General features: G+C 47.5%; 1 protein-coding gene and 1 long non-coding RNA gene across 3 annotated transcripts in view; one reads left to right on the top strand and one right to left on the bottom strand.

Moving 5' to 3' along the window:
• Positions 1–3,448: 3,448 nt before the first annotated feature.
• Positions 3,449–10,410, bottom strand: LOC144098543 (uncharacterized). 2 transcript variants are annotated; one of them, XM_077631272.1, is made up of 3 exons: positions 10,339–10,410; positions 4,671–7,643; positions 3,449–4,066 (listed from the first exon to the last, which is right to left on the bottom strand). In XM_077631272.1, exons 1-2 carry the CDS (start codon positions 10,387–10,389, stop codon positions 4,701–4,703), a joined length of 2,994 nt encoding a protein of 997 aa, XP_077487398.1. In that variant the 5' UTR covers positions 10,390–10,410; the 3' UTR covers positions 3,449–4,066; positions 4,671–4,700. The 2 variants fall into 2 exon arrangements, with proteins under 2 accessions (XP_077487398.1, XP_077487397.1); XM_077631271.1 differs by having other exon boundaries at positions 3,449–4,069.
• Positions 10,411–66,819: 56,409 nt separating this feature from the next.
• The window catches only part of LOC144098545 (uncharacterized), a 312,011-nt gene continuing 306,982 nt past the window's right edge, over positions 66,820–71,848 (top strand). The window contains exon 1 of the long non-coding RNA XR_013307200.1: positions 66,820–66,955. This is a non-coding gene — a long non-coding RNA (uncharacterized LOC144098545). The remainder of the gene's footprint in view (positions 66,956–71,848) is intronic.

The raw sequence follows: 71,848 nt of genomic DNA on the forward strand, positions 1-71,848 counted from the left end.
CGCCGAAAACGGAGTTCTTCGCGGTGGCTCAGTGGTTAGGGCACTCGGCTACTGATCCTTAGTTCCCGGGTTCGAGCCCGACCGCGGCGGCTGCGTTCTTATGGAGGCACAACGTTAAGGCGCCCGTGTGCTGTGCGATGTCAGTGCACGTTAAAGACCCCCCGGTGGTCGAAATTATTCCGGAGTCCTCCACTACGGCACCTCTTCCTTCCTTTCTTCCTTCACTCTCTCCTTTATCCCTTCCCTTACGGCGCGGTTCAGGTGTCCAACGATATATGAGACAGATACTGCGGCATTTCCTTTCCCCAAAAAACCAGTTAGTATTCTAATGCGTAAGCATTACTTGCCTCATGCGTGGCATGGACAGAATGCGTTTACTTCCGGTAGACACTTACCCGAGTTTGCCCGAGTTAATCGGTAAATCGGTTACCCGGTAGTAACTCGGGTAAGCATGGGTAAGTTCGGAGGAACGTCGTGCCAGCTGTGTGAGAGGTTGCTCAGGAAGATCAACATGGGTCGCACAATCCCCCCTACGGGTGGCTGTGATGGGAACAGCCACCTTGCCAGTGCAGCGGCGCATCTCTTAACCGCTGCACCACTGTGCTAGTGGTGGTATGAGGCTCGCCACCATCTATGAATGTTAAGTATAGGGAATGACCAATTGAGCATATATGGGCATTAACCCACGGAGCTCCGAATGGTGTGTGGTTTCGTGGCCAATGCGAACTAAGTTACACAAACTCGCAGAATACCACAGACATTATCAGCTACAAACACACCAACAGAAACAACAGCAGGGCTCAGTGCTTTCGAATTCATAGCACGTAAGGAGACTTAAGTGTCCCCGGTGGCTTCTTAAGGCCGAAAAGATAAAAAAGAACGTACAGGTGGCGCCGTCATCGGCAGATTTCGAAAGTAAAATGCATACTTCGAAACAGATTTTTAAGCGCGGGCCAAAGACACTAAACTGCACCACCATTTACTTGAAAATGGTGGCAATCGTTACTTTTTCTAAAGATGTCGCCAGTTAGAATCGACTTGCATGAAGATTATAAACCGGATTTTCTCCGCGATAGATTCTTTTTGCTGGAAGGGACACGTCAGCACGTCCAGGAAGACGCAGAGAGTCCATTTTTGTTTAGAATAAAACGTGGAAGGATCAATCCTCAGTGTCCTTTTGAGGTGGGAAAAATCTGGCACTAAGCAAGCATTTCCTCAACAGCTTCTCACTAATAGATCACGAGTATCTCATTATGAGGATAATAACGAGTTCGTGTAATGCGAAATCTGCTCAGGCTGCTTAGTTAGAATACTTTGCGACATTTTTCTTATTTGCGTGCGAATGAATGATATGCTTTATCGGTGCGGTGTTACGCTTCGTTCCCCTTATCTCTAATCCGAATGGAGTCTGATTTATTGTCATTACTTCAAAGCTTGCTTTCGAAAAAATGATTTAGTTATGTCTGCAAAGAAGATGCTATCAGGCAAGAATGACGGCTGTTCAGCTTGAAACCGCTTCGGCCCCATATGCGGTGCGATATACGGTCCAGCAGATATTACCATTCGCGTGCGACAGTGCTTTGTTAGTTTCTGGGACAGCAAAGAGGGAGCGCACGGCAGGCACAAGATGCCTCGGCGCATTGGCTACAGTTAACGAACTGAAACTCATGTTCGGCGCTCACACACGGCCGATAGGAATCTCCATAACAACGGGCAGTCTATGCTGTTCCTGCTCACTAAGGTAGAAGGCGGACGACCATTCGAGCGTCGGCAAATGAAGGTGATTCGTTAACGGCCGCGGGAAAGCAGGCGTGTTCTCACGAAGACGTTGCACCTGCTGCTGCGTTGTCAAAAATGAGGACACTGTCCAAGTGCAGAGGGAGGCGAGGTAGACTAGGTGAGCAAGTAGCTGAAGGGTTTATGGGAACAGCGTATAGCGATAATCTTCAGGGTGCATGGATTAGAAGACTATTGTGTACAGGTATGCAAAATGCCTTCCTGCGATCGGTCAACAGCAGTCAAGTGTGGCTCGAATTCGAGCTGGTTGGTTGCTCATCGCGTGATTGCATCCGGGTAAAGAATCAAGGAAGAAGCCAATAGAAAGCGATGACTATTATCTCTCAATGGTCGGCGTCAGCAAAACGAAAAAGAACGTGTGATTTTTTATTGGTCGTTTTGTGACATTTGGTAGGGAGTAATTACTGATTTGCATTCGCCCAAGCCCCAGGTTTACGGCTACAAAAGAAAGCTATGCGGCTTCCACCGAAAGCTTCACAGTTAAAGGAACATTCATCCTGGTCCGGGGTTTGAACCTGGGGCCACCGCGTCACCGAGGCTGTCGCTCTACCAACTGAGTTAACCGAGTCGGCCAACATATGATAGGGCGAGAGCGAATTGACCAACCACTCGAAGTGGGAGCAGTGTTGGTGCAATGTTTGGGTAATCCTCCAAGGTGGAGTAGATTTGTAATAGGGGATTGATTACTCATTATTACCATCCACCAAAGTGCAGCCCTACGGCTACAAAGGAAACTTCGCAGTTGAAGAACACCTGTGTGGTCGCGGATTATAAATAGTCTCCTAGAGCCCACCCAAGACGCTATATTCGTCGCAACGTGTGTATTATCACATTTTACACTCATTCCGGCGCTAGAAGACCTAGCGGCAATCCAGTGTCTGCGTGTAGCTTCGATGTAGTTGTAGGGCAATGTTGCGGTTATGTGTAATATGAAATCTGTTCACACTTCTAATGCGAACTTAAACTGAAAGGGACAGGGTAGATAACTCCATATTATCCTTGTTCTTATTAAAGATTGGTTATATGGCCTTTTGGCATGCTGATGCTTGCACGGCCTCTAAAGACGCAATTATTTCCGATAAAATGGCATTTAAAAATTTTCCCTCCACTCGAACCAAACTCGTGAGCTATACAGCGAAAAAAGACTCCGAGATCACCGTTTTGAAAGTAAAATGGCGGTGTAGCTTAGCCTTCGAGACCCGCACCGAAAAGCTGGGTTAAAGCACAGCAATTTACTTGCGAAATCTGTCGATGACGGCGCCACTTGTATCTAATTTTTTTAGCTCATAAATGCTCCTATTTCAGTGAAAGCAATCCTTTTTTAGCTAGAAATTGGTAATGTATCAACACCGACCACCTTTACTTTATCTTCAATGCCCTTGAACGCCTTTAACGGGTTTCTGATTTACGTTTTTATGTATAGTTCATGTCGCGATTAGCAAAGACTGCGAGTGGTATAGCAATTTATTGTTGACGTATGACATTAAGAGAGATGTGTGGTCGACTGCCCTTGATTATGAACAATGCCTTCAGGCGCCTACGTGCAACAACAGGAAAGTTAAAAAAACAAAAAAAAGGCATTACTGACACTTTTATAGGTGTTAATACAACCTCGCTGCCGTAGAATTAACGAAGCGCACTCATGTCGTAAAACACCAGAAATGGACAGGTAATCGTTTTATGTGCAGTTTTATTTCATCGGCGGCAAACAAGTGCAGGCGCCGGGAATACAACTTGCACGCGCCTGCAAGTTTTAACAAGGCTGGTACAATAAACATTTCAACATCAACAAATGCGCCCGCTGTCTCAGAAGCGCTAACAGAGCGATACAAGCAGCGCATCACAGACCAGAAAAACGTGGCGCAGTTTCGCTATCCTGTCAACAGGCAAATAGTCAAGCAGTCTTGGCACACATACAACCAACAGAGGTAAAACTCGTATAGTACAGCACAGTTCGAGTACGTAAAAACAAAATACCATTCAGCTTAACAACAATACAGACAACATTCAACATAACGACTTTCGTATTGAAGTGTGTAGGATGTCTACAACGAGGTTGATTTATATGAAGGCGGAAGAATGCCTATCGGCACAGCATACTTAGCGTTTGTACAGATGAATCGTTGCTTGAATTTTATACAGGCGAGCGTGGCTCTGGGAAAGGAGAAGTCGCGAAAAAACTGCGCAAAATATTGCCTTTGCCAACGATGAACCGTCGCCAGCTCGTTGACGTCTCCCGTTCTTCATGAAAACCCGGGGTTCGTGGCATCTGCTGACAAAGTGAAGAAAAATGTGGTTGCAGGCATGACATCAAAAAGCGGGATTTAACACTAAAATGCGTGTATAATGGATGATACTGCATTTTTCACCTGAAACAGTTGATGGGCTTGATTCGCTGTTCAGAGGATCAGCGTAATTTGCCAAAAGTGTAATACCAATACCTTTGATTCATGCAGGCTACTGCGCCAACAGTCTGAATAAAGTGTCAATTGGATGACTTAAATTTGGGACAATATCGAAACCCGTTCTAATGCCTGTAGTCCTACGACGGACAATTATTTGTCAATGCTCGCAAAACAAACTCCTCTTCCAAGCTTTTTTAATAATCAAGTAAGCAATTTCCTGTCACCAATTTTGCCTAACGTCAGGCATTTTTGACCGGATTTCAAATCGTATCGTTTGCCTTTGAAAATTAAAATCCAATAAATATTTTAATCGTTTCGCTTGTCTGATTCAATCCCCACTCTGCACACGAAATGACGAAACATTCCTGAAGAGATGTAGAGCCACTAATGCAGGCCGTGGAATTGTGTCAATTCCGGTCAGTAATGAAGCACACAGTCGTAATAGTAAAGTTTAAAATTGGTACTAACCAAAGCTCACACAAGCTGCAGCGTGAAAGGTCACCACTTTCCGCCACCACCTCCGCCGCCTCCACTCCAGGACCCCTGGCTGCCTTGACCGAGTTGCTGCTGCCAGCCGCCTCCACCGCCGCCTGCTCCGTACTTTGCGCTGTACCTGTCGGCCGTCATCCAGTCTGCCACGCCACCGAACATCATCTGGCCGACTCCCGTCGAAGTGTATTGCTGTGCTGCTCCGTCTGTTGTCCAGGAACCAGACCAGGTCTGAGGCTGTGCCCAGGGGTCATTCCTGCTGAAGCTCCACTTAACTTTTCCAACGCCTCCCCTGGACCCGCCACCGAAACCGCGGCCTTTCTGTGCACCGGCATCCCAACCGCCGGCACCACCGCCGCCTCCAAACTGACCCGAACCCTGGTTATCCCAGCTAGCCCCACCCTGGGAAGGCAAGTAGTTGTTCTTCCGTCTTCCGGCCCATGGTCCTCCCTGCTGACCGAAACCTCCTCTGCCCTTTTGGCTCACGTCTCCGATGAAAACACCAACGCTGCCCTGGTCAGCCTGCCAGCCACCGCCGTCTCCTCCTCCGCCAGCGCCTTGCCAGGGTCCGGCACCGCCGCCACCGCCATTACCGCCATACTTCCCGTTTCCGGACCCTCCCTTTGCAGCCCACGAATCCTGACCTCCGTAACCTCCCTGTTGCCATGGACCACCTCCTGTGCCTCCGAACATTGTTTGCGTCCATGATACGCCCCCGTTTCCTCTGCCACCAGCAAATTTACCACCTTGAGACCAGGAGCTCCCGCCATTATATCCTTTTCCCCCTCCGAAACCGTTTCCGTTGCCACTCCATGGGGCCCCGCCACTACCACCAACACCACCATTACCAAACTTTGAACCGCTGTCCCAAGGTCCTACTGCGCCACCCCCGTTAGCGCCCTTTTTGCCTCCAAAGCCTCCTTGATCCCAAGGTCCCAGACCAGATCCACTTGGCCCCGCACCTCCCTGCGCCCACGGGCCACCACCAAGTCCTCCAGGTGCTTTTCCAGCTCCAGCTCCTCCAGCTCCAGCCCAAGGGCCTCCAGAAGCGCCCTTACCTCCTCCAAAGCTGCCGCTATCCCACGGGCCAGCACCACCACCCGGCTTTCCACCACCTCCTCCTCCTCCGTAGGAACCACCTTGATCCCAAGGGCGAGTAGAGCCAGGGAACCTTCCAAGGTCAGGCTGCGAAAATCCGTTAGACTTCCCTTTCCCAGCCCAAGGGCCCGGTCCCGCTCCGTTTCCACCGCCATAACCTCCTTGGTCCCACGAAGCCCCACCGTTAGCTCCTTTTCCGCTGTCCCAAGGTCCTGCAGCTGCTCCACCATACCCACCCTGTCCAGCCCAGGAGCTGCTACCAGCGCTTCCACCGCCGTTTCCACCACCAACTCCAGCCCATGGTTTCGGTCCACCTCCTCTCACGCCTCCGCCAAATCCGCCCTGGTCCCAGGGACCACCTCCAGAACTGAATTTGGAACCCCCTCCGTTTCCGGCACCAGCCCAAGGAGCTGGTCCTCCAAAACTTTTCGCGCCTCCATTTCTATATCCACCTCCTCCTTGAGCCCAAGGGCCTGCTCCTCCCTTAGCACCGTTACCGAAGCTTCCGGAATCCCAGGGACCGGAAGAAGAAAGCTTCTTTCCTCCATTGCCGTTTCCACCTGTGGACCAAGAGGCAGTGCCTCCGCCAGCTCCGTTTTTGCCTCCTGCGAAGCTTCCAAACCAAGGTCCAGCGCCGTAACTAGACTTGCCATTACCAGCGCCCCCTTGCGCCCAAGGCCCAGCACCGGATCCTGCCTTGCCATTTCCAGAGCCTCCCTGCGCCCACGGACCTGCTCCGGCCGGGCTGTCCTGCAACCAAGCGTCAGCTCCACCGAAACTTTTTCCGGCGCCACCACCTTGGGCCCATGGACCAACCCCAACAGTGTTCTTTCCATATCCGCCGGATCCACTAGGCGCCCACGAGTCTTGAGGTACAGCTGTTTTGCCTCTCCAAGGTCCACTTTGAGCGTTCTGGGAGAACGATTTTCCGCCCTGGTCCCACGACGCGCCGCCGCCGAATCCTCCTTTGCCACCTCCAAATTGACCTTGGGCCCACGATGCACCACCACCTCCGCCGCCGAGCTTGCCTCCGCCGAAACCACCCTGATCCCAAGAATCAGCGCCGCCTCCATATTTGGAGCCTTGTGAAAAGTCCCAGCTTGCTCCTTTTCCGCCGGATCCTCCAAAGCCACCGCCGAACTTGGATCCCTGAGAGAAGTCCCATCCGGCTCCCTTTCCATTTCCTCCAATGCCACCGCCCTGGCTCCAAGATGCACCGCCACCGCCGTCACCGCCGCCGTATTTAGAACCTCCGAAGCCTCCAGCTTGGTCCCACGGTCCAAGTCCTCCGGATCCTCCAAAAGATTTCCCAGCACCGCCGAATCCTCCAGCCTTTCCAGCTCCAGCCCACGGGTCAGCGCCAGCGCCGCCTCCGTAGCCACCTCCCGATGCTTTTCCAGCGCCAGCCCAGGGACCAGCACCCGCGCCGAAGCCAGCGCCGTTTGAGCCTTTACCCGAGCTTGCCCACGGCCCGGCACCACCGCCAAATCCACCACTTCCAGCGTCGGCCCATGAGCCACCGCCGCCACCGTTACCTTTGCCAGCATCTGCCCAAGGTCCCACTCCGCCGGAACCTCCGTAACCACCACCGATGCCAGAAGAACCTTTGCCGGTGTCAGCCCACGGGCCGAGTCCTGCGCCGCCGCCACCACCACCGTAGCTTTGTCCTCCGGAAGCCCACGGTGCGGAGCCACCGCCACCGCCTCCGCCGACGCCTTCATACCAGCCGGTCTGTGCGGTCGCTGAAGCCTTCAGGGGCTCAAGAACCGTTTTAACTGCTTTCTTTGCTTCTACCTTCTTTTCTTCGCATTGAGCGGTGTTTGCGTAGAGTATTAGGAATATCAACGTCACCACCTGGAACAAAGACACTATGTGAGAGTCCATCGGCGCAGACCACGCATTAAGTCTGAGCGAGAGCAATGCTATGTGAAGCTAAATTAAGCGAGCGGTTAACTAAGCGGGGCGCGGTAGTAATAAACGAACAGGCAGCTAACAGCGACTGAAGGAGGTTCAACAACGTCGGTTTGCCGTGCAGAAAGAAAGCCCTTCTTCTAAATTGAGTACCATAGCCGGCATATAAGAAAATATGGCTTTAGCTAATGATGCCTTCGAATAGTATCGAGCGTCAATGAACTGCTCTCTTCATCTAACATGCTCAGACAACGCGAACGGTACGAAATAATGATCAGCTTCTCGAGACGATCTGCACGAACGCAACCCTCTTTTGTCGCTCTCATAGCCTGCACAGCGCAAACACAATGCGAGCTGTTCGCGACGCGACATTGATTAAAATAGCTGCGGACGGCGCTGGAAAACAAGAGTCGAGCGGTCAGTGCAGGGGGGCACAAAAGAGCCCTTAGAGAGAATGGCCGGAGTAGGAAGGACGCTCGGTTCGCGGTGGCGCGGCTTTGCTTCTGAGCGCTGCTCCGTCCACGGCAGCCAACAAGAATGGCCATAGGAGCGGCTGTGCGCCGGCAGCACTCATGCATGCAGAATCACTTCCGATGTCGCCGATCCTCCGCAGTCGCGCTCGAGTGCACATCACTGTTGATAGAAACGGGGCCGCAGCCACCGCCGCTCGCTCTCTCCCGGTGGTGGCAAAAAACGGACCTCGCAATTTCGTAGCCGAAAGAAAGCGAAAGCCTTCCACGAGGAAAGACAAGTATAACTGAGAGGCGTCTGCCTGGAATCCTCATGTTTTCATAAAGGCTTTGTTTCATCGCGGCCAATGACGAAGAAGGAAAATGAGCTGGAGATGATCTGTCACGTAAGCGTTGCGCAACGCGTCGTCTCGTTATAAAGAACGACCTGCAGAAAACGTGGAAGCATATTTTGGTTGCGAGGAGGGTGATGAGAGAGGGTGAGAAATATGGCGAGGGACGAATAGTGTGTCGAGGGCAAGTCGCTAACAAGGGTTGCCCAATGACCAAATGAATTCTTGCGACATCCCCGCTCGACGCGCGGGGAGCTTGGCGTGCTTGTTTGTTTGTTTTGGAGCTAACCTGCGATTCAGCGGCGACAATTGGGAGGGTTACGAAAGAAAAAAAGGGAACTCGAAATCCTTTTAAGGGAAGCGAAGCCAAGGGGAATGGGAGCTGACAGCTGCTTCGGAAGTGGTTACCTCGAATTACGTCCGTCGAGAGAAATGCAAGCAGGGGCAATTCCTGTACGCCGCGGAACAATTGAACCGTCGTGGGCGGTCACGTGATAAGCTTCTGCCTAAACGAGCAATCGCTTTTTCTTTAGCAGGGCTTTCAGTTCATCTATCGAGAGCACTGATTTTATAATTTTTTCTAACACGCTGGTGAAGACGTTCCTTTTTTTTCTGTTTATGACGCGTTGGCTGCACGAACATTTGCAATTGGAACTGTTACAATGAGAAGTTTCTATCTGCTGAAAATACTGCTTACTGGTTATTAACGTTTCTGTCTCGAATAGCGGTATTTAGAATATGAGTCCAGCCTGTTAGTTTACTCTAAACGCTTGTTTGCGCTGAACACTTGCTTCTGTTGCAATAATTCAGTTCTTAACGAAGAAGGTCGGAGAAATTAATTGCCTAACGTGTGACCTTCTCTGCATATCTTTGCGCACGTTTAGGAGAATGCCTGCCATAAAATGTACAGTTTACATTATGAGCTGCCCAAAAGAATTCAGTATCAGGCAGCCGACATGCATAACTGACTGATTATCATGCTGCCGACATTCAAGTGAATGAGATAGGGACGTGCCGTGATATAACAGCGCGATTACAAACGACGATGCCGAAATCACTCGAGAGACCTTTATATTTGAGCAGCTGGCGATTCGCTACAGAAGAGTGTTACGTAAACGTCGACTATGCCTACCACCTGACAAATGTACCACTCCTCGACTGCCGATCTGTCTCCTCCTGTTACCTGTGCAATCGAGAATATTGGTTTAAACGAACTAAAAGTAACGCATTAAAACACGACCAATCATGAACAGCCGTTCTAGCAAATCAAGCGTTTCAGATCAATTCACTGTGTCCGCAACCGACAGCAGTTTTTTCTAGGGCATCGCAAAATTTTGATAAATACGCTAATTACTACGCACGGTATGAGCGCTGATGCGTGCCCGTAGGCTCTGACCACGCCGTTCCCTTCCGTACATGGCGGTGTTGTATCCGGAGCCAGCGCAACAACTTATCCAAATCACCCGCTTGGTTCCGAAATACTCTAGTAGAGCTAATCACCGTTCTCACGCAGTACGCTCCACCTTTCTAGTGCACCACACAGTCCGCGCTTCCGCTCTAAGCAGTAAAGTTGAAACACTGCCAATAGCTACCAGGACCCCCATGTGGCTGCGCCTGGTGGTGTTCACTGCGTGCTGTCCACTGCCCACGCTACCAACTCCTACAGGAAGCAATGAAGAGCTCCGTCCTTCTGACCCCACGCAACGTGCTTTTCCACCACAGGGTGCAGTCCATCGGAAACCTTCCAGAAGCACTTCCACGTGACCCTGCTCGTCGACGCGCTCGCCAGCACGCGATTCCGTCGAGGGACGGCGCCAAAGAACGTGCGGTGCCTACCTTGCCCGTGCTAATCCCCGGAGAAGCCATGGCGGTGCGGTTTGTGGCCATGGCTGAATGGCCGTCCGTATATATACCCCGGCCCCGCGCTAGGCGGTGATGAGAGGCGACCCCCACCCCCCTCTGACGTTGTTGCGGGTCATCTCGTTGTAAGGAGGCTCGAAGAAGGGGAAAGTGACGGCGCCCGGACAGCGTCGCCGTTGGCGGCCGAGAGGTTTCGCCGCCTCCTCCTCGCACCCTCTTTGGCGAAGAATGGTTCCTGCGGGGCCCAGGCGAGAGAGCGGTCCCGCGCTCATCCGTCGTCTCCCGCTCGCCCGCTCCGCAGCATCTTCTTCGACGGGCCACGACTCTTTGCCCAGCGCGCAAAGGTGTGTCTCGGCTGCGCTGCTTGGAAGAGGCAGAAAGAAGCCTTTTCTTGTGTGGGGGGTTGCGAACTGCGAAGGCTTGAACTTAATCCTGGTAATCCCTGCGTCCGTCAAGAAAACAGCCTGGAACAGGCCTGCGCAGCGCCGAGTTCGGGGCGTTGAAGGACGAAAGTTTGTATAAGAACGCGCTCGTGGTGTGCCAACAGCGCAAAAAAGGCGGGGCAGAGGGAAGACAGCGCTTGTATTGTCTTTGTCCCGCCTTTGTTGCGTTTTTCACCCATTATGAATGCTTACCGACTCACCCAAATCCCAGCTTTACTCAATTTAAAAACGCGCGCCAACACAGTGTTCGTGCTTACGCATCAAAGACACAACCAGCAGAGAACTCTGGGATTGCGTATGGCGTCACTGGGGAGCAGGTTCCTCATTTGTATTTTTAATTTTGTTCTTTGGAGAGCAAACTGATTAATCGTGAGTTATGGAAAACCATAAGGAAGCCCTGTGTTATGAGGAGTAAAGACCAGTCAGTTTATGAATAGGTTTCGTTGCACAGAGTCCGCAATAGCCAATAGAAGCCCAAGTCTCCGTTTTGGTACGATTATTTGGTGGTTGATCCTTTGCTCGTTTAGTAACAGCAGCTGGAGCCTGTGGCATCAGGGCTAACAGATATCAACCAAGGTCTGTAACCTGCCACGGTATAAAAGTATATATCAAATAGGTTGACGAATGAACTGTGAATATTGTTGTCAAAAAGTTAGCCCCCCTATTCACACACAATCATTGAACAGAAAAACTGTAACGTTTAAAATTTTTTCTTTACATTCCTGTCGAGATGTTGGCAGAAGATATAGTCTGCGCAGCAAATTGATTTTAGTGCCTTATCCCGATAGTCAAATTCGAATGAGGATTATGTAAAGTGCTTCGTAATGCGGTCACGAACCCAAGATGCGCCCAAACAATAACGGCTTCATGTAGTCGTTCGGGCAGCGCTCGTCATACTACACATTTCATTTCACTTTAAACCTGCAAGGACAATCGACAGAGCTGCTGAATTCTGGAGTATAAATGAATGACAGAATGTATTGGAAAGTATCTGCAATTTTGACAGCGGTGGTCACTGGCGTTTCGACCACACTGAATATATGAATTAACGATGAAAAGCAACCAGATTAAAAATTAAGGCCTTAGAGCATCGCTATCTCTCCACTAAGAAATACTAAAAAATCTGAACTATAAATAAAAAAATTGGAGAAGACACTTAAGCTCCGCATTCAGAGTATGACGGTTAATTCCCATATTTGCAGAAAGTCATTCTCTACTTAGCATTCACAGCCCCCTGAGAGTCCTCATACCCTTCCTGGCGCAGTGGTGCAGCGGTTAAGTGAGGCGTCACTGCCCTGCGATGGCAGGTGCTCCCAGCGGTGGGCCTTGTGCGGCCCAGATTGCTCTTCCCGAGCGACCGATAATTAACTTAACTGCCAACAACCACGGTGGGCAGTCTCACTATCCGATGGGCAGGTTGTGATAACGCCGCAAGGTCCCGTGACATAGGTGGCCCACCTTCCCCCTTGGTGGCTCTCTGGGGACCCCCTGACAGAGCCAAACACGTGACCTTTCACTCACAACGCCGACGCCGACAACGCCGACTCCGGATTTTCCGGCGAACGGAGCCTTTAACGCTCTCGCGTTAAAAGAGCCATACCATGCAACACGGCATATACTACCATGTAGATTTCAGCGGACATGGCTTCTACCTCCACTGTCGAAACTTCTGCTTAACTGCTCATATTGATGAATTTTTATTTTTATTTTTTATTTACAAGTACTGCTGTCTCGGAGGACAGGCATAGCAGGAGTGTTACATACATAAGTAAAAACAAATAACATGTGTAGCATAGAAATAGATAACATAAAAGTATTAAAAACAGATCAACAGGTCAAATTGTTACGCAACTGAACAACTATTTTCAATTTGCAATGAGCGAAGTGAGCTTTCAAATCGATTCCAAAGTTCAAAAGTTAGCGAGAAAAAAGAAAATTTAAAGCAATCTATATGTGGTTTGAAAAGGACGTTGTTTAATGGGTGTTTCCGTTGGGTTGCACGTGCGCTTAAGGACACGAATGAGAAGGGTGCCTGAATGCCAGATGACGTGTGAACTATCTTGTGCAGCATGATGATGCGCTCACGTGTGCGCCTATATTCTAACGTTTGCAAAGATAAAGTGTGCATATGTGAAGAAGGTGAGAAGTTGCGATCGTGCCGACCGAAGATGAATCGCATTGCTTTTTTTTTAAACTGATTCTAAGCAGTAAATGTCGCGCCCGTGATAAGGGGACCAAACATGATTCGCAGTAGTTATTCCTGGTACAGTTGCTATGGCTGGTTGACCCTTAACCGGAGACGAAGGAAAACACTGCAAATGTATAAAAAGCAAAATGAGCAAGATCACGCATCAGCTGATAATATTGCGCATAATATGAGATTCCTATGCCTGTGACGTCTTTTAAACACTTGTAAAGTGGAGTGTACATGCCTGTTAGTTTAGTTTTGTTCCTTTGGAGGCAGCCATATAAGTGCACCATAAGATTCTTTACAAAGATGATCCGCGGTCAGCAACTAGCGCAGGGGATTTTCGGCATCAGATTCGACCTCATCACATTAGGAAACAAATCGTGACCTACATGGCGGTTTCACGCCCACCGGACTCCCTGCTGCGCCTCTCACATACTCACGCAGGCAGTTCTCTTACGAGCGCACCTTCTTTACAGTGTTCCCTTAAAGAACAAATCAGAAACTTATATACACTGGATAACGAGTTGTAAGGCTGAAAAAGTGCTCATATTAAGCTGCTTGTATTTACTTTTTGCCCACAAATGCAAGGCCAAGATGATAAGCTACCACCACGCAGAGAATTTAAATAAGCCCGGTCAAGCATTTTGCTTGTGCTCACGTGAAAGATCACGTGAATTAAGGCGTCTTTTCGTGAAAAAATGTGATAGGTGGGTGGTTTTTTTATTTAATAGCTATGCTCAGACTGTCGGTCGAGGTCACCTAAGGAGAATGAACCGCGATAACGCTGAAATCGATCAAACGCTTTAGTGCGGCGTTAAACGCGCTCAATTCCTCAAATCTTAGAAATCCTGGCTCCTTCAAGCGCTAACTATATGACGTAACAAATATTGGCGACACCCCTCGGGAAGCAATTGCACGATGGGCTGGCAGCAGCCGAACCGCTGTCGCTCATCGCGTCACTCAGGTTGCGTGTTTGCAAAAAATTTCGCTGATCGGCCGGAAGCAGCTCGAGAGGCTAGACAAAAGCAGAAGGTTTTTCGGGTACGCAACTTCCAATAATGCTATTTTGCGAGCGTAGGTTGTTTTTATAGCTGGTTTCAGCGAAGAAGCCGCCGAAGGGCACTTCGCCGTGAGCCATGAATCACAACAGTTAAGTGAAAAACTGGTAAAACAAGTGCGGGCAACCTTAAACGGAGCTTTGTATTGCCTTCTAACGTTTCTCATGTCTTGCCAAAATGAAATTGTCAGCTGCGTTATGCGCATGCTGGTAGTGGACGCTAGTGCGCGTTCTTATGCCTGAACAATGTTTCTTCGTTTCCTATAGTAAGTACGTGATTGTGCTTAATAGCGTGCTCCGTTTAGTTTTGTCCGCATTTGTATGCCTCGTTTCTCGCAAGTCTCAGCACCACACAATACAGCTGGGCGCCACTACTCTAGCTGTGTCTCTTAGAAATGCAATTTGTTACCAAATAGGGTTTTGCAACATCGCTTTTATCATTTGTTACGCTGTTCACTCTTTCAAAAGGGGTACTAGTGCACTTATACTCACCCGTTTTATACTAACCCGATAACGCGAGATGACTTTACCTTGAACCGACGTCAACAAAAGAACACAGAAAATGCTCCGCTCTATCGCGAAGTCTCGTAGCTTCGAGTGGGTGTACCAGCGGTTGCAGTAGGCGACGGCTATTGCCATAGCACTGCGCGTCCAGCGCACACATCGCCTCATGTGGTTGGCGCTTCGGGCTACTAAGAGCGTCGAGCACTTCGTGCTGTCCCTGTCATCAGTTGATTCCAGGCTGTATAAAGGCATCCTTTTCTGGTGATCATGATTTTAGAAACATGAAGAGGACTCTGATGCGGAAGCAATTTGTATCGATTTACTCTGAGCCAAACACGATCGATTCACTGTAGGGCAAAACGTTTCGCAACATCAGGGTGTTATTATTAATTACGTTTTTCTCTCTATCCCCTTCCCACCGCCAGGACAACGTGTCGTCCCAACACCAAAGGTTCATTCACTCATTATTAAGATTTCACCGTAGGATCCCTTCAGCAAGAAAACAATACACCGCGCGGCATGGCTTAACCGGTTCGCGCAACGCCAACACGCATACATGCTCGCAGATGAGGCGAGCGATTAGGGCAGACCCGTTGTCGCCGGCAAGAAACAGCAGCAGCAACAAGAGTGCGCCCAGCAAAGCAAAGCAGAGTTCGCACGGATGCAAGAAAAGAGCGCGCCGGCAATCACGGGGGGCCCCCGACGGGAGCACGCCGGGTTTCGCGCATGAAAGCAACGCGCTGCCTGCATGCGCTCTCCTCGCGTCGCTTCGCTCCGCATAATCGCGAACACAGGGACCACGTCGAGTGCGCGTGTGTGCGAGTCAGGAGGAGAACGCTGAAGGAGGCTGCCGCGGGCAAACGGATTCGTTCGTGGCGTCAATCGGCCGAGCCGATCAGATAGTGCGAGAGTAAAGTTCAACGGGCGAGTAGACGTAATTTTCCACAGGGACGCGATTGGCGCTAGTCGGGGTGCAAGAAACACTTCCGGCAACATGACCCACGTATTCTGTAATGGTCAGTTGGTATCGCTAGTGCGGAATGGGTCGAAGAGGAATTTCGTTTACAAACGCAAGAGACACGCACCGATGAGGGCGAGATAAAGGAAAATTTTGCAGCTGCGTATTGGTAACTAAAAGGGGTGATTCACTATCCGTGCAGTGTTAAACCGAAGGCATCTTTCTGAGAGCCATGAGATCAAGCAAGAATGTGTTTTTTAATGAATGTATTTTGTGAGTTTTTTTCACTTTCCTCTCTTTTGCCCTTTATTAATCGCAGCGCCGTCCTGTGAAGTCACTAATAACAGGCAAGCACAGCCGCTCGACGGCTACGTTATCAGAGCAGGGCCTGAACTATGGCAAGCAGGTAGGTAAAAGTAAGAAAATGAAAAAAATTCGGCAGAGACATTTACGGCTGCTTATTTGCGGGAATGCGAAAGCATTAATACTGTCCCTGAGTGCACTGACACGCACCCACGAACACGCCGCTCCCCCCCTCCCCCCCCCCCCCCCCGTACACACACACGCATATACATGCGAATGCTACCACCTACAACGCTGTACGGCCGATGGTTGCATCACAATTTTGATTCTAATGTCGGGAAAACTGGCGCAACATGGAGGTGGGCAAGCGGCAAGTATTTAGAGACGAACGACATGTATATGATTGTCTGAAGCGGCTGTGGCCGGCTTGCTGTGTGGGTCATACGGCCGCTTGATTACGAACCTTTTTTCTTGTCATTTGTTGGATTCTCTGTGCCATCTGCGAGTACACACACACAACCGCGTGCGCGCCACCGGCTGTTCTCGTAAAGGGTCTAGTAATGCTTTTGCTTTAAAACGTTACAAAGTAAGTTCCCTTGCTCAGTACTGTACTGTATCTTAGTTATTCTAAAAAAATGCGTTCAAAAACGCGAGGCCACTTTATCCAAGTAAGACAACAGCATAAGAGTCTCCAAATTTTATGAAGCGATTAGTCACTCCGCCTGTCCAAATACGGGGAAGCAGTTGAAAACTTCGATTTTCCCTTTTCTGCCATAATGCACCTTTCTTTTTTGGTTTTGCATATCGAGTTTTTCACGTCAATGCGTACTTGAAATTGAAAGCCACTGCACATTCGAACTCTATTTTCTTCTATCTATCTTTTGACAACATTGGGCAACATATACAGATGGCTAAAAGAGGGCGCTATTTTCAACAGACGAGTCTATAAAGATCTGCAGCCTGCGAGAACTTTCGTCCGGGTCAATAGAATACTAATTCTTCTTAGAGCGGACTCTCGCCACTCTATACACTGTCGTCAGCGTATAAATTTTGAGTAGCCAGTCTCGTCCATTTGCGTGACATGACACTCAGCACGGTACTGTTTCAGCTGTGTGCTTGTGAACCAAACCGCACATTCTCCCGCATGCGTTTCGCAGTCAGCATCCTTCTGAAAGCAGGCCATGCAGGTCACCTCGAAACTTTGAATTCTATAGAGAAACAAATATATGTTTGCATTATCTAATGCTTAGCTCCGAAGCTATGATATTTAAACCACCCACGTTGCCTCCAGGCGCGAAAACTAGTTCCTGCGGAAGAATGAAAAAAAAAAAGGTACTTGTTTAGCATACATACGTCGACAGCTTTTCGGAAGTATAGCGCCTAAATGATTTTATTGTGGGCCATGCTGCTTGGCTCGTCATGATACCGTCGACGCTCCAAATCTCTTTAGATAACCCTCGTTCTCCCTCCAGTGAAAGTTAGAACTTCCATGGATTCTGGAGGAGGCCAACTACACGACTTAGAAGCAAACCTCTTGGGTTCTTTACTTCTTATAAAAGCTGTACACACTCCTCATTCATACCTTTGGAGAACAATGAGAAACAAAACAGAAGTCACGTCATCCGTATTTTCATCACCCTGTTTCAATACAACCTCAACAATTGCGGTGACGTCCAGGATCTTCAAAACAAACATATTGGAGAAATTCGATAGCCGGACTGGAGGCTGTCACTGGCAGGGGTTCCGCCCCGTACCACACACTCTTCGCAACTCCCGATTGGGCACGCACCGCTGACTCTTCGGGAGGATCGAGGTGAGACGTCGGCGCTACCGCGCCATCCGCGACACCCGAAGGACCAGTCGCTTTGTGACCGCCTCTAAGAAACAGGAACAGGCGTGTACGAGCGGTGTGCCAGAGGGTGAGACCAAACACGCCGGAAGCACACCAAAGACCGCCGCTGGAAGTGTCGGTGCGGAATCGATTTTATTTATTTGACGGCCGTGCAGAGGACTCCGCGATCCCATTAAACGCCTTCGCGCTCGTACACATGCCCGCAAAGACATCTGACGGTCACGGCAAGTGTTCATCCTATCGCGAGTCTCGGGTACGTGCCTCTAAGGACGCGTAGAAACACACACACACACATCGAAGTGCACTCACGCGCGCAACATATTCACGGACGCACACAGAGAACCTCACATACATTCATACAGACGCCAATACCGAAAACGCAGGTACAGACAACCTGCGTACAAGTGAGTGTGCACGCGCGCGAAAGGGACACTGGGCTAGCGAGAGACACGCGATTCACCCTCTCGGAAGTGGCTGGCCCGGCGGGACAACCGCTTTCTCAGCGGCCATTTCTTTCCCACTGCACTCATTAGCCACAGCTCGTCGACGTCGTTGTGAAGAGGCGGGGGGCTACGCGACGCGCCAACCGGGACAAAAGCATAATCGCGCCATAATAAACCACGCGGATCTTTGTGTTGTCCGGCCCGTCGGCTCTTGCCCTCCTCACCGAATAGAAGGAGGCTCGAAGTGCGGTCGTGGGTCGGGTAGCGTGCGCCTTGATTAAGGACCGACGTGGGGAGCCCTGCGAAGAACGCCGCGACTGAAGGAGTAGCCGGGAGAGCAGTCTGGTGCACGTGCAGAAGGGGGGGGGGGGGGGCAGTGCCAACTCATCGTGGGAGGCTCGTCTTCGGAGCATTAATAAATGGATTGTCGTCACCGTCATCATTTCGGAGGCTGCTCGCGCGCGCCATGCTCTGCATACATCTGGACAGCCTGGCGGACTGCTGCGCTGTCCGGGATGCCGCGCACGTGCGGCCGACATCTGGGTCGTGTGTCTAGCCGCTAAGGTACTACTTAGTTGTGCACTACGATTGGTTGCCTCCGCGAGATGGCGTCACCAACCCTACGGCAGCGGTATTGACTTTAGACAAGATGAGCAGCGTTAGGAATAGGCCAGCGTGCTTATTACTTTTCAAAGTTTCTGTCATCGCCCTGTCAAGGTTTACGCTCGGTACATCAGTAGTTTTACCACTGCGAATCTTGTCCCACGTCTGTTTGCTACAGAGCTGTGTGGCTGTCTCTTTCTTGCGATTTGCGTGTGGAGTTATTTCAGTCTACTCAAAATTAAACGCTTGTTCTCCAAAAACATTCCTTTTGGGCAGTCTTCGATCCATGGGTACGCTGCTGTGCGATATATACGAGGATATTTGCGCGGCGTTTCAGAGAAACCCGCCACCAATTGCTAAAAAAATGGGTATTTTCGGTAGAGAGAATCTTTTTGCGGCATATTCTGGTTGTGGCACGTCAAGAAACAGGCGGATCATGTTAACTTGTAGACTGATTAACTATATCTATAGATTATAATAGCTGACTTTATACCTTTTACTTATATGCGCTGAATTGCAATTAGATATTTGTAGCTGGCTGTTAGTAATTGCCGTATCAGTTTTTAAAGCTTCGAAAACGCGATTACCGTCGCCGCTGTGACCCGACTAATTTGGGCAATTTCTCGTGCCATTTGAAAACCGAGCGATTTTGGAGAGCGCAAAGCGACGTCTATCAAACCACGGCATAAGTCTGTGACGCACATACCAGGCGAGAATATCTGCCACGCCCACGCTCGAGCAGTGACGCGGCGAGGAGCGGTGAGCACAACAGCACAAGGGGGAGGGTGGGGGGGGGGGGTGGCGGGGGTTGTCGCACGGCACGTGCTTCTCACAGATTTGATTGACGTCGCATTGCGCTTCCCGCAGGCGCGGGGTTTTCGAATGGCGCGAGAAGTCGCCCAAATTAGTTGACTCACTGCGAGGAGGGTAATCGTGTTCGGGAAATTCTAAAACCACATATGGGTGTTACTAATGGTCAGATGCAATTCTCTAATTGCAATCACGCGCCTATCGGTAATAGTTAAATGTTGCTCTTTAGATGATAACTCTACTAGTTAGCATGATTCGCCTGTTTTTTGACGTCCGCTAAAATTGGCTTTGCTTTTCCGCAAAGAACTTATTGTTGCCTAAAAAACGGTACTTTTGAAAATTAGAGGTGGGCGTCCCCGAAACACCTAGTAGCCGGTTCCCTGCTATTATCGCACAAAACAAGTCGTAGTGGTATCTAAGTGGAAGTGAGTGAGATATTTTCATTATCATTTATGTAACCCTGTAGTGCGCTTGACCTGTGGGTGGTCGACAAATCCTCATCCTATGCCCTCAAGGACTGTCACTTGTGAGCAAAATGCGCCGGTCAACAGCTTTGCTTTTGGCGTCTTTGCACTGCAGCTTCCCTGCTCCAGAGAAACACAGCCGCTAGGGAATCGTCGCTTTCTGCGCAGAAGAGGCCTGTAGGTCTGTAGTACTAAAAAGAAAGAAAGATAGAGCTTCGGAAGCTCCATATCATAAAGTGCGGCCGCGTCACCAGAAGTGCTGAAATATTTGAAGCGAATCTTATTTGCTTGATCGTACATAATAAACTTTTACGGGACACTCCTTTATAATGTCCAATCGGATGCTTAAAGGGCCTTCGAAGGCGTTTTATAATACGACGAGCTTAAAGCGGCCGAATGAGATTAGCTTATCGTGCGAAGTGTTTTATACTACCATCGGAAATGGTGACGTAGCCAACGAATAAAGTTGTGGATGTTTTCAGGCTTCTCTGCAGGGCAGATCGACCTGTTGGGGGCAGCATAATGACGTAATCTACTGCATTACATTTCTAACGCAGAAACGCTTGCTTTGAAGGAAGAAAACCAATTACCTGCGAAGTGCTGTTCGCCGGTATCCGACGACGCCTAGCAGGGAGTAGGCGAGTGCAGAGGAAGTTTGAAATCTCGGTGTGCTTGACACCATCACCGACCTTTTCCGCACTTCCAAAACGCTGTGAGGAGAATTCCTCATCTTAATCGTTTATTACGTCACCATTTTAAAGGCTAGAACGCACAAAAACTTGGTATGCTTTGCCTACAGGCTTCATATGTTCGAATCTTAGAATAACGTGAAATTCTGAACAAACGGTTGGGGCCCCCTTTAAGACATGCAGGTGGTTTCCCTCGATGTGCGTCTGTCTATTCTTTTGGGCGTAAACAGTCCAATAATGCGGTATTAAAAGACAGCGAGTTGTGTGGGCAGGTATGTGCATCTTTTGATAAATTCCTCCATGCAGCTTTGTCTGGGTACGCCTTTTTTGTTGTTTACCGCTTTTGGAAATAAAATTTAGTGTTTTTAACTATGAGTAATGTGCTTTATTATTTTCAAAGCCCGAGTTTGAATAGCAGTATGAATTTATTTTCCTTCCTACCATTATGTGACGCTCAGTATTATGTCTGTTTATGAGCTGTGTTAAAGTCTAAACACTGCTGAAAAGCTCAATTGTTATGCAGTCTGAAATATCCCTAAGGTGCAATCTGCTCCTCTCTGCGTTCGTACAATTCGCAAATTATATTTTTCCTCTTCTGCGGTTTTTTCAAAGCCGAGTTCGGGGCTTTAGAGGTCGCTCCAAGCTTCTTAGAGCTTTTAGGCTTGAAAACCTTCCTGTTTGTGCTGCAAAGTAAAAACAACGCGAAAGCGAAGGGGAAATCCAGAAAAGCTTTGTGGGGGGCTAGTTGGTCGTACATACTGAGACTGAGACAAGGGGCAACACCACATAAGACCACCACGAGACACGAGCGCTCGTGTCTCGTGGTGTTCTTATGTGTTGTGTCCTTGTCTTGATTGTAGCGCTCCCCAGTGTCAGTCGGAAAGCCAGCAAAGCAGAAGTGTCACTCTATGTGGACAGAGGACGAGCGGATTCTTTTTCTGACTGAAAGAGGAGGGCATGAACAACAAATGAACATTCAAGGAGAACAGTTGAAAGCGCAGATGGAGAATAAATGTCTTCACAAGCATGGGGTGAGGGCTAGGTGTCACTGTTTATCCGATCTTAAGGCCGGCATTTTTCCGCAAGGCGATAGCCAGAGCAACTTGGAAGCAGATCGGTGAATACGGCACCACTGTAACGAGAAAGCCTTTTTTTTTTTTGTAATGATGGGCCCTCGATTAGCCAGCGCATGACGACTGGTGAGTATCAACAGCTGACGACATGGAAGCATAGCCGTGATAACCAGCGGAACACGATGTGGTCAAATTCGAGAAGGCGATTAGGGTTTGTGACTGTCGTTTCTAGGGCCAGAATAAAGAAACTGTGTGCAAGACCTCGTTCGTTAAATTGGTTTGTACTTTTCGGGCCAATCAGATGACCAATCTCAGTAGCCGATGCTTAGTAGCATGCCAGTCTCAGTAGCATGCTAGGCCAACAACCAGGCAGACTTCTCCTGAATTCATTAAAGTCTCTCCTCCTTTTTTCTCTCCAGGCACAGCTAATCTTGTTGCCTCGACTAGTGAGCGGTTATGCCGGAATGAAATTACCAAAAAGTCGAAGTAACGCTCATGCCAACAACAACAAAAAATATAGCAGCACATCAGTATGGCAGACGGTGCAGATTTGGTAACCACTGCTTTGCGCATGGTTACGCTTCGTCTTTGTTCGTCTTGTGAGCTGAATTTTACTTGCTAGAATTTTATTCAGTCTGAAGAGAATGAACTTTATGTTGCTCTCCGTTCCAAATGTGTCCGTAAATATACTTCAATTCGACAAAATCCCGCAGCTAAACCTAGAGCCATACAGAACATTTTTATTTGATTTTTTTCGTTTTCGTTGTTTTAAAGAGGCCTTTTGTGATGTAATATTTGATCTGCAAAGAGAACATGCTTTAGGTTAGAGTTCAGGGTGGTCCATAAAGATTGTGCTGTCGGCCGCTTCCAACAAAATCCAATTAGTCTCTACGGTAAGAGAACAGACCCGTACCGCCTCGCTACATAAGTAGCTCACTGTTATTAACTTACTCGCATATTAAGTACGTGTGAGTACCGGCAATAATCAGTAGGTAAGTTAGGGGATTTATTACTTTAGCTGGGTTGAGTGGTGCCATCTTGTTTCCGCTGCTTATAGCAGTAGCCGCAACAGTGTTCGTGGAAGCATAAAAAGGAGGCCCGAATTTCTTTGTAGCGTTGTAAACAAATTATTAGCAGGATTATAGAATGTTTTACTACTACTTAATACAGAATAGCGTAACGAAGAGTGCTCTTTGTAAGAATAATTAAACACTGTTAGCGCTTTCTGAGCGTTTTTATAATGAAAGGGTCATTGAGTTTCATACTCAGCAAAAGTGGGATTGCTTCCCGGTACAAATTTCATTTTTCTACAAAATAAAAAGTCAGGAAGATGGATGCCCAGTCTATCAGCAAAATGGAACTAAGAAGACAGATGCACATTATTGCTCACCCTTACTCGTATGCTTTGCTACAGCATAATTTATTTCACCCTGCAACTTAACCGCTTCTTACTAGTAATGACTTTTAAGTTGCGAAACGGCTCACTTTTGTGCCATATATTGCTGATACTAACGTCAGTTTCATTTGAATGTAGCACCAAAATTAATAGGAGGGTTTAATGTAATTTTAATGCTTAAAATCAAAGTGGTTCGGTACCCACCTGTGTAGCTCAGTGGATAGAGTGCGCGGTTAGTGTGCAGGATGACTCGGGTTTAATGCAGGCCGCGACTGCCGCGTTTCTTTAGAAGCAGAGCGCTTAAGGCGCCCGTGTGGTGTACAATGTCATGGCACGTTAAAAAACCTCATGTGGTCTAAAATATATCGCAACCCTCACTACGGCAACCCTCATAGCTCATGAGTCGCTTCGAGACGTCCAATACCATTGTCTACAAGCCGCGAAGTGGTTCGGGTTAAAGTTGTGGACAGCCACAGAGCAAACACACAAAGTTTTTCTTTTTCATTTTTTGCATTACAACGCGCTTTATAGAACCGAACTACATGTTATTTCATCACCGAATTCATGAGGCTGTCTTAGGGCTGCTTCTAACGTTGAATGAGGTTAAAATAAGCGCTACTTATTTGCTCATGACCACTAGTATCTATGTGTAGAATCTAGCACTGGTTGCACAGGGTCATCAGGTTCTTGTTTACCTATGACCCGTAAGGTGTAGTAAACATCACTTTGGATTGTGTATCTACCTTGCTTATAATAAAAATAATGACAATTTTTATGCAGTATATGATGGCAAATTCTTTAGTAAAAGCTGTTTTCTGACAGCTTGACTACGCCACGGGCACCAGGCCTTAACATTTGGCGGAAATACACTGGTTTGCAACATAAGGCGACACAGTAAATACGGGTACAGTGGACAGTTATATGTTGTTGTGGCACATTATACAACAGCAGATAGAAACAAGGCAAATAGCAAACAAAAGCATTACTCACTGTTGCACAGCTATCAGTGACAACAACAACAACAACAACAACAAGAAACAAGGCAAGAGCCAAATTTCAGTCAAGAGAAAAAAAATACTAGTTTAGTTTATGAAATTCACGTTTCGTTTAGCCCTTGTTACAGATACTGCGTAGTTTGCTTTTCGAGGCGTCTCAGACCCCCCCCCCCCCCACCCCCCCCCCCCCACACACACACACATACACACAATATTGGCAAGGGATCTGAGACTCCCGGTACTAGAATGCAGAAACAGAATAAATCCGAATCAAGCAACCACTTTTTAATCTTCTCAGCGGTGGTCGAAGCATTTCTTCTCTATCATTTTGATAATTTCGCCGTGATTTTTAGTAAGAATCAGTAACACCCTGCCTAAAACCCGAGACTGTGAAAAATACATATATGGCAGCAGTACACAAGGGGTGGCAAGACAAAGGAAACCCGTGTCCCCCCCAATGAGCACACTAGCAAAGCGTCAGGAACGTTTGTTTCAGGTTTGCGACTAAACGAACAAGCAACAACCTCTAAAAATGATTATATACTTTCGTATAAAACGGTGTGTAAAACAGACAAGGAAAGAGAAAAGAGGGACTCATTATGACTTTTATGTCATAAGGCGAAATTCGCGAGATTAGAAAGTAGTGGGTTCGCGAAATTCGGAGGTCGTGGGTTCGGTTCCAACCGGCGGCATGTGGCTGTGTTTTCTCCTGCTTTCTAATCAGCTATCTTAAAAATAATATTAATTATCCTATTCATAACCCATTGATAAACAAAAAAAAACATCCTTTATGCTCCTTGGTTTCCGTGACTGTTGGCTTGCGCCAGGTGTGTAAAACAAGCTGCCAGCCGCTTTCCCTCCCTCCCTCCCTCCCTCCCTCCCTCCCTCCCTCCCTCCCTCCCTCCCTCTTTACCTCTCCACCTATGCTCAAATTACTAGAGACCCTCTTGGACGGAGCCGGACGTTAAGCACTGCTTACACGTGCTTGAGTGTGCGCTCAAGCCAGCAGAGGTGTTTAACGCTGTCTAGCTTTGCTCTCAGTAAATGGGATTTATAATAGTCGAATTTATTTCTTATCTTCCTCGCTAAGAAACTTTTAATTCGACGAGGCAGTAGAAACGTCTTTAATAACGAACAAAGAAAAATGCTATATCTGCTCCTCATTTTGTCTTCCTTATTTTCGTTCTCATATTCTTGACACTTGAAGAGCACAGTCCACTTTCACACTCTAGTCAGCTTGATTAAAATTCTTGACTCTCTCAGGCAGTGGAGTTCATTCGCTATTGTTCAACGGATTATCGTTTCCCTTTACTTGTGAATGCGAAGCAAGAGCGCACCTGATTACGCATTTCAGATGACTACACACTCTGCTTTCATTCATCGTTCGTTGAACACGGTAGTGACAACCAAAGCGGAGAACTAAATCTCGCCGCTGCGTCCGAGCGGCGCATCGTGAATTAGCGCGCTCGTATTCGGAAAAGTGAATGTCGACTCGTGTTTTTCGTCCGCACGGCCTCCCACTTGGAAGCGACTCCGTCACATTTCTCTCTAGGAAGATCAGGTCAGACCGTTCACGAAAACCTTCGCCACGCTAAATGTATTCGGCGAGCACAGTTGGAGCGGCGGATTTCCTCCTCGCCGCCAAATTGTTAGCGGGGCCCCACAGCTGCAGGCACGAACTCGCACAAGCCGGGGGTAAAAGTGGAGGGGGGGGGGTGGAGAAGAAGAAACAGATCGAGGAATCATTTCGAATCATCAAGAACGCATAGCAAGGGAGTCGAAAGAGAAGAGGGCCAGGCGTGAGGTCCCGAGCACCTTTTGTCCAATTTAGTTTCACCTCGTTTAACAAAGAGAGACGACGGATGGCGAATCGCGAGCGACGCTTCCCCACGTCCTTGCGAAACTGCGACGTGGCTTTTCAGTGCAAGCTTCTTTGTGCGCGTTAATGAAATGCTTACGAAAGCCGGCGACTCCGTAGGACGAGTCACGTCGCGTACATGTGTGCGCCTCCGGCGGTGAGCGCCGCTTTTATGTCGTTTTACATTTAACTCTTCGGCTGGCCTTTATCTTCCTAGGTAGTCTGAAACTTCTAGTTCGCCAGGAATTCGAGCAATCTTTGTTCACGGAACGTGTTTAAAGGAGCTGGAGGCAAAAAGAATGTAGATTAAAAAAAGGCAAATAATCTTTGGCTAGTCGAGGAACTACTCAGACGTGCTCCAACACGGCCTTGGGCAACGGCTTTCAGGAAACGTGTTTGCACTGAAAAGCGTGTTAACGTGTGCTAACCGCGTCTGTAGAGCGCTAACGCGCTCTTAACGTGTTTGTAGAGCATAGCTAATGCGTACTTCGGGCGTTAACAAAGAAAGTTGGTTTTCTGTCACTTTCGGCGCACATCTGTTTGCAAGTCAGCCGTTTGGGGTATGACAATTTTCGCGGTGAGGAGAAAATCTGGAATGTGTTTTTTTTTGTGTAAACTAATGAGTGATTGATTGTTTAACCTCTATTCTGAAATAAAACAAATGGTTAAAAATGTTGTCTGAGGTCGTGGTTTCGAATAGTCAGCACGCCATCCTTGCGCAAATGTTTAACATACCTGCAGCGCTGCATATGTAATTACCACCAGCTGCATCCACGCTGAAACACATGAGAAGCCCTATTGTCCTCAAGACACTGTTGTCCTCGAAGCAAGTGACCTGAATTCACTAAAGGGCCAAATTCAAAATTGAAGTTGTTTTCCTTTCGCCACCGGCATGATTGACTTTTTTCTTATTTCCTTTTATGTACGCATTACATTTGTCATGCGCTGTGCCTGCAGGCTCTTCGATGACCGCAAAGAGTTGCCACTAGGTCTCTAGCTCGAAGCCTGTTTCATAAGGACTGGTTTTTTCTTTACTATGACCGACTAACTTTTTTTTTCATGAGACATCTTTCGATTACTCATAGCTAGAATTAGCAACCAATAGCTTGCGCAGCGAGTACTTTTGAAACGAAAAGCAAATTAATTCATCAAGCATTAAACCAGGGCAGATTCATTCAGGAAAACTAAACTAAAAAAAACTGGCTCCTTGCCAGTTCTTAACGAAACGAACAAAAATTGCTTTGTACAGCTTCTCTGTCCATATGGCGCTGCCGAACAGCTTTAATTCATTTACAGCAGACATGGCCGCTTTTAAATTGTGTGCCAATAATTGGTCAGTGCGTTCACACATCTTGCGTTTTGCCACAGGACCACAAAAGAATTGCATATTTATAAAATAGGCAACCCAGAACCTCATCGCCATTTCGATCTGTCCGTTGGGAAAAAGTTTCTACGAACATGCATTTTCTACACTCTTCTTTTACATACGAACAAAATGCATTTTCTGCGGCTTTTCGTTCTTTCTCATAACTACAGATGTAAGTGGTCCAGTCACTGTGGAGCTCAACTGCTCATGGGATACATAATGCGCCCACGTAGGAACAAGCACGTGATATCAGGGACGGTCGCAAAAGCTTGTGGTTTACATCTACACCAAAAGTTCCTTTGTTGGTTCAAAATGCGGACGTGATTGCAGGCCATGTCAGGTAGCATTACTAATACGTGACACCCATGTGAAGTAGTTTCGCATGAACGAAATAGCTTTCACGTATATTTGCTATTTTTTGGCTAGCTCTCACGCACGCACGCACGCAAGACAAATATGGGGCGCGCCGATGACTGCTTTAGATTCGTTTCCTCGCAAAAACCTCCTGCTGGACGACCACAGGCTAACAAAGGAGCACCATTAAATAAAGGGGTATGACAGCAACGTCAACCACATTGAGCGCTGCAGTCAGCTCTTTCTGTTCGACGCCCCTGAACACCGCGAAAGCGCGAACGTGAACGCGTCGACGCCCGGAAGCGTAGACGCGTCATGCGGTGGCCTAAAGCGCAGCACGTCTGCAGCGGGTAGCAGCACAGCCATCAGATTAACGTCGCCCGAATTCCCAGGCTGCCGAGCGTCGCGCAGCGACGCTTTACCGCCGGCTCCACGCTGGCGACGCCTAGGCTTTCTTTCTATATTTCTTGGTTAACGCTAAACGCGCATAACTATACACGCTGCAGTCCGCAGCCACCGGCTGGCATTGAACGAAACGATGGGACACTTGCTATACTTAGCGGCGGTTGTCAAGGCTACCAAGCATTCTGTGGAGAAGCTCAACAAGAAAAAAATATAGCAGACTGCCGCGCATGAACGACACGGGCTAAAACGTTAAGGAATATAAGCGAAATCTGAACGAAAAAAAAGAAAGAAAATGGTGGAATGCAGCTTTGAAGAACGTCGAGGAAAGGGCTGCTCTGGTTTCAAGTGCTTCACGGAGAGAGCGCTACAGAGGTCGCGGGTGTTTTTCCGCGACCACGTCGCTTGCATACCGAACCACGGGCACGGTAGCATACGCACTATACTCTTCGCAGCGCTTTGAAATGACATCATCGACGCATTCGACCATGTATACACCCGACGACTGCTCGTGCACATTTCAAACGGGCCGAGAAGGGCCGTACATAGGAGAGGGATTGAGGGGAGAACCATGTAGTACGTGCCGACGCGTCTTCCATGCCCAAGTGCGCGCTTGCTCGCGTGCTGCAATGCGCGGAGGGACGAATGCGTTGTCGCGCTACTGTCTCGCCCATAAAACGGCAACACGCGCGCAAGCGCGGCAAGCAAAGTACGGGAAGAAACAAACAAGAATTAACGGCGCAGCTTCCGAAAAGTAGTTGCCTTTTCTTCCTGGCATGGAACGGAACAAAAGACTGCCGTTGTTGGGCAATGGGAAGGAGCAGTAAGCAGCGCGCGCGGACACAACGCGACGCTTGAACGAAAGAAGAAACTGCGAAGCAAAAAAGAAAACGTAGAAAGCGGGTGCATAGAGGGAACGAGGGAAAGAGAGTTAAGGGAAGGGTTGCTGCGCTGCTGCTGCTGCTGCCGCTTCTGCTGTGTCGCGGCGTGGAACATTGTTCCAGCCGCCATCGGCGCATGTCAACAAAAGCAGCATTGCCATGGCTCGCTCGACGCATCCAAACTTTATCTTCTTGTGCCGCTTACCCTTATGCAGCCCGCAACTACACCCTGCCCCCTCCCCTCCAGTTCTCCGTCCACCAACCCCCGACCGCGTCTCTTCTTGTGGCGGGTCCTTTGTCTCCGCTGACCGTCTGTTGCGTGTGCTTCCAAAGGTTTTTGTTTCGACGCGAAGACCACATTGTGGAGGGGCGGGTTTCCGCGGCGAAATTCCGAACTGGTGCAGTTGTATCGTCGCTCTTGCTGAGGGCAAACGATGGTCAACACCCAGCACCGCATGAATCTTTCTTTCTCCGAACACGCGAGGAAGTTTCACGTAGCCGTGTTCTCTTTCTGTAGTCACGGTAGTTTGGCGCCTTTGTTCGCAACCGTGAAACGGCGTAGGTGCCAGTTTCTTGTGCATGCATCGGCGTAGTTTGTTCGAATCGTGCTATAAAAAAAAAGTGGCTTTATCCTGTAATGCATGTGTCTATGTTTAATTCTGCTAAGGAGCAAAGCACTTGTCATGCGGCTGAATACACTGTTTGGTAGTGACGGGAAAATATTGCATTTGTCGACGTTGCGATCTAACACAATGGAAGAAACTAGCAGGTCTCACTTTTTGAAGCGGTGAAAGTGACGGTGCTTCTTCTGAGCGCGTATAGCTCAAGGCTACTATTTCAACCCTGTAATCAGGCCGATATTGAAAGCGTAGCACGCGGGTGGCAAAAAGTAAGGTGGGCGCATGGGATTAAGAAGTTTGCGGGGATGGGTGGCCGCAGCTGGCACAGGACAGGGTTAATGGAATAATGGGAGAGACCTTTGCCCCGCAGTGGGCATAGTCAGGCTGATGATGATGATCAAGATCTTGAGAGACCTATTTGGTACGATTCCAATATGTGTATTCGTAGAAGCTAATCGCGTTCGCCATCAGCGTCGGTCGTTAATGTTATGGCTGCTGAATGCAGGAAAATAGTATATCAACCCAATAGGAAAAGCAAATTAGCGTCGAGATAAGCGCCAATGTCAGAACCGATGAAAAAATGCAGATACAGTATTGTGGGAGAGTGCCACGGCTCCGCGGTTTTTCCCCAGCGGAAAACAGCGTTTCAGAAGCAAGAAAGCATCGAGTCAAGGGCGTCTCGTGCTGAGGGCACCGGGTGTTTTAACGACGAAAAAAAGGTGAATGGACGCCGAGATCTGGGCACATGTAATTAAAAAGGAGGATATACGCGGAAACGCTTGACGCCAAGAGCTCAGAGACGCAGAAACCGAACCAAGAGTGAAACGAACATGGCGCTGAGTTTGGAATGCGAAGGCGAGACTCAGTGCGGAAACTTGCGGGCGTAGTCTTCTCACGTGCAACCTTGGCGCTGATACACGCAGGCATGAGCACAGCACACCCCTTGCAAGGCCGAGCGTCAGTACCCTCAGAAACACTTGACGATATTTTCCTGTTTACTGTGAGCTTTGTGTTGACGAAGAGTTTGTGTGCGATATGTGGTAGTTATTTTATGATGACTGTATTAATTCTGAAGGTAGCAAGAAACAAACGATCTTGAAAATTAACTGCAAAAAGAAAAACACTACGTAGGAAGCTTTACGTCGTTGCAAACTCCAGTTTTTACGAAAAATAAAGTGCGGCTGCGGAAGCGCTCTTATTACGCTTCCACTACGTCAAAGTTAATGAAATATGCATTTTGGAGATTAACATTTAGTATAGCGATGGAAAATTTTCACACCCCAGTTTGTAGTACCTTGTTTTGCAGTTATGTTATAGCTACGACTCAGTCAAAAGTGGACGTAACAATGTACCGAATCTCCCTCTTTGTAGTAAGGTGGTGACAAGGTAAGCTTCTGGATTTTTAATTTTTTGTCAGTATAATGCTATGAGAGCGTAAAATTTTCTTAAAATTGTGAAATTCCAACACATTCGCCAATGAGACACCGAAATTTAGAGGCGTACAAAGAATCTCTGCTTGATTCAGTTTGCGCACTTCATCTATGCTGCGCTCATTCAAATAACATAAATTCAATTCATATGGATGTAGCAGTAACAAATCAAAGCACTTCAAAAGAGTTTGTTAAGCGCATGAAAGAAAAAATTGCAATTAAATCCTAGTTAAAACACTCTCGAAATAAAAGAGTTTTTGGGGCAGCGGCGCCTATATATGCTTTCATTAAATTGATAAAAACTAGATAATCGTCCCGCCTATGAAGCAAAGGCAATTTCAGTTGCGACCTGATGCTTAGAAATCACGATATCTTATGGCAAGCAGATTATGTTCCTGAAGCTACTTTTCCTATTGAGGGACAGCTTTGTAAGATCTCAACTACTGGAATCAATACACTGAAATACAAGAAATAAAATGAATCACAATGAATAAAAGTGCCTTACAGCTGCTTATCCTTAGGGTAGAGCGAATTGATCACCGCTAGCTGGTAGAAAAAGTTGCTAGTAGCCCACGGATGACGTAACGCATGACTGGCTTTCGCACTGAAGAAACACAAGTAGCCTATGTGACTGATTGCGGTGATTCGTGGTTGAGGGAAAATGTACTCTGCACCGTTGTCTGGGTTAGGACCTTCGCTTTGAATTCGGTTGTCGAAGCTAGCCTTCGCCGGAGGGTGAAGTGGAGGGTAGAGTGGCCACAGAGTGGCTATGGCTCAATCAAGAGCTTTGTACGTATGAAGCCTATATATAGTTATCTGTGCTTTTGCTGTGGACTAGGGCATTTGGACGGATGACGACACCGGCGACGTGAAAGTGGTGGAACGAGTCAAATACAGCCCAAGCTTTGAAAAAAAAAAACATGAACCTCTCAAGTGTCAGTGTCGAAAGGTTATCAACAGGATAACCTCGAGTGGTATAAGAAAACATCTGATCTGAGAAGCTCAGTGTCAAAAACCCCGCAACAAAAGCCCCACTGCCTTTCCTCCACTTTAAAAAGCCCCCCGAAGCAGTGGTCCCGCCAGACAACATGCCGTTGCAAGGTGGGCCTTTTCACTCACTGTCATTCGTCCATAATATAATCCTAGTGCAGAAACTTACACACAGCAATAAGCAACACGCCGCCGATATGTCGTATGGCTATATTCCCCCAAAAGAAGCTAGTTCATTCAGGTCCGTGACCGCGTTGTTTAATAATAATAAAATAATAATAGTAATAATAATAATAATTGGTTTTAAGGGAATGGAAATGGCGCAGTATCTGTCTCATATATCGTTGGACACCTGAACAGGGGCCTTAACGGAAGGGATAAAGGAGGGAGTCAAAGAAGAAAGGAAGAAAGAGGTGCCGTAGTGGAGGGCTCCGGAATAATTTCGACCACCTGGGGATCTTTAACGTGCACTGACATCGCACAGCACACGGGCGCCTTAACGTTGTGCCTCCATAAAAACGCAGCCGCCGCGGTCGGGTTCGAACCCGTGGACTCCGGATCAGTTATCCAGCGCTCTAACCACTGAGCCACCGCGGCGGGTCCGCGTTGTTTCTTTAATCGCATTTTTGGGCTGTTCGAGCACCTGGCCGTTATATGAAGGCAAAAGCAGGTACAGTCGACCTGCAGCTTCGCTTTTCTTGAGAGCATCCACGAAACCAAAGATATTCGAGTATGCCTGCCAATCTTGCGGTTTATTTTTGCTGCAAACGAAAACAAACAATTTCTTTTAGTGTCTAGCACTAGGGCTTCAACTCCGCTGAAAAGCCTTTGCCTGTTTGTATGCCTGTTCCCTCCGCGACCTTGAAGAGCTGGGTGCCAACCACCTGGGTGACAGATGGGCCACCTAGGTCACGTGATCTTGTGACATCATTACAACGTGCATCATGGCTCTGGAGCTAGCTTCATTCTTGAATATTTCTTTTTCGCGCCATCCACACACGTACAATCTTAGCCTGCAATAACATCACTCGCTATGGTGGCGTAACACTGTTCACAAGATGCTGAGAACGGTTGTAGCATGCGCAGAGGTTTCGGTGCGGGGATTCTGGGCGTGGGTTTTGACACACGTTGACTGTGGCAAGAGACAAGTGGTGCGGGGTTCTCGCGATGCGGGCATAACAACGCGAGGCTTTTGCGACAGATGTCTTGCCCGAGGGCAATCCTGCTACAACCCTACATCAAGTGAAGATAAGTAATCTTTTGACTAAGGGAACCATGTCTGGAGAAGGTTATGAAAATGAGCAAAATAATTGCCATCAAAGGCATCGGTTCTAAAAACATCTAGTCGCATTTACGAAACAACTTGCCGATAGGGGTTAGACTGCTTAGTTCATTACGGCTGCAAATCCCAGGCCTATCAGTGGAAGTTGACCTCTTCTGCTGGGGCATTATTTAAAATATTCCGATGACAAAGACCCCTACGCTGGCACTATTAGGCGCTAATGCCACGCGCCCAACTGCGGTGGACAACGGCAGCTGTTGGCGGATGCCCCTTCTCGCTCATCGCGTCGCAATACAAGTAGTTTGTCGCCGCAGCAATCCCAAGAGTGCCCCGCAGGGTGCCGCGTTGAGACAACAGTGCAGAGGATGCCTTGCAAAACCTCCAGCGACAGTGGAACACCTGGCCCGATGACAAAACGCCGACAAGCATTAGTGTTCGGGGTCAGCGGCGTGGCTAAGCGAAAGGGATACAGAAGCGGCCAGCGTAACAGGACGGGTGTCGTCGACTGGCCGCGCGGTCTCCGGGAGCCGAGTCAAAACGCAGTTGGAATTCTTCGGCGCGGTCGAGCGCGCTGCGAGACGCCAGCGAGAACGGACGCGGGGACATTCCGCAAGCCGCTCTCTCGGTGACAATGCAGTTTCCGAAACGCAGCAGGAGGGGGTCCAGCTCGGCGACGCCTGGCCGATGCTTATCGCCACCGCCGACCTTTCTGCGCGGAGAACCGGGACTGACAGCTCTTCGGCCACCGGAGGCCCGTACGCGTGTGTACCGCACTTCGGCACTTGCAGCCTCAGGCGGAGTTCCTTAATCACGCGCGTTGCAGAGCTGTGGTTTCGAAATTAAGGTGTCTTCTTGGTCTGAAATTCAGGAACTGTGAGACGCAGGTACCGCCTGCATGACCTCAGGCACCAGCGGTCGGTAGCACACATGAAAACTTTGAAGCCGCTGTGAACATTTCCTGGGAAATCTACACGTGTGGGGACAACTTGTAAGCATCAGAATTTCAAACCATCCAGCGTCAGTGATTTTGAAACACAAAAGAGTTATCGGTATTGTTTAAAGTGCCACAAATTTGCCGCTCTATTTCAAGTTGGTGCAGTGGATAACGTTACGGAGTGCGCAGCTGTCCAGAAAGATAGCAGGGACGGTGGTGGGAAGGGGGGTTGGTAGGGTGGTTAAGGGTGCAGTGTAGGTTATGGTTAACACCGTAGTGAACTGTTCCAGTTGGAGACGCATCGAGGTCACTACCCATAGCTTCCCAGTACCCATTGAAATCTCAGAAAATAGATTTTTGTTGTTGTATTTTTTATACAGCTCCCTATAAAAAGCGTCTCTCGCGTCCAGGTATCGAAGTTGGGACTTCACATAAATCAGCAAAGCGTTTCAGCCTGAAGCCTGACGGCAAGTTAGATAACTTACTATCGAAAGATGTCGATTTGATTCTGCTGAAAGTTTCAAGGGATAGTTGGAATAGAGCATTTGACAATGTGCTCAACATCTTCCTCGGTTTATCATACTATTCAGTCTTGTACAACCAGTCATAGTATTTCTTTTTCTTACACTGTACCCAATCGCGCCCAGATTTAGATGACAGCATGTCGCTGCCACAGTTACGTTCTGTTGCTCTTAGATGCTGGAATATGAAGCGCGCGAGCAAAACACACACCAGCTTTAATAGTGCGTTAAGGAACGAAATTATATTTATTTCAGTTCTGCATTCTTTGAGCAACTTCATAGTTGAAAACAAACATAGCTTACGAAAGCGACATACCCTTGCGTTCGTTTGTATCGTGTGAATGAAAAGTGACCTGTGTTCAGAAAGACGCCAAGAAGAAAAGTGACATATCGCACAGCGCTCCTCTTTGTTGCGCTGTCAAGATGAAAATAAATATATAGAGCAAAAACGTCGGGTTCTCAAAACGTAGGGAACATTGAGGTTAGTGTTGGTGCTGCCCATAGCTAGCCTAAGTGACTGGAGGCAAACTCAATCAGCGTCATGGCAGTCTTCCCATCACTGTGCGATCAGTTATGTACCCATTGTGTACGCGCAGTTATGTACGCTTAGTACGCTTAATTCTGTGCGCATAGAGATCGATTTTATTTTACCAAGGAACTGTCACCCACGATAACACCCAGGACGTCGGGATGGCTGCTAGAAGGACAAATCCTATAAGGACGACGGGCAGCTAGACCATAGACCACAAAGACGTCAGCCGGTCTTCTGCTTCTCTTGCCTTGAATTTCCCTTTCTTTACTGTCTCACAGTGCCCTCCTAAATCGTTTAGGCAATACCAACATGACGGGTCAACTTCCTGTCGAGCAATTTTTTTGTTGCTTCGGTTTTATTCAGGTGCCATGGTGTTCGATGAGCTGCCTAGAAACATTTTTTATTGCCCTGAATTTTATTCGAAGGAAAGTAGGTTGGTCCTATAGTTCCTTTTCCCGCTGGGTGAACACTGGTTTGTGAAATTCTTATCTTCCTGATATTTGAATGGCTACCTCCTGCTTTACTGTTTTTGCATTTCTGTTTGGCGGGTGACGCCGAAACACGAGTATTCTGAAGACGTTGAGTAGAGCCTTTGCTGTCTGATGCTAGCACCTGATGGCGATTATGACATCTTGACGCGTATGTCTGTGGTGCTTTCGGGTCGATTTTCATCCGTACTGCCTGAGAGCAGCAGACAGCAACGTTTATGACTTTTTCTCGCAGTACCTTCACAGTTATTCTGGCTCTCTAAGCATGTGGGATTAGTAACTCCTATAATTACAAGAGAGGCACGCAAGGAACGCTAGTTTTACGTTTCAGTTCTCTTTTCCTATATATCAGGAACATTTGATTCACCACCGAGTGCACTATAATTTCCTTTTATTTAATTTCACAATTGCAGCTGACCAACCTTGTCTTCAAAGGGTGACAAGGGTTATGCTTACAAGAAGTAAATATGCCAGCGTAAAAAGGCACCTATTGACGTGTGCTCAATCGACACGACCCACAACAATGGTAACCATTTGGCTCTGTGCATGAAATCCTATGCCTCATTGTAAAACATGAGGTTGAGCTGAATATCTTATTTCAATTATTATGCCTGCTTGGCGGCTGGCCCTGAAAAGCGCTGCCCGAGACACAAGAATTTTAGACACGCGCAAATACAAACTAACCTCGTGAGCTATACCTCACAGCGGCTCACAAGATCCAACGCCACACGACCCCAGCGACATTGCTGCAATAATACCAGACGGCAGAACGCCCTTTGCTTTCTTGAAACAAAGTTTACAAACGTATTCATATGACCCTCCTCGTTTATTAAAGGTAGCGCCGAGCACTCCGTTGGTGAAAGGTCAGAACTGCGGCGCTCTTAACCCGCTCCGAGCCAATTCTTCGCAGCTCCGCCCACGGCACTGCTGCCGGCTTATCCAGTTCGCCCCAAAGGGTCAGAAACAAAGGCCGCACGCTGTAGACCGTGCCTTGCGGCACAGCCGGACAGTCTTCTAACTCGCTCATTTCAGACCGCACGCACGTCTGCACTCGTAGAAACACTAGTGCGCGAATCCCACCCGAAACAATGGAAGCTCCGCGCGCGCGCGCTCCGCGCATGAGGCCTGCCAGCGCAGAGGGGCCCACGGCAATTGCCGGGGGCCCAGTAGCGGCGTGCAGCGTCCGTTGTCCAACCGGCGTCGTCGCTGAGCGGGCCATGGAAATGACGGCGTTGGCAAACCTTTCCGGCTGACCACGCGGAATCGCCCGTCGGAACCCAACTTCGTGGCTACTCTCTGCCTCACTAAATCTATGCAGCGCTGCGGTAGGCACACAGATGGCGTGTCAGTTAACCGTGGTCTCCTTTCAAGATGGTGGTCGCAGTTGAGGAGTCTGGTTCGTGTATGGCGCTGAGGACATGCTCACGAGGCGGCCATAATGGCCAAGATCCCTGCCTAACGCGCCTACTTTTTTCTTTTTCTACCCGTGAATATATTTCTGCATTCGACTCCAGGTTATGTGACCTCCAGGCCCAGCTATCCAAGCGCTGTCAGGGGTATGGCTCGCAGAACGTAGCTATAGAAAGGAGTGTTGGGGGCAAGCACGCTCTCGCTGGGACAGGCGTCGACGGCGGCGGTCGCTGCTCCTGCTGCTGGCTCGCTTTCGACATTGGCAGCTAATGAATTTGCCTCCGCCGGCCCACGCTCGTCGCAGCGGGGGCGGCGTAGTGTGCGTATCCTGTGCGCTGCGTGAGGAGCAACGGGAGAGGCAACACCGCCGCGGCGCCGGGTGTGTCTTTCTGCGGAGCCGTCGGCTCATTAGTATTGCTCCGCTGCCACCGGGCTTGTCGGCTGGATGGCGCACAATCAACAGGGTGCCCCTTCCCTCTCTCCCACCCCTCCTTCCCTCCCTCCTCCTCCTCACTTGTTCTGTTGCTGCTGCTTCTTCAAGGTACGCCAGCGACCTTGCGTGCTCTGCCTCGGCGATAGGGGTAAAGGTGAGGTCGGTTGCGTGCGCAGCGCGGTTACATCAGGAGGAACGCGGCGAGAGGGGTGCAGTATAGCACAACATGCTAAGCGGTACAAGAATGAGGGCTTCCCTCCTCCTTGCCTATCGCCTAGCGGCGTCGGTCGGGGCTTTTACAGCCAGCGTGACTGTCTGCCTGCGTCGCGCCTCAGCGACAATAATTTCTCCGCTGGCGCAACTGCTGCGTGGCGTCGAGTTAATAACGCGTGCTCGCATGCGGGCGTCACTGCCGCTGCATCCTTTTTCTCCCCCCTCCCCTCCAACCCTTCTGAGGCTTTAACTGCTAAGCATGTATGTGCGCAGAGTTCAGTAGCTGCGTGTAGGCGGGCTGAGAACGCCCGCCAGTTTCAAGTTAAGGGGTGGGAGCAAAAAAACCGAGAAACAGGAGTGATCGATTGGTCCGAGTTGCCGCGTTTTTCGAGGAGCTGGTGGAAGAACGCGGCTTCCCGCCCTGACATTCCTTAGTCGCGTTGTTACGTGCAGAAGGGCGGAGCTTGTCAACATTCGTCACCGGAACAGGGACTTAAACTAATGAACAAAAGGAAAACAAATGCATAAAGAACAATTTTCTTGGGTTGGTGGTTTTGGTTCGTATAAAGAGCGCAATCCTTTTATATCTTCGCGTTCATAATGTCAAGAATATTTTCTTGTCTCCTACTATACATGTCATGTGATGTCTTGAAAGGAGTTGTAGCTGAGGAATGTCTCGTAATACTGCTGACTTGAAAGGTTATGAGGGTAGAAAACGTGTTCACTTGTAAGTGCTTGCTGCCCTGTCATACTATGTTGAAAATAAAATAAAGATTCTAATGGAAAGCATCGTATAACCGTATGGAGGAACTGTGGACAAAGGGAATATTTTCCGCCAGCGAGGTACTGTATCCATATAACAGCAGTTACTCTTGCCGAAAAATTTTGGAGCCAGCGGATTAATTAATTAATTATTATTAATTATTAATAAAGCTTTATTTGATAAAGAATAACTTGTCAAGTAAACATACAAAAATGTGGACTGTGACAGGAGAGCAAGAGTGCGTTTTAACCCCGTCTCTATTGACGGATTCGGCGCTGCGAACATTGGGGGTATCAAATGACTGCGTTGCTCTAATCTTTAAGCCCTCTTCTCTGACTCTTTGAAGGGCTCCATGCCAATAGGGCTGAAAGAGCACGCAATTCTCATTCGTACCTATAATGGCATTGTCAAATTGCAGACCAGGAAACTCCGTTCTTTATTAACTGAAAGCTATACAGTGGAGATTGCTGTTCAGGACATCAGTGTATCAGGCGCTCGCTCACTTATTTATTGATTTATTTCGAAGATACTACCAGCCTTCATTTGAGACCTTAGGCAGGAGTGGGAAATACAGATACAATCAAACAGAGCACAGAATAAAAGCATTGCAAGACATTTTTAGAACAGTTTGCGCATGCAAAAATGAAAAAAATTAGAGGCACATGGGTGCTACTTGTATACCATCACTGTGACAGAGAAAATGACAACAAATACTAAATAAACAATACATGTTACACTTTATCTGTTTCCAATAAAATGTGTACATATCTGTGCTAATGACTCGGCCGACAAACTTTCCACTGGGTCTGGAGATAGCAAGTTCAGTCTGGGACAAGTTCCAATGCTGGCACTCTCCACGCAAGTTGTTCGTAGTTGTCGACGTGTGATACTAGTAGAGGCCGTTTGCGCTGGCAGTCGCTCTTGAAGGCGTTGGGCTTCGCAGTGAGCCGCCTGTGGGGAAATCACCCTGGGAAACGTAATAAAGATACAGAAGGAAGCCAGATGCCAAACCTGATTAGTGAAATGGGCTTTTACGAACTAAAAAAAAAAACCCGTACTGGAACGTGCGTTATAGTAGGGCTATTTCTCAGCCCACACTCAATTCAAGCGAGACACGAGTCGGCTGTAGAGAATAAAGAAACATTTCAATTTATTACACTGGTTCCGAGTTCGCAAAGGAAAAATGAAGTCTGCCTAATTTAAAATTTAAAACTGCACTCTTAATAGCTGGCCACAGAAAGGCTTGCCGCGGCAAGAGTGTTTTCGTTATACCGTGAATTTGCTCAGAGAATTCTTTGTTGGTTTTCCTTCTGTCTTTTTCAGAGTTTTCCTACAACTCAGATGTACGCACAGGCTTGAAGGCTTTGCAACAAAGTCTGTATGCTACGAAATAGGCAAACTAACTTAGTCTACGACTAGTTAAGCTTTCCGTCTATTTGATTCACCCGTCGCCAAGCGTATTTGGGAGTGCAGGGGCGATCGTTGCACTCACATTGTTAACAGTCACTTACAGACGTGGTAAAAAAGGCGACGGACACGTACGAAGAAAGAAGACGGACAAACGCTGACTAACAACTGAGGTTTATTGGAAAAAACGCAGGTATTAATACACTCCAAGGAACAACCAATATCTTCTGCGGTCACTTACAGACACTAATACGACCTTTTATAGTAAAAAATTCGAGGATGCAGCGGCACTTGCTGTGTTGAATACGCATGAAATGACGCTCACGAAGAGCGGAATGAAGTCATTAAGGTCTAAGCAGGTGCTTGGAGTTGGGCTTGCTTTGATTTTTGGTTTAGGTTAGGCAACTCGAAAATATTTTAAAGGCAAAGGGACACGAGGAAGAAGGAGCTGGCATCCCCATGATGTTTTTGAACAGAGGACCCTGTTTTGTTTTAAGCGGCGCCTGTGGTGCATATTTCTCGTTTGGTCACTCGCGTGTCTCCATGCTGGGCTGGTTTGGCGGCTCACAACCGACCAGCCCAGCTGCCCGTTCCAGTGGAGGATTCGGCTAGCTTTAACATGTGCCGTATTAGAACAAGCGTGACTGCTCACGATAACAAGGAGCTAAACGTTACCGATTACGCTGTAGAATGCAACAAGTGTGAAACAGCAAACAATAACAGCCGACGCTCTTCCCGAGCGGACATGGCGTTACAAGCCTCAGGCATTGTGCAGTGCCGGTGCCACTTGATGTGTGCGAGTTGCGCCTGTAGGAGTTCAACGCTGAATCTATCGGTGATACCAAGAGGGGGCGGGGTTTCTTTTTATACAACGCGTATTGATTAGACTTTTTCATTAAAGCAAAAAATAGGGGCCAATGCACTGTTTCGTTAAAAACATTGTCACCCAGGGGCCCGTCCTTTTCCCACGCAGTAGATGGACCGTAAGGGGATTGCAGAGCATTGGCTAAGTTTCGAACCCGCTTCGTTGTACGACAAGTTCCAAAAGTCAGTGTTAGAAAGCTTCATCCTTCTCGCCCTGCTGATCTTCCGAAATATATGGCGCCGTATGCCGGTGAAACGTTGTGGCGGCAGCCTAGTTTACCGTCTGCGATTGACCTCTGTCTTTTGTTTGTGAGCATTATGCTAAATAACTTTTTGATAGCTAATAACTGATAATTAGACAAGGTGAAATATGGAGCTGGTTGGTGCGTGATCTTGCGGCGAAACACCTTTACAACTTTCACACAAGACAGAGAGAGTCTCGTGTAAGCGCTGTGTTTCAGTGCTGAGCATTGAACTTTGGCTCCGCTTTGTTTCTTTACACGTTGATGATTAATCTCAACTGGAAATCTTAACTTCCTTCCAACTAATCCACTCGTCTGACGCTTCGCGTCTTGTGTATATTGTCCTCAGAATTGAGCAAGCGTAAAGCTGAATCGAACATTAATAAATAAACTGAGTATAGATCTACTATTATAAGTAAGACGCTAATAGCTTAAACTCTGCGCCATTTTGCCGCATGCAATTGCATGACTACTTGCGAATAAAACGGTACTGCTGCCTGTGCCTTTTTACCTAGCGGTTTGTTTTTGTTTTTAACGTAGAGTTCATGCATAGCAAATGTGTTACAAATTTTATTAGCTTGCAGTTTACTGAAGTTCTTTTCATCCAGGAAATAAAAACGATCTACCCCCCCCCCCCCCCCCCCCCGTGTCTAAAACACCTCTTCTTTATTTATTTCTGTCTCTTCTTACCATTCGAGGAACACACGCTCTGGTGGCCACAGGGCCTTCTCGGCGCACGGGTCTCTCTAGAAGGAATGACAAAAGCCAGATTTGAACGTGGGTGTACAAGAGAGCTGGCAAACAGACATGGGCGTTATGGCAAGGCCAAAAGTGCAGGAGTGATGGTGGGAGTGTACCCCGCCCACTGCCACTTGAAGCCTACGCACAAAGACTAGCTTTAGATCCTCCTTCTTGGATTTCCAACATGTCTTAAAGTTTGTTGTAACCTGCACTGCACTGTTGTTTTTTTTCACCGTGTGTGGGCCGAGCGACATAAAAAGGTTTTCTCAAGCTCCTTATGAACGAATTTCTTCCGGACGAATTCACCACAGAAAGCTTTCAGTCTTTCAGTCGAATTCAATTTATTTTATTTCAGACTTACGTACACATTATAAATTATGCAAGCAAGGTGAGGCAAAAAGAGTCTTCCAAGAAAGCGTAATAAAATAATAACGAAATAAAAACCCGCAATAAAGATAAAAATGTCCGGTAATGTCGGTTATTGTAATTTCCGGTGTAAAAAGAAAAAAAAAACAATTACTCAGAACTCATAACGGTGCCGGTAAATGGCCGGTGATTTTCCGCAGATTTCCCACTGATCTGTGCGCAGCGACGTCCTGTCTCCCACCATGCTGAAGAATTCACCGTCTAGAAAAAAGCGAAAAGTTTAATGTGACACTTTAACAAGGAGACATACTTTAGGACCTACCTAAAAATGCGACTGCAATCACTTTCCGATAGCGATTATGACTTTTTAACAAATGAACGAAAAAAAAATCAGGCAAGACAGACCTTTTTCGACGCACACATCGAATTCTTATAAACGTTTTTTAGGCTTCGTCACCTGCTCGAAATACCACAAGAGTCGGGAAGTCAAGTTTATGCAGGATCTACGTGGCCTCTTCACAACTTCGGTTGCCGGTTCGAACCCCCAAACGCCGCCACGGTGGCTGAGTAATTATGGTCCTCGGCTACGTACCCGAGAGATGCGGGTGAGATGTCAGTGCACGTTAAATAATTCCAGGTGGTCGAGATTTCTGGAGCCCCTCACTTCGGCGTCCCTCATAGCCTGAGTCGCTTTGGGACGTTAAACGCCCATAAACCATAATCCATCTCCCCTAAAAAAGGACTTCTCTGCAATGCGTCATCACTGCGTCGTTCAGGTGCAATAAATGACCAGGTCATAAAGTGTTCAGCATCGAAAATGAATAGGAACTAATCTTTCTGTTTTACCTTCCGGACAATGGTTTCACTATTCTGCACATAACTCATGTGCACGACCCAGGCTTTGCGCCAAGGCGTTAGGTAAGTGCACATTTTCACTTGCCTGATGTGCAAAAATAACACACTCAGTAAAAAGCTTACATAGGCGAACTCTTGTTAAGTTTTGTTATTTGCGCAAACATAGTTGTTCCCATTTGCTCACGCAATGGCAACTTGGTTTGCTGAAACAGCCGACATCACGCGACGAGCATTAACGCTAGTTTTCTCTGGATATGTTAGAAACTAATCTTTACCTGACAAGCAATGAAACGTGCACTCTTCATGGGTGCTTTCAGGTAACTGATATTTAGAGGGGCTAGCCGAACTGAAGTAATGGTCCACGGTGTTAAGAGCCTATCAGCTCGCGAAGGTTCGAAAGTGCGTGGTTTACTTTGCAAAGTATGAGATAACTATTGATATTACCTTTTATTTTGCACAGTAGAGGTTATAAGAACTCTCAATATTAAGTTGGTTTTGCATGGAACGTTACGTCGCAATAATAGCGCCAGGAAGAACCGCACAGTGTCGCACATTGCTGCATTTAATGCTCAAGAGATAATTTAAAGAACCAAGCGCGAAATTACATGTTGCATATATTTGTTTCTTGGGCAATTTCAGCCCTTATAAAATCATGAATTAGGAACAAGAACTTCGCTAGTAGCTTTAAAGAAAGGTCTTGCAAATCGTTCATGTAATCTAACGCTTTCGAACTGAATGCAACAGACACGTGATGAAAGAAGAAATAAGGAAAGGAAGAGATAAAGAAAGCCTGTGTCGGAGCTGCATGGAGCAGGCACAAATATTTGACGAAGTGATAATATTAGCCGCGGCTACAGCCTATTTGCCCCATGTCAACAGAGTGCTGCTTGCTCAGAGGTTCGCAGTTCTGTCGTAACCACCGAGTGGCGAAATGTGCAACATGCGGGGGGCATTGTAACCGGAGATTTTTCTATACTTAGACTCAACTTTGAAACTGTTTCGACGAGCTAAAGTGTGGGTGAACCTGCTCTATATGGGCTCCGCTTTTCTCGCGACCTGATCTTGACATCTTTATGCATTCAAAGTGATTGCTTAGCAATCTACTCTCAGCACAGGTAGAAGGAGGCAGCAATTTTCTCATGTGCTAACATCATCAATTTAAAAGTCGGCTAACGAAGGCGGAACATCCTTTTTAACGAAAGTGAACAGGACGCTGTAGTCAGTAAGTCTCTTTGAAGAAGGTAGTGTAACACTGCTAAAGAGCGCTGAATACAACGCTTAAGAGATAAGATTTCCCTGTGCCTGCTCCTACGTTAGTTATCTTGCTTTTTCAAATTATTAAATTATTGCTGGCTAATTACTCCGATACCAGCTGCGGTTAGTGAACAGCAGCTGCTGTCGCGTGTGGATGTTGCCGCGAGCTGTTTGGGGCTATGGTGAACTTCAAAGAAAAATTACAAACGAGCTGTCAATTAGCCCTATTTTAAGTTTGCTTGGAGAAGCTTGGAGAAGGTGAGTACTACTCTACAGGCAGCTGCAGTAGCACTAAAAAAACAAGTTGACAGCAGCTTTTCTTAGCGGTTACTACTATGTATTTTATATACTTTCCTTCTTTGTACACTAAGCCTGCGTGCCGAGATGGCCAAAACTAATCCGTAGCTCTCCCCTCCCGCACAGCGGATAGCGTTGCTCGACAAACTACGAATCGCGTAAATTCGTCAGTAAGTTAATTATTCAATTTCTTTAGTTCCTGGTTAGAACTTCGAAAGCAGCGAAATCGTGTCCAGTTCAGAACTATACTCACAAACTAAGTTTCGCATGCCCTCGGCATTATGTGCCACCTCCGGCGCGTGCACTTGGTGACATTATCAGCAGCCGCCTAACTACGCCTCTTGCCGTACAAAGACATCTTCTATATCTCTCCAATTAACCATTTCTTGTGCCAGCTGCGACCACCTTATCCCCGCAAACTTCCTAATTTCATGTGAACACCTCAGTTTCTGCCCCAAGCTGCCCGCTTTCCTTCTCTGGGAAGCCGGTGCGTTGCCTTCAGCGGCCGTCGGTTATCTTGTGTTTGTATTATGTGTACGAGACCATTGGATCTCCTTGATTTTCACCAGGATGTCATTAACTTGAGTTAGCTCCCTGACCTAGTATGCTCTCTACCTGCGAACGTTACACCTATCAGTTTCCTTCGTAGCGTTGTCCTCAGTTTAAGACCAACCGTTTTCGTCAGCCTGCACATTTCTTGCCCATAGCAGAGTGCTGGTAAGATACAGCTGCACCATGTTCAATGTTCATTTCGAAGGCAACCTTCTTAACGGTAGTATCGAGTAGCGGATCAAATGGGGTGCTCTTGACTTTGAATGAATTAGCTCCTTGTTTTGCGAGCTCGTTCGCGTCGGCCACGCACTGACTGAACTAATTTGTTTAGCCGATGCCAAACGAACTGCTCTCCCGGCTTGCTCAATTACCGCGTCTCAACGCTGAGCAGCTGTGCGCTAATTAGGCCCGCAGCTAATCGGCTCCGGAACTCTTCCCCTTCGGTGCGCGCCCAGGAAAGGCTTTTTCCCCGCACTGCTCAACACGCGTGCAATCTTCAGCTCGTCTCCAAGTCGAACTGCCTCCCCTCAACCTCTTGGTGCAAGCACCCTGCCGCGTTTCCAAGAGTTATTTCACTCTCCCTCTTGCATTCGCGCTCTTTCTCAAAGTCAATGGAGATGCGCGCGAAAAATGCCATCCTCGGAGCTCTTTGCTCGCAATGGCAGGGCGGTAAGCTTTGTAAGCTCCGGTAAGTTGTGCAGTCTTTACCCGAGCGAAGAGTTCGGGTGAAACTTTTCTTCCCTACCGACCTTTATCACGTCTAGGCGCGTGGTTTTTCGCGTGGGAGAAGGTTGCGTTGTCGACGGCAGAGCTCGAGATCCTGAGCAAGTTTTGCGGGAGAAAATGGGGAAGACCTGCTCCCCGAACCGCGTTACGAGCGCTCCATGTCTTGCGCAAGACTTGGGCCTACGTTCACCCTCTAAAACCCACACTGCCCCCCCCCCCCCCCCCCCCCGCCGGCTACGCTTCCTCTTCGTTACTTCCTTCCCTCTGGCTTTACGAGTGGCAAGAGTATTCGTGGATTTCGCTGCAGGCTTTTCGTGACCAACTACTTAAATTTTCATTGCATATATTAACCCACTAAAAAAGCAGAAATCGCAAGTATGCCTAGACATCAATTACAGCGCAGGGCTTAGCTGCAAGAATTTTAATGCAGACGATCAGTTGTTTCTAACATCGTTTCTCTGCTCGATCCTTATCACGACCGCGTTCGAGAAGTTTCGCAGTGCGAGGCAGACAGCCACTAACACACGATTGTTTGACAACCAGGTGAGCAGCGTTTCGTAACTCCAGCCTGTAAAGGAAGCCCAAACTGAAGCAGTCACATAGGAAAATGCAAGTATTCTTTTAGTTCGCCGGCAGACACCCCTAACGGGAAGAATGTACTTTAGATTATGGGGAATCTAACAAAATAAGGCCGCGTTTGCTTCATGTAAAGACGCCTTGTAGGTATAGAAGGTTTTATGATGTTAAAACTAGTGAGGGTTATTTGAGCAAGAAAGGTACTCACTGAAGGAAGGAAGGAAGGAAGGAAGGAAGGAAGGAAGGAAGGAAGGAAGGAAGGAAGGAAGGAAGGAAGGAAGGAAGGAAGGAAGGAAGGAATAAGTAAAGAGAGAGACAAAGAAAGAAAGAAAGACGAAGAAAAAGAAAGACAAAGAAAAAAAGAAAGAAAGAAAGAAGGAAAGAAAGAAGGAAAGAAAGAAAGAAAGAAAGAAGGAAGGAAAGAAAGAAGGAAAGAAAGAAAGAAGGAAAGAAAGAAAGAAAGAAAGAAAGAAAGAAAGAAAGAAAGAAAGAAAGAAAAGAAAAGAAGACAACCTGGTTATGAGACATTCCCAGTGGATCTAAGAAACTCGAACGTAGACAATGATCTTGCGAGCACATCACCAGAAGGGATCAGGGCCGGAACCGTCGTTCATTCTTGCTTCGACGTAAAACCTGATAATGACCGGAGAAACTCGCCCGGTGGCGTCTCAAGTAGTCATTTGCTCAGGCGACCCTCTCTGAAGCTTGAATGGAAAGAAGAGTGGAAGGATCGGCTGGGATGTAGCATGCCTTTGTCCTGCTGCTATGGCTGCTTCTACGGTGCCTTTACTTCAGTGCGAATAATGAGCGCATCATTTCACATTAACTAAATCATGGCGTTGAATGCACTATAAACCATTGTTCGCTATGATTAGATTTTACTCCATTATAGACGGCTCTTTCAGACCATAATGATTCGCGCTTAGGCGGCAGATGGAAGAAAAGATTGGTCTTTAAAACTTTTATCGCCTTAGAAGCGGCCATAAGATATTTGCGAGCGGCTTTTATATGCAACTGCATTCTTTATAGATTTTTCTTTGAAAAGATAGCGCTCGTCTCTGGAGTCTCTTGCTGCCAGCTCAGCAAGTATAATAACCAAACTTATCTCAAGCTCTGATCGATGGAAAATTTGGAAACGGACGCGACGAAGCGATAAATTGAATGCGACGCCATCATTATATGCCTTACGGAACGTGAATTTGAATGTGCGGCAGTTTGGAATGAAGGGAATCCCTCTATGGCTTGCACAAATATTATAAAGCCGAATAAAAGTAAGTTAATGAGACTGCCATAATTAATGCGTCCTTTCTTAATATTGAGAAAATGTGCCAAGTGTTGTTGTGATCTTTATGTCCTAACTACCAGTCTTTTCACCTTACGGCTAATAAGCAGGTGCCATTTAAAATCCTTTGTGATTGCAATTTACTGCAGATGAAAAATAGTGTCACGCGCCCCGCATGAGGGTTCTTGTGGATATACGTGCTAAAGTTTACTTCAGCTCCCAGAGACGAACCAACAGACCTACTGACAAAGCAAAGCAAATGTGCAATGTGGAAAACAATCTAAGCAAATTGTTAGAAGAAGAGCACCAAGAAGCGTGCATGCACTTTATTTATGGTGCCAAGGTTGTTTTCTGCTGTCAAACATATTTCTGATGTGCCTTTTCTGTCTCGGCTCATTCATTAGATAGTAATGTGATTAAGAATTTTGGTCTTCTCCGGCGACGGACACTTCACGAAAAGGCTTAAAAGGGCAAAAAATATGAAGAAACAGTAGGGTTCTAAGTTGCGCTAAGCTCTTCGTCAAATACCAGTCTTCTGCAAAAGCGGAGCCACCGCTCAGCCCACGCGGCTACTTTTCCCTCACGGACCGTTGTCAAGGCGCGCACAGGGGCAGCGCTTTTATTTTTTCGTGTTTCGAAAATCGTAACGTGGCGGCTAGGATGCACACGTTAGGAAAGAAGTAGTAACGAGGAGGCAAGGACAAAGAAGGTCAGACAAGAAAACAAAAACATAAAAAACACCAGGAACTACCAGGAGGACGTTTAGAGGCGAGACGCAGGACGGCGGTCGCATCTCGAGGCCTACTCCCTGAACGAAGGTCTTCTCCTTCCCCTCTTTTCCCCTTCTCTTTCCTTCTCCTTCTCACCACTTGTTGGCGCAGAGGGCGGTTGGCGAGAGGTGCTCGATGTAACGGTGCGTGTCCTCCTGGTTACGGTGCTAGAGGACCAGTGAGAGCGAGAGCAAGCAAGCGCGAGGGAAAAAGGGTGGGGGCGTAGGGAAGGAGGATGCATTGCCGAGAGGTTATCGCAACAAGCTGCTCCCACATTTCCCCACGCGTAAGGCGGCGAGTGGAGGAGGCACATCTGGACGGGCAGATCGCAACAAAATTATGGTCCCCTCGAGGGATCTTAGGCAGTAGAACTCTGGGAAGAGGTCTGCAGGGAGAGAAGGTGTGTAGGGAAGGGATACCTTTCGAGCGGCTCAGCCTTTGCCTTTCGTCGGCTTCTCTTAACCGTGCTGTACCTTTTCTCTACGCTTCAGCGCTTCAAACTCTTTCTCTACACGCTGACAATGGACGCTGGTTGGGGAGGGAATTCGGGATGTGTGAACAGCGCGCAGGAAGAAAGAGTGGGGAAGAAAGGTTCTTTCTGTGCGTCGCACTAGCCTGCTCTGTCCTGGGCTCATTCCCAAGTGGGACGACACAACGCGAGCTTCATGTTTCGCCCCGAAGGAGCAGTTGTCATGCAGTCTGGTTTCCCTTTCGCGCAGCGTAGTTGGCGAAAGTCTCGCTATTTTTTTGCCTTTCAGTATGGTTAGTCACTGCAGGACGAAATGGTGCACTGTAATCCCGGGAAGTGCATGAACAGTGCCGCGGCAATGAGCTAACGGGAAGAGGCACGTTCGGAGAGCAGCTTTTAGTTTGTCGTTGGAAAGTTTTTAGCCCGTCTGGAGGCAAATCCTCTTGTGCATTGTCCTTATCTGGCAATGCAGTCCTTCTCTGGCGGTGTACTTTAGATAAGAAAACTATATCCGGCATCACAGACTATTGCTTTGAAAGCTATGAAACACGTGGTGGGAATGAATTTAACCAGCGTGGAGCTTTGCAGTCAAATCAGATCACTTTTCTTTTTTTTTTGGCTTTCAGCTGAGAGGAATTTGATGAGAAAGTACCTTCTTATGTAGAAAAATTAAGCTTGTGACTCGCACCCCCTTTTCTCAATTGATTACTGCACTATACGTACAACTTGTTGAAAAGTTTTCCCCTTACTTGAGGAATTTCTCCTGTTATTAGTCAGAACAAAGCTGCTTCATTAACAATGCTCTGTGTAGGCGGACAATAAAACAAGCGCCTGATAAATCATCCCGGCAGGGTCGGGCCTCTATTCCGCAGACATCGCAATATAAACATTAATTTAGGATTTTGCTCAGAACAAAATTCACGTCTAACTGCATAAATGATGTCAGGAATTCAACATGGCAAGGGCAAAAAGCAGTGTGAACACGTAGTTACGAAACATAAAAGTAACAGAACTCCGACAGAGGAAGACGTAAGGCATGCTCAATGAAAAAGAAATAGAGTTTATACTACACTTTGTTAGGTTGCGTTGCTTTAGAAGTTAGATCCTGAAGGTGAATGTTTTCATTGTGCAAGCTATTTGGTGTACTTAGCAGATTTTTATTTTTCTTGAATTTGTAGTCGATATATCTCCCTCTATATATTAATGTTCTACCGCTCCCAACACCATGCGTCATAAAAAAGAAATCCGGGAAGGATAACCGATAAAGCGTATTTGAACGTCGCGTCTCCCTGTAGGCAGCAAATAGAATAACGGTACTCTAATAATGATCTTATGTGTTGCAAAATATTGCCGGGCTCGGGGTTTTCGGGGGCGCAGATGGTCAGAGGCAGCCTGCGCGACTTGGGTTTTTTTTTTTCTGCCTGAGAACCCAGCCGTCCCAGCCTACTTTTCTGGTTGCATCCTCTCTTCTTGGTTGTAGCCGACTCACGCAGTTCATCTTCTTGTTTTTCAAATATTTTTTTCTTTCTGCCATTACATTGTACAGATGGTTTACTTTTTCCCCTGATGCAAACGAGACTTGCTCCTGCGCTTGGCAGTTACTGGTTAGCCATTTTCGCAAGCCTAACCTCTCTATGCGCTGGCAGAGTTTGTGCACATTTATAGCTTAGAGGACAACATTCTCCGCTTGTCTCCTCCTCAATGTTTGTTTCGGGACGAGGTTTTTGAAGAATAATTCATAAGCAGTTCAGGATAATATGCGGACGTTAGGATGGGTCATTTTAATCCTAATGCACGGGGGAAAAACTGGTGATTATTCCTTGGCGTCTATTTTTGAAGCAAGTGAACCATAACGTAATTTTTTGAAGCTTTCTTAGACGGCCTCTGCAATTGCTTCTATCGCAGAAAAAATGACGCACAGTGCAACAGAGGAAAGTTAGGCGAGGTTATAAATTTCCATAGCTTATAAGGAAAGGCAATGCACGTTTGCATGAACACCTGAACCACGGCGTGAAGAAAGATAGTTAGGAAGGGTGAGATATAATGAAGTCCATGTAAGTTCTAATGGCAGCAAATGAAAAAAAGAAAACGAAATAGAAGAAAAATTTTTTTGTAGCTTTGACCCGCAACCAAGTCGCGTGGTATTGCTACCAGCGCATAAAGCACACACGTCCTCTCACATCTTGATACATTTTGAGCCACTGGATTTCGGGGCTTGCCGGAAATATTTCTATGCGATAGCATACAACCCTCACCGGGGTAGAAACAAGTGCCGTCCAGCGTTGTCGATAGAAATCCTGATAGGCTGGCGGGCCGTGACGTCAACAGTGGCGTAATAATAATAATAATAATAATAATAATAATAATAATAATAATAATAATAATAATAATAATAATAATAATAATAATAATAATAATAATAATAATAATAATAATAATAATAATAATAATAATAATAATAATAATAATAATAATAATAATAATAATTGGTTTTGGGGGGAAAAGAAATGGCGCAGTATCTGTCTCATATATCGTTGGACACCTGAACCGCGCCGTAAGGGAAGGGTAAAGGAGGGAGTGATAGAAGAAAAGAAGAGAGAGGTGCCGTAGTGGAGGGCTCCGGAATAATTTCGACCACCTGGGGATCTTTAACGTGCACTGACATCGCACAGCACACAGGCGCCTTAGCGCTTTTCCTCCATAAAAACGCAGCCGCCGCGGTCGTGTTCGAACCCGGGAACTCCGGATCAGTAGTCGAGAGCCCTAACCACTGAGCCACCGCGGCGGGGCGTGGGGTAACCGAAGCGGAGAAATCCATTGGCTGGCGGGAAGTGATGTCCCCAGACCAGGTTCGACTCTGTGAAGCGTCCACCTGCTAACCGGGGCTATTCACAAATGGCGTACAGGAAGGACAACCTGGCTTGCACAAGCCCCACCAGTCACTTCCAGCAATACCATTTGTTGGGCGAGTTGGTGCTTACGGTGATCCATAACAGCGCGACAGACGGGACAGAGAAGAGAGGACACAACACAGAGCGCTGTGTTGTGTCCTCTCTTCTCTGTCCCGTCTGTCACGCTGTTATGGATCACTTCCAGCAAAAGCATCAAAGATTCAAGTGCTATCGCATTGCGAGAACATAATGGAACTAGGCGTCCCTATGTTCGTTTTTTTTTCTGCACACTCATTTCCTGCAAACTTTTGCTGCCGTGGATAGCATACCGCATGCAGTCGAGGGCGTACCTGAGTGTCTAGCTAACCTTCGTTCGGTATCATAGTGCCCCTACTTACCTTCAACTGCACATTGCCCGTAAAGATTGAGTTTGGGTTACGTTTCATGAAAAACGCTTTCATTTCTACAGAATCATACTTCTTCACCGTGAGCTCTAAGTGCACATAGCATAAAAGCTCATTGTAAAATAAAAGGCACCGTATGTTCTGGATCGGGATAAGTTAGGACGTTATTCCCGGTGAAAACGAGATAAGAAGTCTCATAAATAGGCAGAGATACTTAGAACAAACGGCATTTTAAAACTCAACGGCGCTATCAATACCAAATTGAAGCGGTGCAGGGAAATGATAAATCGGCATCAAGAGCTACGCCTTCAGTCGCTTACATCGGAAAAGAACAAGATCGAAAGGCCAGCGATATCACCACCTGCCGGCCTTCAAGGTCCGACAGAGAAAATGTGCGCCGCTCGGCTCCGAAGAAGCGCTTGTTTTTCTTCGCTAACGCAAACCCCGTACGGCATATTCAAGTTTGATGGTAGGGATACATTTCGATGCGGGCTTCGATTTGCCGGATGAATTGATTGGATCGAAGAGAGACAACGCCCTATCTCGGGTAACACGTAGCAGCTTGCCTTACAAAATACCGGACGATTCGCTATATAAGGCGGCTGGGGGCTTACAAGTCACGCGACAAGAATACGAAACTGCGAGATAGAATTTAGTGCCAAGGAAAAATCGAGGAACTTCGGCGATGGGGGGGCTGCAGGCGTGCTGCATGCTTGAGCGCTCCGGGAGCAAGTATACTAAGGGCACTGAAGCAATCCGAGACATAGAAATGATTTGTTTGATTCAAGATCTAAACGCCAAGGCTATGTACAATGCGCCCGTTTACTGCCGCGACATTCCTGGTCTTTCACGTACCTTTTTTCTTTATCGATGTACTTTTCCTGTATTTTGATTTTTTCTTCCAGGTTGGCATGCGTCGATTTAGAAAGGAGCGATCCCGATTAGGGTCGGATTAAAGGGGTAAAGGTCGGGAGTATATCGTAAGGCAACTGACGCAGTGACACGTATTCTGCAGTGATAAAACTGCGGAAAAGAGCTTCGCTGAATGCTCTGTGCCCGGGTCGATGTAAACCGAAGCTGGTGGCTGTAGTGGAAGTGGTGCTAGTGGTAGCTATTCAGAGGTTCACGTTGGGGAACTGAATAATACGCTTTACTCTGCATGAACAACACTTTCTTCATTATTCACCTTTCATTTCAGGGAACATCTCGAACACTCGCTGCCTTACGCAAACCTATGGAAACAATCTACATTACCACTTTGGGACGTTAAACCACCACAAAACAAAGCAAACTACTACTTTCAGTGGTCGTGAAGAGGAGGGGGGGAGGTCTAATCATCTTCGCATAACCGAGCTAATACGAGCGCGTTACCTTCGCTATAACCGACGCCCTAATGAAGCCCACATGCTTCTCCTGTTTTTTTTTTTCAACGAGGCTTCATCCTGAGAACAACACACTATAGCTTACGTCTTGCGAACAAGCAACGTTAGCGAGAACTGCTTCGAATAAATTTTATTCTCAACTAACGATCAGTAAACAGTAGCAAAATAAGCAGGAATGCGGCTCTTGTCTTAAGCTTCGAGCCATGTCTCTACTCGAAAACAACACGGCTGGAACAAAATACGCTCCTTGTGCGCAAATGAGCCTCAACAGCGGCTTAAGCTTACCTCACCACAGAAATTGAGTATTATATGCATTATGACAAAAATTCTTGCTTCTATTTCTACGTTGGCCTGTATTCTCAGAGGAGATAGATGTCGTCTTTGAAAGCCGGGCGCCAGGTTTATGCCTCATTTAAATACGTAAGCGGCAGAGAACGCTGAACTCCGAAACGTTAGCGGCCTTGAAGTTCAACGTCACTTGAGTTAAAACACCGGTGCTTACCGCGATCGCGAGTATCGCGTTGCGCCAGCCTTGAGCACCTTCAGTCACTAAGCTTCGTCTCAAAAAACACCGGTACAATACCCGTTCACGAAGAGTTCGTCGTGCATCCTACGTGGCTCCGAGCTGTAAGAAGATTACCACCTCCGCAAACGGCCCTATCGACATTCACGCAGTCTTACCAAGCCGCGTCTGGCGTCTCGCGTCGATCCAAAAGACTACTGTCACTCACACCGAGCCCGTAGTTCCCTTTTGTTCCGACGCGCTCGGCACAACAGAAGTTCCCGAGTCGAAGCGGCAGCGGTTGCGGAATACGCGCTCGCCTTTTGTGAGAAAGCGCGCACCACTTCGCCGACTCGAAAGCCGCCGCGCTCGACGCAAAGCCATTGCCCCGAACGTTGCGTAAGGACGCTCAGTGGCGGAACGCGTACTCTATCCGCGCTGCTTCTCCATCGCGAAGCGACAACAAAGTGACAACGAAGAGTAAGAAGATAGAAAATAAGATGCTGGTGGCAGGGGTGTGGTCGGCGTGACGGACCGGTACTCCTGGAGTCGGTGTGATGGCTCTCTCTCCGGATATGGGACGTCAAGCCACCAAAAGCCTCCCGCGGTGGCACGGCGTCGCTCGTCGGGCTGCCTAAGATATTGCCGAAGCGCCAATCTTCGAGATGTTGATCTCCGCGCCGACTGGGGGACATCGCTCTTGCTTTGTTCGCTGAATGCCGCTGTTGTTTATTTATTTTTATTTTGGCCTGACGTGCGCCGCAGCCTTTGTGTTGTGCATTGCATGTGTCTGTCAACCGCTGCTGCACAGAAAAGCCGCTCACGAACGCTGCTCCAGCAGCGTCAGTCTCTGACCAACGTCCTCTGAGTGGTTCTTTGCTATGCAGTTAAGAGTTATGCAGTTAGGTTATGCAGTTAAGCATGCAGTTACGAAAGCGAGTCAGCAGAGCTCTGAACGAGCATGAATTCAATTCTGAACTTAAAAAAAGTGTTAGCGCGAGAGAAATAAAAGCGACGCAAGTAACGTCTCTGAAAATTCTGAGGGACATGTTCGGCTGAAACAACTGCCGGCATTTGAAGAGGTTTGTTAGTAATCGAATATATCAGCTTATGCGCAGTATTTTTATTCAGTTAATATTTATCTCATTTCATGTTCAGACAACCAGATATAACAAAGTAGATGCGTGCTTGTTTTGTATGGGCGACTAACGAAAGCGGTGCGCATGCCTCCCTTTCCCATTCCATACAAACGACATTCAACCCGCATTACAAGAATTAAGGAGAAATGTGTAGGTAACGAGAACTAGTCTACGATTTACCTTCTTTCATATGTTTTCATTTTATCATCATAAAGGTTGGAAGGTAAGGTTATTACGTAGGGAGTGGCAAGAAATAAGAAACATGGTCACAATAGTATAATTCTTTTTTTTTGCGCTTTTAACAAACTGGGTGGATCAGGCGATCACAGCAGTGTTGCTTGAAAGGTCACTCCAGTCTGCAGCTGTAGGAGGAAAAAAGAAATTCGAGAGCATGGCAGCGACTGAGCATGGACGGGCATCTGGTAGCTGATGTCTTATGCGGTGTGATACTGTGTGTGCCGGGAAAATTTTAAGGTGTGGCTGGTGCGTAGAGTGCTGAGAAACATTTTGTGAAATAAGTACAAGTTGGAAGTGCGACGACACAGCGATGGGAATGATAATCTGGATGTTTTTTTTAAAGAGAAAACGAATGAACTTAGCGGTGCGATTTTTTATGGATCCAAAGGATTAATTAGATAAGCTTTATGAGCATTCCAAGACCTCATGAATCGCTTGTATGCTAATAAATTCACATGCTGAGGAGCTTGATGTGGATGGCATTTTAAGAATCCCTGCAGACTAGTTCTCCTACAAAACGGCACAAACAATTTTCAACTGATACCATTAGTTCTACGAAGTTTTCTTCCATTTATTACTTTCTTAAGATTCTAGAATGAAAAACTTATTTGGTTATAAAGCCACCCCGTTTTATCGATCACTTGGAATATCACCCATTGGAAGGCGTAAGTCTTCGGTCTCGATTGTGTAATAGGAATTCGAGCGCACACGCGTACGTGCAAGGTCTCCAGGGAGATTGAGGAGTCGAGAGTAGGCGCGTGCACCGCCTACGAATAGCGCGCGCATGAATAATTTAATCACTAGGTTTAAGTTGGGAGTCAAAGTTCAGCGCCAGCCGGAAGACACGCCCTACGCGTGAGCTCCGAACCCGGACCAAACGCTGCGTGGTGCACAGACGAGTTGTCGGGCGCACCCATCTCCCCTTACATCGAAAGGGTGTCGGAGAAGACCTCTAATGGCTTCCGTGACTGGTAATGGACCCAAGAAGCACTTCCGATCAGGTCGATTGGCGAGGCCTCACGCGCAACGGCCGAAGATGAAATGGTCGCCTCACGTATGTGTTGTATGGAGCGGGAGGCAGCAGCCGACGAGTTGGGTCTCTTCCTCCATAGAAATGTTGGAGTGGCCCCGGGGGTCAGATCGATGTCAGTGGCATCGTATACACCACCAGAGAGCGGCGAAGAGTCCCCGAGCGTTCCCTGTGGCGTTGTGTTCATCTCGTACCGCTAAGCAGGAGAGAGTGGGCGGAGGAATCGCGACATATTGAACGACGACCCCCCTTGCTCTTCGGAAACGGGCGGACGACGGCGGCAGAGACGCCGGGTGATCGCTAACAATAGCTCCATTTGCGGGTGCGATCGCTTTCGGCCACGCGAACGCGGATGGAACGAGCAAAAGTGCCGGGTTCGGAGCAAAAGTGCCCCCCCCCCCCCCCCCCCCCCCCCCCTGCTCCATCGACCCTCGCAACACAAGGGAACGGACAAAAGATTGCGGCAAGCATTGCGAGGGCCTCGAGAACTGGGCTACACATTAGAGCGACAGCATCACGTGTCGAGGTGGGCAACGAAGACATCAGTTGCGTTCAACTTGCTCCGGTGACACTTCCCACGAGATAGAGACAGAGACGTTCCGAACGCCAACCCTTCCGTTGCCGTGAAAAGCTGTTGCGGGAGTGCTTCGTCCTGGAGATAGACTCCATAGGTCCCCCCTCCCCTATCTCTCCTAGATCCCTCCACCCAGAAAAGAGAAAGTGAACGCCAAGAATCTGTGGCTTACCAGACAGCCCAGAATGAAGCAAACGCGTTCTTCTTATTATTTATCTAATCCGCAGGTCTCTATCTTAATTTGAGGGTGGTATTGCGCTGAGCATTTATTTGATTTATTTTCACGTCCAAACAGTGGCAGAGAATTTCTTACCTCAAAACGAGGCTGTCTTCTTTCTCCTCTAATTGAGGATTAATGATCAGGTAAACAATGAAAATTGACACACTGGACATTATCTATTTCCATTGTGTCATAAACGCCGGTATGCGACAAATTAAATCATGTTCTGGATTTCGGTGTTTCTTGTCCTGCTGTTGACATTTCGGTCTAAGTAATAACCTCAAACATAACGATATAACAAACACACAGACGTTACGCATCTGGCCAAAGAGCGGAACATAGCCCCAGTAAGCAGGCTAAGTACTGTTCTTATAATGAAAACAAAGGCAGTCGTGAAGAATAGACAATAATTCAAGATGCGTGTCGGGTTTGGTAGTCTAGTCAGTTCTGGCAGGACGTCTTCCCTAACCGCCTTTGCACAGCTGTCGAAAGGTCAAAGTACGCAAAACGCAAAGAGGGGCTCGGCAGAAGGTGAATGTGTCATTGCCCGCACACTAATAAGAAAACTAACACACGTCACGAAGCACCGTCCAAGTCAATGAGGCCGTGAAAAGAAAAAAAGAGACACGGACTCTAGGCAAACGAAGGGAGCAGTGTTTTGCCGGCCACTCCTTGGCGCGAAAGTAAAACTTGTACAAATTCAAGCGCCCTCCACATTCGCTTTGGGCCGGCTCTCGTTGGAGAAACGAGACAAACACACCGCCCCGAGGGTCGCGCAAAGCCGTGGCTCTTATCTCTTCTCGCTCACGTCTCGCGCGCGACGAAAGAGCGGCGCGGCGACCACAAACAGGACCGATTTCACGCGCCCACTCGGTATACTTTCTTCCGCTTTGTTTTTACTCCAACCCTTCTTCCGGTTACTCTCAAGAGCAAGCCGTCATCCGGGAGCAGGAACGCCGCTGTTCGATCGGCCTCGCATACCAACGAGCAAAGACGTTCGGAGCAAACAATCGCGCGCCACTCTCGGCCTTTTCGAGACGGAAGAGAGGAGGAGGAGAGACACTTTTCGTCCGCCACCCTCCCCGCGTCTTGTTTGTACAAACGGACTTCGCGCCTGACTGTTGATAGTTTTGCGGGCAGGGGCCGTTGCGAAAGCATTCATCGAGTGTTTTGCAAACGTTCGCCTCTACGGCCGTTGCCGACGTTGGAGGCGGCTGCTTGCTGCAGGGGGGAGGAGGTTGGGATGGAAGGGAGGAGGGCTTCGAAGCAACGAAGCTTGCAGAGGGGACAACCTCGCGAGGTCGCCTTGACCGGAATGCGACTGCGACGACCGACGACTGTGCTCTCTTCGCACGATCGGCGCGACTCGTCGCAAGTGGCAGCGTATAGCGCGTCCCGGTGGCCTGGGAAAGCCGCTCTGCACTTGGCGGTCCCCGCGCGCACTCCGCGCGTTGACCGTATTTGCATCAACTGTGGGGACTCTCGGCCTGCGCGAACCAGTGGTAGTGATGAACTGGTGCGCTACCTTTCTTTCTTGCCGGACTGAACGGCCTCTACCGAGAGCACTGCCTCGAGCTTTCCTTGTCTGGGAAGCCCCGATGAAGGCCGATTGGGTAACGCCTCCACCACTCTGTACTGGGAGAGCGCAAACATGGCACTTTGAACGAGCACCTATCAAGGTGTTAGCCCCCTCTTGTGGCTTCTTTGTGGGACAGCTTTGAAACATGTGTTTTAGACAGTAAGTGTTAACACTTGCGGGTGCTTGCTGCTTTTCCCCTTCTTTTCAGAGCTTGAGGCCGGTAATACAAGCTGCTCAGCCTTCGCTGCGTTTGGACTCGCGTCGGCAAACCGGCTTTTTTATGCTGGAGCAGGGGTGCTCGCTCCTCTTAACCTTCGCGTGAAAGAAACCGTGAGAATTCTTGCCGCAGAGGTAATTTTGAATTACCAGAAACAAAACCCAGTGTAACAGGTGTGCAAATTAGAAGTGTAATTTCGGAGGGGGGCTGTTGACAGCACTGAGGTGCTGATAAAAGTTATCATGAAAATTTTGGCCCAAAAAGGAAAAATATTTTGGCTCCAATCCGCGCTGTGAAGGTGGTTGGACAGCGAAGCTGTAAAACGGCACCCAATTATCCATTGCGACATCACTTGAAAGTTCCCACACGTGGCTCTAAAAAGAGTGAAACCAGACAAGTGAAATGTACTTATGTTACCCTTTATTACTTCGCAACGACATTCACGACTCCTTTATGATCAGCATGGTATACACACAGATTTTCAGTTCTAACTGTAGGGATATTCTTTGCTAGGGTTAAATTAATGCATGAATCATGAATGGTGGTTGGCTGAGTTGCATTCGTGAAGCGGTGTTCCCATTGTTCACACGCGCCTTATCATACACCATGTGGTTTTGATGCTTGTTTTGTGTTTTTATTTTACTTTTTTATTTTTTTGATCGATGTATTTTCATTGTTTAATTAACATTTTATGTGCTTTTCTGTTTATTTTTTAATTTTGTTTACATTACGACTGCTTCATGATCAGTATGATACACAATTTCTATGTCGTTGGGTACTTTTCGACTCGGAGTAGCATTGAATTTTTAGTGTGGCATTTTTTGCTGACGAAGACACGAAAATTTCCTTGGACGGTAGAGGCATACAGCTTAGTTGTAAAATGCAACCGAAGGCAGAAAACACATGACACCAGGGCTACGCTGAGAGCGTATGCTTTGTCTTGATTAGATTAATGCGATGTCATTAGGAATGCCAAGGAGGCGAAAGCCGTTCGGCGGCGGCGTCGGCTGTGTGAGGCCTCCACCTGCCACCTGCCATGTGGCAGGTGGCACCTGGCAGGTGGCAGGCGGACAACAGAAAAACCTCTTTCCATGTGTAGAGCGAAGCGGGAGACGTAGGAGTGGACATGATCGAGCAAAAGTGAATAAAAGATGCTATAAGGAGCATAAATGGAATAAGAATGGATTCAAAATCTCCTTAGCCAAAGCTCCTTAGCCATGGCCGACGCTTGCTCGCCGGATCAACCGCAAGCGGCCACTGAAGCGTCAGACACTGCAAATTTCAGCGGTACATGAGGAGGAACACAAAGCCATGCCACGGGGTCAAACCGAACAACATCACCAAATGAACACGCCATATACTCGTGAGTATCGCGAGCGTAAAAGGGAAGCACCCGACTTAGCTTGCTCTTTGGTCGCGCCCGGATTGTCGGTGGTCCAGAGTGTTGGCAGTGAAACAGCAGAGGGAGCTCCGCCGCGGGGAAATATTTTCACTCATTTGTTCGAGTTAGGCAGTACGTAAATATATATATATATATATATATATATATATATATATATATATATATATATATATATATATATATATATATATATATATATATATATATATATATATATATATAAGAATTGTTCCCGGCTTTATTTTTCGCGTGTTCTTTGTCTCCAGAAACCCCAGCCTGAATTCCAACCTTATATCCTTCCAAAAAATAGGATGCATGTTTTGTGCAGCCATTCTGTTCAAACCTTTTTTACACTCCTCTTGTTTCGTCCGATCTTTGTTTTTCCCTCTGCGATTCTTTTTAATACCTCACGATCAGCACTCAGTCCTTAGGACGGTAATACAAGGCCATTTCCACCTGAAAGGCGTGAAGAGGCACCGAGGTAACTGCGAAATATTACAAGAGCGAAAAGGTTTAAAATTTAAGCACGAGGAAGAAACGAAGGGATTATCAAATTGCAACTGTTTGCAGACGTCACGAAGACAAGTGAGAGCCAGCAAAGGCAGTTCGCGTCCAGCTCTCAGTCTTCATAAATGTTTGGGGCGCTGATTGAAAGAGATGGGACCTTTGAGAACCGGTAGAGCCCGCTGTTTGTAAGGGTGAAATAGGGACACACGAGGGCTGAACACAAGGACGACAATTTAGTTGACGACCAAGGTGTTAGCACACAGTGGCAAACGAGCAGAAAAAGAGCAGTCGAGCCTAGAAGGCACACTAACGGCGTATAAAGACCTGCAAATTCGCAAACGGCTAGATAAAGATTAAAAAGAAAACAGTCCTTAGCCTTCGAATTTCAAATCGCGTGGAGCATAAGCAGCAGTTGCTTTCAATTTTAGGAAGTACTTCAAGTCCTGCTTTTCTACGCGAAAGGCTTCTGGTGGAGGTGATGACATCGTTTTAGTACGGAAGGAAGAGGGTGTATTTCTGAGTGCAATGGCTCCACTGCCTTTAACTTTGCTATGCATCCACATACAAATGGTTGGACTAATGAGCCTGGCAATTATTTTGCGCTCATTTCCGCGTAGCCAACCTCACTATGCCAATGATGCAAAGAGCAATGTTTAATCGACTTTTTCTTGAAGCTTCTATAAATGCGGGTCTGTCGCTTCTGCAATCGAATGCTTGCATGCAATCAATGGCAGGTCGTGAAAAACGCTTGCCAATAAATAGCGCCAAGTCGAAGAAGGAACAAGTGATAAAAAAAATAGCTGATTGCGTGGCTTTAGCGACGATATGATCGGTGGATAACCGAAAATTTGGCTGATAAATTAGGTCCTTGGATTATGAAAAAGACTTCAAGTTTTAGCTAAGAGGAAAAAAATCAATATTATTGTTAACAATTGCACCTTATAGCGCTAAGGTGCTGGACACTTTGAATACTTGCTAGGTCGACTGGTATTTCATTAGCCACTTTCCGCACGAGCTCAAATACCACTACCCGAAGTGTCCTGCAACGTGCTGCAATGTGCAACTGATTGAAAAATTGTTTTTTTTGAGGAAAGGATGGCTAGTATTTGCCACACATCACGTGGACACCCGAACTGCGCCGTAAAAAATGAAGCAAGGAATGTGGGAGTGAAACAATAAAGCGAGAAAGAGGTGCCGTAGTGGAGGGCTCCGGAATAATTTCGACCACAACGTGCACAGCCATTTCTTGCTTCTGTTGTGTCCCTACTACTAATTTTTTTTCTAAATGAAGAGCGAAAGGGCAGGAATAAAGAGTGAGTAAAATAATAAGTAATTATTTCCGTCCTCCTCCGGAATAATCAGACGTTCATGGTTGTTTTCCTGCTTACGAAGAACAGTATTTGGTACGCGTATAATTCTTCCGCGCCAACGACACGTAATCGAAATAAAGATGTCCTGCTCTGTTGTTTACATTCCGTTCCACTCGCTTGAGCACTATGAAATTAAACTGAACCGTCGACCCCGAGACATTTGCGATGTTCTCGGTGTAGTTCGATATTGTTTCTATCTCACTCCGCTTCAGGCAGAGCCTTTTAATCTCGCGCAAGTGTAATCTAACAAATGGGTCGGCCGTAACGCATTCCCCCCGAAAGACGTCCTCAAAGGGTTGTGCGTGTAAGAACCCCGGGGAAAAGTGCTACACAAAGTTGCTTTTTTATGAAGTTTAAATTGTCATACAAACAACTTCATAGAATCTGGAAAGGAAGGCGTAATTTGCACATTTCCAATGAGAAATGCAGGTTGTTCGCTTTGTGTGATGCAAGGAGCTCTTATAAAACTGCCGCTTCATAAATCATCAGGACGTATTAAAAATTTGCTCCCTTCAGGAATCGTACAGATCTGTGTTAAGAAAGAATGCCTGGTTGAAGTGACACTAAAAAAAAATTGTTGTTTACGTCGCTGAACTGGGTCAAAAATACCATTAGGCAGGAATGAAATTTACTTTAATGGTTGTCTCACACACACGCATGCGGGAGAATAGACGGTAGCTTTTGAAACAAATTAAAAGCGAGTAGATGTCTCTTCACTGTCGTAATTGAATGGTTCGCCGGAGGACTCGTGGCCTGCTCAGGCGAATAAATTAAAATTTTGTTGTATTTTGTGCAGGAAATTTGAGACCAGCGGTACTGTTCTCTTTTATTTTCATTTTTTGAAGATCACAAGTATAGCAAACGCGTATTCTGGAGGCGCTGTCGTTCACTTGCAATGCCTTCACTTGCAGAGCTGAATGTCGTATAAAGTTTTTAACCTGTTGGAAATTATAAACGGCTGTGTGTCCAGAAGCGATGTGGTTTTGAGCATTATACATCTGACTATTCCACGCGGCAACAATAAATAAATACAAAATTAAAATATTACGTAGCAAACAAAAGCGCAATTTATGTGCGCATGAACTGTTCTGAAAATTTGTAATCCTTTCCTGGAAACGAAGTTAGAACCGCTATCCTTTAACTTTTGCTTCACAGGCATTTCTATAAGCCTCTTCCCTGACGCTGCAGGAGCTAGAGAAAATCTTATTTAAAGTGCACTTCAAGTCTTAAGTCATGGGCCATTAAGTTCATTTGATAAGGCAGAAATAAGAGGATTACAAGTTCGACATAAAGCGTCTCCGTGCGCTATAACTGAGACGAAGAAAAATCAAATCAAGTAAAGACTTCATAAAAACGATATTGGTTGATTCAAATTGCTGAGGTTTGCGAACGAAGTAGAAAGCTGTCGGTCGACTTGCTTCATTTCTCCTATTTAAATCTGGAAAAAAAAAGTTCGAAAATCTGTCATGCTGTTGTGGTTCTATATGCTGAGGTTGATTTCCGTAGCATTTACTCAATCTTGGCGCACTAGTGAGAAATGGTTGATCAAGGGTTTCCAATGCGCTGATGTCTGCCTCTGCATTTTCGTGTTGGCACAGTGAGCCGTGGAATTTCGCTTTTATAAGCAAAAAACGACTAAAAGGTCACACAGATATGCGCATCAGGTATTTTCATTGAGATGCGTGTATCTAGAAAAGATATACAAGTGTGTTCAAGTAAAGTTCAAGTTTTTCTATTCAGCATGTCATGAGATTCGGAGTCATTTGTTGACTGCATTACAACGCAGGTTAGGATTTGGTACGGACTACTATTACCCCAAGTATTGATGTTTCCTGACACCTAGACCTGACCGGCCTCCAGTGAATCAAAATTGCAGACCGAGTGTTCGCAAAATGTGCCAGCGGTGAAATAAGATTCAAGGGGCGTGATCCAAATCATTAAAATGCAAGAGAGAGAGAGAGAGAGAGAGAGAGAGAACAGCCTTTATTAAATAAACAATTACCTCTTTGTCGAGGTATCACGCTCTGGCAACCACCACCCTAGCCGGGTGCACACAGCATCAAATGCTATCCAGGGCAGAGGAGAGCCAGTAAGTGATTCTATGAAGCATGGGAGGGAGAAATGGTGCGTGGTTTATATATACTAGGAACGCTTTCAGCGTGTTCGTCCTTCAAGTTGAGGTTAACAGGGGCCATACTACTATATGTCATTACGCAGTAGGAAAACTTTGCGAAGTGGAAACTTTTGCCTAATGAAAATGTTTCACAATGCACAGACACCTTTAGATGTCAAGAAATCGCTTCGCGTGGGCTTCGATAATTTTTCTTGTGATGCTGAATGACTACGTTTGGTGGCCACCTCTTGGTTACATTCGATGAACAAAACTGAATTACTCGCCGCGGCTTTCCGCAGATAGTTATGTGGAATGTGACGTCAAAGAGGATGCTCTCATCTTCAGTTTTTTTTCCGTCAGTGACTTGTCATTTAATTCTTCCCGGTATCCAAGGTCTTTCTAAATAATTGCCGAAATGTTTCTCTAAAGATGTGAAGGTGGAGGTCTTTCTAGACTGAAAAAATCTGATGAATAAATACAAGATAGGGTCGAAAAAATGGCGGGCCCTTTCCACAGAGCTATTACAATAAGTTTGACGATCGGCGACAGGCAGATCAATGTATTTTTGGTGACCTCAGATTTAGAGGCAATGTTATAGGGTAGCGCGCACGTGCCAATACGCAACCTCGAATCGCGTAGCATGCCAGAGGAGGCAAGGAAGGCACCTTCCAGGCCTGCGCAGAGCGTTAAATCCTCTTTGCTCTGATCTCTGCATTTCGAAATACACACAAGAACAGAGAGGCGATGGCCAACAACCCGACTGAGGCTGTAAGAAGAAGTCTTTGCCTGGATCACCGAGGCCGCGTAGCCGGTAAGCCTATTGGGTTGGAAACTTAATTCTTTATTAGCACGCATGGCCTAGTATCCGGTTTTATCGTGATGCAAACAGTGGAGGAAAAAACACGTGAAGGTGCGAACGGCGATAAAAAGAAATAAAGAAACAAAGAAACAAAGAAACAAAGAAACAAAGAAACAAAGAAACAAACAAAGGAACGAACAAATTTCAATGAGCTGATAGAGTGCTTTATCTCAGCCGGGCTTTGATAAAAGGTTGATCTAACATGACAACCCCACCCGCGGGACTCCTCGAGTTTCTCGTTCCTCGTTCAAAGGGCGGAGAAAGTATTCGCGTTCGTTTCACATAGCGCTCCAGGAACCAAACGTAGAAAGGGCACGTTTTGATTAAAGTCGACGGTAAGCTCCTTCACATTCTGTTGTCGGACGGACAACCGAAAAAAAAAGGGGGGGGGGGGACGAACCAGCGCACACAGGAATGAAACTCAACGAATTCGCAGAAAAGTGCTCATGCATTCAGGGTTCATTCCTTCATTGTGTTGTTTTTCTCGTTTTTTTTTTGCGTTTTCTGCTTTCTTTAAAGGAAAAGCATTCCCTTCTGAGTCTTCATGTTACTCGTGGATAAAAAAATTATTAATGAAACTGCACGGAGAGTGGACCGCTCCAAGCGCGGACGGCCAAACGATCCTGTTAACTGTGAGGCTACGTGCGAACTAACCGAGTCCACACCTATAGCGTCACAATCGCCTCTACCCGTCTCAAAGCCACTACGAACTTGAAACAAAGCGTACTTTCCCTTCCCATTTTTGTCATTTTCTTTGTTCTTCCGTCCAAGCTGCGAAAAGCGAAATGAAAGCAGCGCCCGTGCGCAAGCGTTCGAAGGCAGTTCTCAAATGTCCTCGGAAAGGACCTTTAAGAACGGAGTTAACGAAGCGCGGAAGGCAGCAAAAAAAAAAGAAAAAGCTGGAGCGAATGCTCTTCTTCTTAGAGCGATGTGGGAGGGTAGGGAGGTTGGAGGGGGGGGGGGGGGGGGGATCGAGCTTCTAGCAGCCATTTTCTTCAGCTCGCCTTCCTCTGCTCAGCAGGTCTGGCAGCGGCGGAGCCAGCTCAAGGACAGATGGTTCCCCGAGATTGAACAATGTGAGACGACGGTCTCCAATCGCGTCCCAGTTTTCAACGACGACCGCGGGCGGCCTTCGTGACGCCTTTGAGACGGCGCAGCTCGAAGAGGAAGAAAACCAGTCGTACCCGCGAAGAGGACGCCGGAGACGAAAATCGTCAACAAACACAAAAGAAAAGGACCGTATCCTCCTGAGATACCAAACGCCAGTTGCTGGTTGCGTCGGCTGTTGGTTGGGGCTCGCTCTTCCGCGTCAGCATCCAGTGCGAGTAGTCGCTTCCCCTTACCAGCATGATTTCGTAATACCGTGCGAAAATCGTGCCCTTGGTTGCACGCTGTGAAGAAGTAAAGGAGTCCCTTCTGCCTTTTTAGTTGGTGAGTTGACCGCCAGCCAAACACGGCGCTTTTTTTTTGGACGAGGCAAGATGCGAAAGACAGGATGATAAGAAAAGGTGAGAGGACGACATTCGGAGCGTCGTATTCCACACCTCTACAAGGACAGAAGGCAAGTGATGGTAAAGATAACGATCGTGGTGATGATGATACAACAGTACTCAGCGATTTGTTCGTGTTTTGTGGACACTGCGCCCCGTTTTAATTCACACGTAGAACTCTTCAAACCGAACCAAGAGTAAATCAGAATCTATCCTCAGTCTGGCTAGCTAACTTGGCCTCAGCATTATGTGCGACGAAGGACGCACGACTTATATGCGCCCCGAAAATCCATTTCATGTGTATGCGCCAAAGTTTTGTGCCAGTGGTTTCAATTCGTCAGTCTCGTCCCCAAGTCGAGTAATTTACCAGGTTGATAGCCAGGCTAACACTTCCAGCTAACATTAAAGAGTGACTCCTGCGCACTTAAACTGTAGCTCTAAAATGTTTGCACTTTTTATTCTGAGCACCAGTTTGCACATTTATGTTATTTGCGCTTGAGTTGCTCAGTTCCTTAACGGAGGGTGGAACCTGCAATGCATGTAGAAGCTGATGTAGGGAAAAAGAAAACAGCACTGAGCTGCACTCTGAGCGCCTTGCACCGTAACCATATCATATCATATCATATCATATCATATCATATCATATCATATCATATCATATATATAGATAGATAAAGAGGAGGAGGGAAATGGAGGGATGTTAACCAGAATGGGGTTCCCGCTGGGTACCCTGCACTGGGGAAGAGGAATTAGGGGACTAAACGGAGGAAGAGAGAAGGGGAAAAAGGCATAACACACACACACACACGCACAACGCTGTCACAATTTGTCACTCAATCCAGTCGCTCTCAAGTAGGCAAAGAGTGCCTTGTATGCCTTGAGGGCAGTCGACTGCTGTGGCCACGGACCGAGGATCTTTTGCTCTGTTAATGGGCGAGGATCGAGGCGGTCCAGGGTACAACACAGTGTATGTCTTGCACTCGCAAATGTAGGGCACTCACAGAGAAGATGAGCGATGGTCTCCTCACCAGCACAGCTTTCACAGGCAGGACTGTCGGCCATCCCCATCCGGAAAGCATAGTGGTTGGTAAAAGCAACGCCGATCCATAAACGGCATAACAATGTTGCTTCGCGACGTGCTAAGTTACGTGGAAGACGAAGGCGCAGTCCAGGGTCCAGTGCCTTGAGGCGGAGGTTGCAAAACTCTCCCGTGTTCCACGTTGAAAGTGTGAGCTCCAGCGCCATGATCATGATGATCATGATGCGCCATGATCATGATCATGAACCATATCATGATGCGCCGTAACCATAGCATACGGAGGCCGCAGTTCTTAGATCAGTTTGCGGCACTTGCGACACATCCGCCACAGAACACGACGGCGGCTACTATAGAGCCACCCGGAAAGTCGCCGGTGCTTGCGTAACGGCAACCGCGCATCACCAGCGTTCCCCGCATTCCAAAGCGCCCCCCACCCCCCTTCCCCCCGTGAGACGACGCGCGAAGCCCGCCCAGGCCTCGTCTTTACACGTGACGGCGTGGAGAATGCTTCGTTCGAGGACCGCTAGTCGTGATTTGAGCCACAAGATTCGTTACATATCAGGTCCTACGAAAGCGTCTGCAGCCGTGCGCTAAAGGCATGACGGCTGAAGAGCTGCTGAAGACATTCCTCTGGCCGGCGGTTCATGCTTCACGGTGAACGGCCTATTAATGATTCGGTTGTTTGGACGCGCTTATTAAAATGTGCCGGAAGAGGAACCGCTTCATCTCTAATTATGAGAAGCGTTAAATAATATCCACTTGCAAGTCAGATGCGGAGCCTGCATTAAGAGGTGCCACCGTCCCGACAACGAAGCGTTGGGCAAGAAGACGAAGGAATTACCCGTACGTTGTGACAAACCCCGTATTTCCCGCGTTCGGAGCGACTCCTCAAGACAGGCGGGCCGAGATAGAGAAACCCTGCTGGTTTATTTTAAGCGAAGGGCACAAAAGACATGAACGCACGGTACATGTTGTGCATTCTTAACTGGTAATATCAACAAATAACGACTTAACCATTATACCCAAAAAGAGAGGCCAACCACTTCTTTGAAATCATGATCCAGGCTTTGCAAGAAGAGAAAATAGAAACTGTCCAGGGAATGCTCTCCTCTGTGTCCCCAGTGATAGTAATGAAGTTATGATGAAAAAGCGGAAGTTGTAATAGTAGATATACTGTGAATCCTCCGCCTCTCTCCACCGCCGAGAGAGGGCGAAGCTCTGTATTAGAAGGGTGACGGTTCGGGAGCTCGGGAGGCGAGCTCGGCGAGCTCGGGAGCTTTGAGTTGGTGTTTTCGATTTAATTCAACTCGAATGTTTGGAGCAGACAAACACCACTCTTTATTTTCATACACTACGGAGTCCTCGATTATCTCTGGGAAGATAGATGTACGAAACAGCTGCTGCCGTAAGCAAAAATTGGAGGGGACATTCAAGCTCAGCCTTACGGGTTTGACGCGATAGCGTTAATGGGCTAATACCGATTTATGCTGGTCGGTCATTCCAGGCTTTACATTCATTCATCAATGTGAGTCCTCATACCAGTACTAGTTGGCGCAGCGATGCGGTGACCTAGGTGGCTCACTTAAGTTGCTTCTCCTGTGAATTTTCGTTCACAACGCCGTCGACGCACGATTTTCTGCAGAATGGGAGCCTTAGCGCTATCGTGTTGAAAATGAAGGTATTTAAGTGATCATCACCGCAGCGGTGGCCTATTCGTTTAGGCACCCGCCTCGCATGCGGGAGGTACGGGGTTCGATCCCCAGAGCCTCCGGGTACCCACCGGTGGTACTATGGGTACAAGCTTTTCCCTGCCTGGTGCTCGGCTTCTTTAGGGTGAAATGCCTGGAAAATGAGTCTTCGACCCTACCTTGAAAAAAAGAAAACCTTGTGCTATGGCGCTCTTTGGCCACAGAGGCCCTTGCGCCATAAAGAATCATCATCATCATAATTTCAGTGATCATATCGAGGGCTCCGTTGCTTGTCTTGATCTTCGCATTAGCTACCCGTGAGACTAAGTCTATACGGGGATCATACAACAAGCTCGAATTACACCTTGCGCAACAACAGCGACAACGGCTAGGAGGAACTGTTCTCCAGGAGGGAAGCGCCGCCCGCACACATCGTAGAGGGGGGATTACGAGCTGCTGCGACGGTACGCAACCCAAGTGACTAACGACTCGTAACTAGCTCGTTCACGGATCTGCCGTTCGCTTTCTCGCCGCGGAATGACTAATGACACGCAGCTTTCCTTAGCGGGATTTCCAAGCAGTCTTTCGCAACTGAGAAACTGCGATACCTCCCCCCCCCCCCCCCCTCTCCCCGCCCTCTCTTCTAAAATTGTGCAGCAGCTATAGATGCTATAGGTGGTGTCAGCAAAACGTGGGCAGCGATTCCAATGTCAGTCGCACGTGGGACGCGCTTAAGATTCATCAGCGCTATTACAATCATGAGGACTAATTTTGCGATATGCATGTCGCCTGCTGTACTCGTATTCACATGTGAACAGTTGTGTAAAATCGTACTTTCACTGGATGGCACCGGCTTCAGCTTTACTAACGCTGTACGCTTCTAGTGGAAAGAAGGGCACACACGCACCTAACGGGACGGGAAAAACGAGGTGTTTTCCCGATTGCCTCATTCCCGTATATCTGACGCCGGAAAGTCGCGTTTCTCTTTTTGATAAGTGTAACACCAGAGACATCGAAAAGCAATGCTATGCGCTTCTATCGATATTGAGAAATGAGAGCGCTGTCATTGTTTTGAATGAGGGAGCTGATTAGAAATGTGATAAATGAGGCGGTTATATATCTCACTGTTATCCTGAATCAGAAGTTCAGAAAAGTAAAAAAAAACCATCGCAGTGCTTGAAGAAGACAAGTTGTCGGGCTAGTGCTGTGCGATTCTTATCTCTGAAAATTCTAAGTACACTGATGGAAGAATGAAGATCATGAGTATTTAAGAAATGCAGGCGCAGATCCTTGCATTTTAAAGGTTACTGTTCAAGAAAAACCGCATCGGACAATTCTATGACCGCACTTTTGAGGAGGCTAGCAGATATACCTGCTGTGGGTGCTTAAGGGTTGAAATGCGGGCCAGTTGGTTCACAGTAACTTGAAAAAAAAACCAGTCACAAAAGACAAGGGACAAGAGAAGGAGTGTACACGCCACAACGACGCCAGTCGTTGTGGCGTGTACACTCCTTCTCTTGTCCCTTGTCTTTTGTGACTGGTTTTTTTCAAGTGGGTGCTTATGATTGGCAGTGGAGAGCTCAATGAATACAGTGGTGGACAAAAAGTAGCCAAATAAACTTAGAGCAGCTCGCTGATACTTATGGATTAAAAAAAAGAAAACAACACTACATTGCTTCCTGAACCTTTACGTGGGGTATGGAAGACGCCGTAGTGTAGGGTTGCGCATTTATTTCAACTTTATTTGGTATCCTTAACATACCCTGAAATTTTTTAGCCTGCATGAAAATGTGGCCGCCGTCACCGGGATTAGTGCCCCTGACTTTGTGAAAATTGTTGGGTAGATTCTGCGACCAGATGATGCGTCCGGCATCGAGCCTTTGCTCAGTAAAACATAGAGCGCTCATCATCTTTCAGCGAAATCGTCGCTATGACAACGACTTTCTGCTGCCGAAATGCGTGACTATCTCATCGCCAACCAGTCGATTTCACGAAACTTCAGTGTAGTGGACGGTGTTTTTGCTCGCATCCAATCTGTCATCAATGAAAAGAGTCGCTGCTCTCTCTGAAAAAAAAAAGCTCACTGCGCAGCCCCTGTCTATATATGTGCACAGCGACATGCGAATGACAACGCCAAGAGCAAGGCTGTAGGTACAACGAGAGTTCGCTTTTGGGCGATTGATA

Source organism: Amblyomma americanum, chromosome 7 (assembly GCF_052857255.1).
Source record: "Amblyomma americanum isolate KBUSLIRL-KWMA chromosome 7, ASM5285725v1, whole genome shotgun sequence".
Lineage (NCBI taxonomy): Eukaryota > Metazoa > Arthropoda > Arachnida > Ixodida > Ixodidae > Amblyomma > Amblyomma americanum.

Excerpts from the sequence above, each read along its gene's own strand:
- LOC144098543 (XM_077631272.1), bottom strand. The coding sequence starts at position 10,389 with ATGGCCACAAACCGCACCGCCATGGCTTCTCCGGGGATTAGCACGGGC. Across the intron at positions 7,644-10,338 it reads CGGGGATTAGCACGGGCAAG|GTGGTGACGTTGATATTCCT; the intron begins GTAGGCACCGCA and ends TCTTTGTTCCAG.